The sequence below is a fragment of the Antechinus flavipes genome, chromosome 3 (genome assembly GCF_016432865.1).
Source record: "Antechinus flavipes isolate AdamAnt ecotype Samford, QLD, Australia chromosome 3, AdamAnt_v2, whole genome shotgun sequence".
NCBI classification, from domain to species: domain Eukaryota; kingdom Metazoa; phylum Chordata; class Mammalia; order Dasyuromorphia; family Dasyuridae; genus Antechinus; species Antechinus flavipes.
In genome coordinates this window covers 602,639,633-602,711,721 of record NC_067400.1, presented here as the reverse complement: position 1 = coordinate 602,711,721, position 72,089 = coordinate 602,639,633, and the positions used below count along the sequence as shown (strand labels likewise).

Below are 72,089 nucleotides of genomic sequence, written 5' to 3'. Positions count from 1 at the left end.
AATGGCAAAAGAAAATTCATTTATTCAAATCATAGCTAAACAGAAATTTGAGAAGGTGTTCATGGATATATGCCAGACAATGTGGAGCAAAGGAGCTCTCCCATTGGGAGCAAGATAATTAAACTCAATCAAGAGAATGTCCTGGATCTCATTCAAGACGAAATTCACCTGAGTCTATAGTGTAGCAAGCTGGACATTGGGAAATGAAGAGGGAAAAGATTTTCCCTTCAGGAACCTGAAGTGGAATTGATTTCTTCCATCTTCTTTTTTAAAACTGGAGCCTGGATTTGCCCAAAGTAATTACTGAAAGTCCAACAGAAACCTGGAATTTTATGAGGTCCAAAAGAGCACTCAGAAGTTTGATGAGTCCTGAAGGAGACGCAGAGAAGGCTGGAAATCTCTTGCATCTCACCCATTTTGCCCCAGCCCTTACAGAGGTCAAGGTATTCATCTCCATCAATAGAGAGTCCCATGTTAGTTGAGCAAGGATTATATTGCATATAATTTTTATATACTGAAGGATAGGATTTACATTTTCTCTCCACCAATGGACTGCAAACTCCATGAGGTCAAGGATCTTTTTTGACTCTTCGTATCCTCAGCACTTACCAAAGTTCCTGCACACAGTTTGATGCTTGATATGTGTTTCTTAATTCATGGATTGAAAATAAGTACTGAATAAATTCATACTGATTGACTCACCTCTTCAGCATTGTTCTGTGTGTTCTGCTTAGTATGTTCCCTAAATGGTGCTAATACTGGGGATTTGAGGAAAGGCAAAAATCATGATTCCTTCCCAGAAGGAGTTTAGGTAGTCTATTCTACATGGGGAATAATTTCAAAGCAGACAAAAATGAAACAGTCTGGGTACTCAAAGAACCATGTTATAATAAGCAGAGAACAAAATACATGATTGGCACATTAATGTTTTTGAAAATATCCAACAAGAGATTCCTTGACATTGAACTTTTTAAGGATTTATACATACCATGTTATAAAGAGCCTTAGTGAATTGTGGCAGCTCAAACCAACCAAGATGTCTGTCTTTGGGTCTCCCTTTCTTCTGACCTAGAGGTACAGAGGAGCCAGAAATCTCCATCCTAGTCCCAATCCTGCAAATACTACTGCCCCACAGCAAAGTTGCATGACATTTTTGAAGCATGAAAAATATTCTCAGTCTTAATTCAAAGCATTGTATTTCAAAGGAAATTTAATAAAGAATGTTTTTCCAGCCACATGGAAACCTGTTCTATACAAATGGTAAAGATTCTTGTCTGAAAGTAATTCTCTCCCTACTCCTTAGGCCACCAAAGGAATAAAAATCAAAAGATCGGTAGCGAATCTGAGCTGATCATTTGTCATCAGCGAGCTTCGAGCTGAGCTCCTGACTTTTGTGTTCTCGGCTAAATTTAGATAATAATACCTCTGGGCTTCACATGCCATCTAGGACCCCCCTTTGCCCCCATTGAGCAGATTAGCAATAATGACAGCAATAAGAATTCTTAGTATCTTTAGTTCCTTCTTTCAGATTAGTTCAAAGAACTTTGCCAACCCAAATTCCCTTAGATCTATGGTACACCAGAAAGGCAGACAGAGTGAGAGGATTTTCACTGTTGTTTGACAAACAGAACTGCAGTTGTAGGAAGAGATTGTTTTCTTTTTTTTCATATAGCAACTCTGTGTGGGCAACTAATAGGCGGCATGGTTGAGTTGAATGAGTCTTGCATTTGGAGCCAGAAGATGTGGATTCAAAAATTGACTCTACTCTTTATGGGCATGACCTTAGGCTATGAAGGGCTTACTATGTGTCAGGCACTGTGGGGTATGGTGAAAATGCAAAGGACAAAAATACAGTCCTTGGGGCAGCTAGGTGGTATAATGGTTAGAGCACTGGCCCTGAAGTCAGGAGGATCTGAGTTCAAATCTGATCTCAGATATTTGATGCTTCCTAGTTGTATGACCCTGGTCAAATCACTTAATCCCAATGGGGGGGTAGGGGGTGGAGGGGGATTACAATCCTTGTTGTCAAGTGATCAGATGTAGATTACTAGAAATATGCAAAATGTATAGTTTGCATGTAGTCAATATTCAAAAGACATCTATTAAGTGTTTAGTATGTTCCATAATTTATACTAAATACCATTTGATTTGAAGAAAGGCAAAAACATTATTCCTTCTCATAATGAATTAGGTTCTACTATACATGGGGAATAATTTCAAAGTGAAGCCATCAGGATAGAGGAGCTCTACTGTAGAAAGTAAAATTTTACATATTACTAGCTAATATTTTTCAAAGTACTTTAATTTTTGCAAAGGACTTTACAAATTTTATCTCATTTTATGTATGTAACAATCTCGAGGACTAGGTGATATTATTATTATCCTCTTTTGACAGATGAGGAAATTGAAGCAGATTGCATTTAAGTGATTTCATTCACGATTATATAGCCAGCAAGTATATGAATCTGGATTTGCACCCAGGTTTTCAGATTCCAAGTCCAGCACTCATCATTTCACCATTTAGTTGTCTCTGTCAAAGAGACAGAAGTTAGGAGGAAGAATCTTCCATTCAGAGATGGAGGATGGTGTGTTATATGCAAAGAACAGTAGAGTGGGCCAGGCAGTTTGATTGTTGAATATATAGAAAATAATAAAGTGTGAGAAGACTGGGAAAATAAACAGGGGTAAAGTTATACAGAGCTTTAAATGACAAAAGAGGTTATTTTATTTCATCCTGACTGTAACAGAGAGCCCATGGAGTTTCTTAAGCAGAAGAGTAACATGGCTTTATTTTTTTTTTAATTTGGAAAATAAAAATGAAATTAAGAGTGTAATCTCTCTAGTCTTTTTTAGTGCTATATGCTCCTATGATAGGCAGAAATACTGACAAGATCTGGATGTTCTGACTGATCTGAGAGGCACAAGGCTTGGCTGCCTTCTCTGACAGTTTATATAGCTATTTGTTGATCAATTAGTTAGTTAAGAAACATTTATTAAAGTGCCTACTGTGCTCTCAATGTTGGAGTCATTTTATCCAGTGATATAGGTCACAACCTATATATGCCCTCTAATTTTCCTTACCTTTGGTCTACATCCTTCTACATGATAAGAGTATTACTCTTGTTCTCTGACCCCTGTGGGGATGTCTGTTAGAATACAAAGGTTGTCTACTACTCATCCCTTACTCTCATCATATTATTAGGTCTACTGGTCCGATCTGATGAAATCCTTATAACTTCTCTCATTAATTTCAATAAATAATCTTTTGCACTGAACTTTCATCCATTATATTCCTCCTCGTTGCACTTTTAATATTCCTTTTCACTGTATTTTCTTTCTTAAGGAAAAAATAAAAAAAAAAAACACAGAAGCAAAATTCATTTTTTATAGTGGATTTCATAATCATTTACAAACATTTCCAGATATGAAGAATAAAAGGGAGGGCTATAGATTCCATGTCCCAAAAGTTTTACCTCAGTTTTAAGCTATTAAAGCTCTAATCACTTAAATTAATTATTTAAATTAATTAAATCATTTAAGTTACATATTTAAGCTATAATAACAAATATAAATAACAAAACTTTTGTGATATCCATCATACATAAAATTTAACAAGGTAGTTCACAATGGATAGTGCTGCATGATGGATAGAACATTATCTTCAGAACATGAGCTTTGTTCATTTGTTCATCTGTGACATGTGCTTCCTCAATGACCCTACAAAAATGATTTAATTTTTAAGAATTCTAGATAATACTTGAAGTTGATAAATTTTAGAGAAAGTATTGAGGAAGATTTTTGCTTGCAAGTTATTGTGTAATTTGAAACAGGATTCAATTCAAAAGGAAGGAAGACAATGTAAGTAAATCTTTACCAACTCTCCAAACCTATTTTAATGAACAAGATCTTCAAATCAGTTTTAGAAAATCAACATTGTAAACATGAGCTCGAGAAAGAGTAGTTGAAATAGAAAGTGACTTGCCAAGATGCACGGGGCTAGATAATAGTAGCTAAGATTGGAAGTCTACTTCTTTTCCCTGTTTACACAAGTACTCATAGAAGGAGCATAACTGTTGCTCATCATAGAATCAAAGAATCTGAAAGTTTGAAGATATTCCGAAGGTCACCTAACCCCTCACTTTCTCTGAAGTGCTGAGTTGAAACATCCCTCACAGACATTCCAATTAGATTAAAGTGAGAGACCTTGGACACCTTATTAGACACTCTAAGAGACTTCCAAGGTCATTATGAAGGACTTGTAATTTCAGCCTTGGGGATTTTACCCATACTGAGTCTCCTAAAGTTAAAGGTCTCCAGGCAAAAGTCCCAGATCTAAGGCAGAATTGGCAGATAATGTTATCATCTCCTTTGCAGAAATGTAATTATGGAGCATGGTAATTGAAACCTGGACCATCTCAGCTGCTGTCGATAGACAGTGTTAAAAAAAAAAAAATCTGAATGTGATTCAGTCTTTCTTTTGATAGGTTCATGCCTCTGGATTGTGGCATATTACCAAACAATGAATCTAATTCTTCATACTCTCTGACAGTAGCAATTGTGTCTCTAAAGTTTCTTGTCTCGCCATAGATTGTAATATTAGCACTTTATGAATTCCCTGCCTGCTGTATCTAGGAGAGCTCAACATGGGAACAGAGACATCCTGACTTTAAGGAGAGCTGCTGTAATGAAACATTCCATGAAATTATTATTTTTTTTTTAAAGAAAAAGTAACAGGATTCAATGCAAAAAGAGGAAGAAAATGCAAGAAAAACTTTACCAATTCTCCAAATCTATTTCTATGAACAAGGTCTGAAAATTAGTTTTAGAAAATCAACTTTATAAAGATAAGATCAAGAAGTAGTTGAATATTAATTCATTTGGGGGAAAAGAATCATGTGGTTTTAGTTGACTCCAAGCTCAGCAGTGTGTTATGATATTTAAGAGTGCTAATGTGACCTTAATCTATAATGAGAGAGACATGACATGTGAAATGAATAATCTTTCTGTATTCTGCCCTGGTCAGGATATACCTAGAGTATTGCATTTAGTTCCAAATGCAACATTCAAAATATATATTAATAATGAATAATAATAAACATTTGTATAGTATGACTTTGTAACAGACACTAAGTGCTCTACAAATATTATCTCATTTGGTTTTCATACAACTCTGGGAGGTAGGTACTTTTATTATTTCCATTTTACAGGTGAGGAAATTGAGACAGAGATTAAGTGGATTTATTTAGGATCCCAAAGTTAATTAGTGCCTGAAGTTAAATTTGAATTTAGCTATTTTGACTCCAGGACCACACTCTGTCTTCCACATCATCTAGCTAGACAATGAGAAAAATGATTATTAAATAACAAATTATTAGAAAGATCTTGACATTTCCACAAAATTTACCCCCGCTAGACTATCTTATGGAGGTTGTTGGCTCATTCAATTAGAAAAACATTGTAAAGAATTTAATGTAAGGTGAATTACAACCCATTGTGTTCCAATCAGATAAGTTTGAGGAGAGGCTGGGGAGAGTAAATTCCCTTGTCCAGATTGCCCAAGGTGGGGGTAATTTGAAAGTTAGTGATATGCTCAAAGCCCATCTCTCAATATAATATTAATTCTCTCATTACTCATTAAGCAGAGTTGATTTCTACTCAGGAACACCCATTTTTCCCAGGGCATATGTGTTGAGAGGGTCCCATGAGGGGTCTTTGGCATTTCATCTTTTCATTTTGAGATGGTAGAATAAGGACTTGTAGAGGCAGAATTCAATTGGCTTTTAGAAAGAAAACCAAAGCAAGACAAAATAAAACTAGGTTCCTAATAATTAGAGCTATCCCAAAGTAGAAAAAATGGGCTGCCTCCAGAGGGAGGAGGTTTGCCTCTATTTGAGGCCTTCAAGCAAAGTCTAGATAATTACATGTCGGGAACTTTGTGGAAAAGATTCATGATCAGACTCAAACTGGACTTGGGGCCTTTGGTTCACTTTCTAGCTAAGAGATTCTGTAGGTCTCTGAGATTGTAAATTATAAATCAGCTCTATATCAGCTCATAATCTCACTTTTATGGGCACAAAATCCAATTATTGCTTGTATGATTAATAAAATGATTAATTAGCCAGAAAATATGTCTCACAAACCTTTTATACATCACAAGAATGTCTAAAAAAGGACAATTAGGATGAGAAATGCCCTTGGGTTGATGTTCCATAAGAAACAGTTAAAATCCTAAGAATTTTAACCAAGGGGAAGGACCATCATCTGTAAGAATCTTTATTTATTTATTTATTTTTGCTTGTTCAGTGAGAGCAGGAGTAGGAGTTAAAGCAGAAAATAAACAAAGAAGAAAACTTAGATTTGATGGTAAGAAAATCTACCAGAGTTATATAAAAGTAGACCAGACTTCAGTAAGAAAGAATAAGTACCCCTCCTTGGAGGACTTGCAGTTGAAGCTGAACAATTACTTCTACTATGTTACTTTTCCCATATGTTATATATAAAACATACATGTTCTATAGAATATGTATCATTCTTTTGACATATGGGTTAGATTTGCTGGATGCTAAAAGTCCAAATTCTTCATTTTTGTGATTTTCAAAAAATATTCTAGCCTCCCTTGATTTTTTACTAGAGTTGTCATTAATCTCCCTTGCTACTTTACAATTCATATCTTCTTTTATTCTTATGCTTATACATATCTATTAGTATATCACTCCACCATGGAAAGTAAGTTTTTTGAAAACAGGAGATATATTGATTTCCTTTTTCTTTTTCTTTTTTCTTTTCATAGGAATATAGTGTTGAGCTTGGGAAAGGGGTTGTGAGGTTATCTCAAAAGAAACTGTAATGCCATTTCAAAGTGGGCTTGAATTTCTAAAAAGAAATTAGCAGAGAAACAGAAGCAAGGAGAGACATTTATCCAACTTTTATCATTGATATGCTAATTCTATGGCTCATTGGTAGGAAGGAATTTGGTTCTCATCTTATATTATTGCTGACCAGATTATCAGTCAGCAATGAATTGAGAAGTGGTCTTATTCAGTATTGTCTCAGGGGTATGATCTGTGGCCAGAAACTATCTGACTAAGGAGTGATCAGAATCAGACAGATTGGGCATGGGGGTTTCCTGAGGCAGAAAATCTAGAATCACTGCCAGACCAAAAGCCCCTCTAATATCAGGGGATCACAAAATCATATTACATCAATAGCACCAAAGTTTGTGCATTCAGATGCTAAAATTATATATATATATATATATATATATATATATATATATATATATATATATGTATTGAATTTGAAAAGAACTTTTCTCTCTAAGCATAAAAATTCTCGACTTTTCTTTTCCCTGCTCAATATGCATTTGTTTATGAGTTCCTCATACTAACTTCATATAGATTATTGTTTTTGCTGTTCATTTGAGTCCTGTGTGAATATTTGTGATCCCATTTGTAGTTCTTGGAAAAGAGCCTGGAGTAGTTTGCCATTTCCTTTTTCAGTTCATCTTACAGATGAGGAAACTGAGGCAAACATCATTGACTTGCTCAAGAGCCACACAACTAGTGAGTTTCTGAGGGGCAGATTTGAACTCAAGAAGATAATTTCCGGGCTCTGGGATGAGTACACTATCTACTATGTCACCTAGATGCTAAAGTAGATTATAAAAATAATTATTATAATTATAATTATCACACTTTGGTATTTATGTGGCATTTTCAGGTTATGCATAGTACTTTACAAATACCACTTCATTTTCTTTTCACAACAGCTTTGGGAGGTAAGACTTATTATTATTTCATTTTACAGAAGAACAAACTGAGGCAAACTGACTATAAGTGTATATGCCCATTGATCACATAGCTAGAAAGTGAGCTAGATTTGAATTCAGTCTTGCTATCAACTCACTCAGTTCTCTAGTCACTGTTCCATCCTCACTGCTTGATCAGGGTATGAGCTCTTTAAGGACAGAGAATGCTATAGTCTTGTCTTAGTATTCCTAGTACATGAATCTTAAAGCATAGCAGAATTTTAATTGAAATGAACTGAACTGAATGGAAAGGAATAGAAAATGAACACAGTTAAAGACCATGCATTTTTTTTTCAGTGACTTTTCTGTTCAAAACTTATTTAGATTATTCTCCATTTTACACAAGGCATGGATATGTAGTTCACAACCTACCCCAGAAATCCATCTCTTTCCACAGAGAGATAATATTTTGGACTTTTACCCAAATAAGTAATACAGTATAATACTAACTCTCATTGTCATGGTGTTTTAAGTTTATACTATGTTATCCATAGAAAATCCAACTGAGCTTTTCCCTATGATATTTGGCAACTTGATTCAGAATGATTTCTGCCCATTTCTAAATATTAATTTCATCTTGAAGTGAGTCATTGATATCTCCAAAGGTATGTGAAAACCTATTCTGCAATCTCTGCTGGAGATTCCTAGAGAAGAGATCCCTAAGTGACTTGAAAATGGGTAAGAGAATAGAAAAAGGGACTGGAGAGTTTTCTCTCTCTAAAGTGACTACTTTCAACTACAATTGAATTCAGAAAGTGTTTTGTTCTTGTATCTGAGAAATTAGTGACATGTCATGTATACAGTAGGAATTTAATAAATGCATATTGAATTTGAAATTGATTTTGAAATAGACCTCTCTTAGTTTGCACATGGGAAGATTGGTCATTCAGTATTTGTGTTGAAGAGAGATTAGACTGAGCTATTTGTTTTAAAATGGCAGAATAAAGAACAATGGGAATTGTAGGGGCAGAATTCGATTATGTGTTAGGAAGAAAAACGAAACAAAGCAAAATAAAACTACATTCCCAATAATTACTCTGAAACAGAGTAGAATGAATGGCTGTCTCCAGAAGATAGAAGTTTGCCTCCATTTGAGATCTTCAAGCAAAATCTAGATGGTCATGGGTTAAGAACATTATAGAGAAGATTCATGCTCAAATTTGGGGGCTTTTGGTTCACTTTCCATCTCTGACATTTTGTGGTTCTATGAGACTGTAAATTATAGATTTCACAATATAAAATCTGTATTATAATCTTACTTTCTATGAGCACAGGATTCAAAGTCTATGCATCTAGAGCTAGAAAGGAGGCCATCTGTTCTCAGTCTACCAATTTTGAAAAGAAAGTCCAAGAAAGGTGAAAGACATGCCCAAGCTTATTTAGATAGTAAACAGATGGAGCACAATTAGTACCCAGGTCCTTTAACTCTAGAACCAGGGCTCTTTCCACTCTTACATGCTGCCTATCCTTAGAAACACTGTCCCAGGCATTTGATTATGGTTCTCTCACTTTCTAGAATCAACAGACTATTTTATTCAATTTCATTTATCATCCCTCAAAATACAGTTGAAACCTTCAAAGTCCCATGACTCTGATCATCTGAGCAAATCTTGATCAGTAAGTAGGGGGTAGTACTGGGCACTCACAGATCAATTTAGCTGCAGAACTCTAACCTGATTCCAAGATGTCACTCATTTGAAAGTCTGATTATTCACATTGCCAGATCACAAATGACCTGTTTGGCTATTACACATTACCCCCTAAGGACAAATTCAACTTTGGCTAATGAGTTTTTTTTTTTTTTTTCAATTTCCTTGACATCACCATTTTTGATGTTTTGACAGATTTATGATTCATTGTGAATTTTAATGTTCATGTTGGCCTTATTGTAGATAAATTGGCCACAGAATTTATAAATCCTTTAAAGCAATTAGACTTTCCCTCTCTGATTACTATGAAAATGCCAGGTGAGATTCATTCACTGGAAATAGCATCAGTACCGATCTAGGAAGAGTCTTGCAGGTAGACATTAGTGAAATTCACTGGAGAAAAAGCTCTCGGCTCTGCAATTCAGCTGTATAAAAGGAGAGGGAAGATTCCATGGGGAAGTAGGTTAACATTGCACCTGTTGCCACAGACTTCCCAGACTTGGAGCTTTTATTGAGATAGTAAATAATACCTTGCAGCTGTAATCACCTATGCCATTGTTGGAGAGCACCATGTCTGGGGATTTTAGAAAGGGAATAAAATTGATGGATAACTTCGTTGTTTCCAGCTAGCAAAGGAGGGCAAGGTAGATGTACTTTGTGCTTAGTTCATATATGCATATAATACAGATAAACACAGATAGGTATTATATAAACAGACCTATATAGATGTATATGTATATATGTATACCTATGTATAGACACACAAATATACACACATATTTATGTATATTGAGAAAGAAAAAGAAGAAAAGGAGAAAGGAAGAAGGGAAGGTGGAGGAGGAGGAAGAGGAGGAGAAGATAAGGAAGAGGAGGAGGAGGAAAGAAGGAGGAGGAGGAGAAAGAGGAGGAGGAGGGGATAAGGATAAGGAGGAGAGGATAAGGATAAGGAAGAGTAAGAAGAAGAGGAGAAAGAGAGAGAGAGAGAGAAGAGACAAAGAGAGAAAGAGAAAGAGAGAGAGAAGAGAGAGAAAGAGAAAGAGAAAGAAAGAGAGAGAGAGAGAGAGAGAGAGAGAGAGAGAGAGAGAGAGAGAGAGAGAGAGATTGGTGTTTTCTCCCTACTAGACTATATGCTCCAAGGGATGGTCTCTTTCTTTCATTCTTTCATTTAACTTTCACAACAATTCTGAGAAGCAGATGCTATTATAGCTCCCATTTTACAACTGAGGAAACAGGAACTGAAGTGAAATGCATTGCCCAGGCTCACACAGCTAATAAATGTCTAATGCTGAATTTGAACTCAGGTTTTCCTAACTCCCCATCCAGTGCTTTATTCACTACACCACCAGCTGTGACTAGAAAGAGATTATTAAAAAAAAAAACAAAAAAAAAACAAAAAAAAACACAGACTCTGCCTTCAACAATTTATTAGGATCCGAAGGAGGGAAAGATTAATGAAAGGCTTTGGGTAGAAAAAACAAACAAAGAATAGTTTTGGAATCAAAGGAACTGGAGTAAAGCTCACTTCTGCAGCTTTCTATTTGTATGACTTTAGATCTCTTTAATCTCTCTGGGCCTCACTTTATCTCATCTATAAATTTAGCAAATTGAATCAGAAGTCTTTTCTAAATCTGGATTAATAATCATAACCAGAATAGTGTATTTCAATCAGATATCAATCGAGAAATATTTATTAAGCTGAGTATTGGGAATGCAACAAGGACATTTAAGTAGCCTATAACTCCACGAGTCTCATGTTCTACCAGGATGAAAACATATAAATGTCTTAAAAGTTTTAGGATAAGCTTTAATTACTTCAAATTGCAATAAGATTCTTTAAATACTAGAAAGATAGATATATTGATTATAGATAAATATCTATACATATATGTATGCATTATGTATAATCATATAAATATGTATGTGTGTATATATATAATACTAATATATACAAACACACATAGAGGGATTGGTAGCTAGGGGAAAAATGAAATATTTCATGTAGAATGGCTTTAAAAAGCTTTCAAGCAGACCAGGCATGGTATCAAAATACCATGACAGTGTACTTCAGACATGTAGGTGATGGCCAATGTAGATGCATGAGAAAGGATATACAAACAGTATTTAAACAAGATTGATGTGACTCTGAGTAAGCCAATTAAGATTGTTGAGCCTCAGTTAACTCATCTGTAGAACAAGAATAATAATATCATCTAGCTTATGAGGTTGTTGTATAAATTGAATAAGAAAATATATGGAAAGTTTAAATTACTTCTATGAGTCAAATATGGTTGTAATCATGTGAATCTAAATGCCCAAGGTTTAAGGAGATAATACTTTTTTTTTTTTTTTTTAAATTTCCAATCCAGATCTCCCCATTTCTCATAGACAAGTAATTCAGAGTCCCTTCTTGGCCTGGTGGTTTTTTCCCTTCTTGGAAGTTTACATACTGGTGATAGATTTAATGTAGACACTTGATTGACTTATCCCACTGCATCTCAGAACTTCCCAACTCAAGCAATCTACCAGAATCAAACCTCGGCAGTGTTTATAGCCAAGCACTACTGTGCCCAGCAAACAAAATATGATCTAGGAAAAAATTACAAAGGGATAAATGCCTTATAGCTCTGGGCCTTGGCAATATTTTATCAGAGAGATATGTGTGTGGTTTTTGTTTTTGTTGTTTTTCTTCCCTTTCTCCCCTTTCTCCCTTCCTTCCTTCCTTCTTCTTTCCCTCCTTCCTTCCGTTTCTCCCTCCATTCCTTTCTTTCTTTTTTTTTTCCCCTTTTTTCCTTCCCTTTTTTCCTTCCTTCCTTCTTCTTTCCTTCTTTCCTTCCTTCTTCTTTCCTTCTTTCCTTTCTTCCTTCCTTCCTTCCTTCCTTCCTTCCTTCCTTCTTCTTTCTTTCTTTCTTTCTTTCTTTCTTTCTTTCTTTCTTTCTTTCTTTCTTTCTTTCTTTCTCCTTCCTTTTTCTTCCTTTCTTTCCTTCCCTTTTCTTCTTCTTCTTCTTCTTCTTCTTCTTCTTCTTCTTCTTCTTCTTCTTCTTCTTCTTCTTCTTCTTCTTCTTCTTCTTCTTCTTCTTCTTCTTCTTCTTCTTCTTCTTCTTTTCTTCTGCTGCTTCTGCTTCTTCTTCTGCTGCTGCTGCTTCTTCCTCCTCCTCCTCTTCCTTTCCCTGTAATGGGCTGAGGCTCAAGTTGATGCACTGAGGTTCCAAGCACGCGAGGCTAAATAGTAATTGGACCATACTCTATTAATATATATACTTGGAGAAGGAATAGCCCCTGCCCACTCTTTGTGCAAGTCCTGATGTGTTGTATAGGAAATGACAATTTTAGTGGAGGCAGGGGAGTAGAAAGGGGAGTGGAAAAGGAAGAGGAAAGAGAAACTGCTGGCTGGTTTTTTGACACAGCTGCTTGCATTGCTATCATGACCCCCCCTTCACCTGCAATCCCCCTTCACCTCTGCAGGTTGGCTTCCTGTCTCAGCTGCCCATATTGCTATCGCAATTCCCCTTCACCTCAAAAAGAATAAAGATTGACGATTTTTCCCTTAACCTGAATTCCTGACTCCGGCTAATTTTAAATACGAGGTCATCACATCTCCCTTCCTTTCCCTCTCCTCCTCTTTCTCCTCCCCATCTTCTTCTTCCTCCTTCTCTTATTCCTTCTCCTCCTCCTTCTTTTCCTTGTCCTTGCTGTCCTCCTTTTCTCCTTTATTTTTGGAAAATTTCAACAGAAATAAATGAGGATGGAGTGAATTCCAACCAAGATAAGAGGAGTTAGATCTCTAACTATATAGTTATAGTCCAAAACCTGGCATAAGTACAAAGAATATATCAATTGCCACTCTCACTTTGGAATAAAGAATAAGATTCTTTGTACCTTCTTGATTTATATTGAGGCTTTTCTTCTCTGACTATGAATTGTATTTTAGACAAAACCATAACCAGACACAATTGAATCTGGGGTAGATTCAATCAGTTTTGGAGTGGGGGGTGGCCAATGAGGAGGATGGTTACTAAATAAGAGAGGGAAGATAATTTCTTAGAGACTCAGACCTTGCTCCCTTTATAGACAGAAGGAAGGTAACTATTAAAGAGCTCTGACATGGTGATCAGACCCTGGGTCGAAATGAAAGTCAAGGGTGGCTCATTAGTTTTTGCAGGGCCTTAGGGACAGCATAGCCCCTGGGAGAAGCAAGCATAGAATCATAACCTCCTGGCCAAAATTTCTTCCCTCTCCCCTATGTTGGTATCCTAGAATCAAGTTTTCTTTGCACAATACCAATTATAGTTCTGGTCTTGGACAGACACAGCATGAATGGGATAGCTCCTAGTTGAATTGTAAATGAGATAGTTTCCTCTACAATGACTAATGAAGGCCCTTTGGACACCATATCATTCGCAAAGTCCAAGGGAGCAGTACCTGGGCTACTCCTATCTACAAGAAAAGTCAATTCCCTAGAGCTGGGCTTCTCCTTTATTATTATTTTGTGCTCATTTCATTGCTCTGGCTAGTAGGTCAAGAAGGTTACTTTTATTTAATATTCTTTGCATTTTTAAATTGAAGCAAAAAGAGCTAAGGTCAAGTTACAGACTTTATTAACTATTCACACCTCTCCGACTGTCCAAGCACTGTGTCTTGCTTTCCAGCATAATTATAGGCATTAGAAAATGCATTAAAGCTTAAAAGGGCCTGGTTGACCTCATGTTTGTTACATTCATTTTTTTATTCTTGGTTAACCCAGGAGACTTATGGAATCTGTCAAAATTGGGAGGACTGATGAGAGATAGTTACTAAATCTATGCTGTCACTGACCCAGCCAAACAAAATGCAAACTATGACAAGGCATACATGTTAAGGTGAGAACATTTGAGAATCCTGTGTATCATGCAATTATATATTCATGCTGTGCAAGTATAGCCATAAAACATCCTTGAGCTATTTTCCCACCTAGACAATAAGTGGCAACTCAGAATTCTAGAGCTCATTTGTTTACATCTCTCCCTTAGGGCCCTAGGGATAACTGAGAGGTTATGACACATTTTATTTCTATTTTTCATGAGTGCTTATGCAGGATTTTCTCTCATTATCAATCACTGGTTAGTATCTTACCAGTAGCATCTTGTCACCTTCTCCTTCAGTGTCAATTGCCAGCTTATTCCTCTTCAGTAATAATTTAATCTGTTAATATTAATTAGTTTTTAGAAACACATATTCACTAAGAAAGCTCCAAGGTACAAAAAATCTGAAACCAGAGTGTGGACCCCAAAGTAAAATTATTGCTACCCAAAAAAAAAAATGCCCCTCATCAAATTCACTTCTGGAGATGGCACAGTTGATGTACACAACTTTTTTTTTTTTTTTTTTTTTTTTTTTTGCATATAAGCTGAGTCAAGTAGGTCTCTTCTCTGAGCTAGATTAGGTGTTGTAACTCCCAATAGATTTTACTAATCACTTGATTTTCTGATGATGCTTTAGGTGTTTAAATGTTAAGATTTAAGAAGAAGAAAGAAGAAACAAATAAGAGTTGATTAATCTAAAGCAACAAAGGAAAGAAGGAGAGAGAGACAGAGAGACAGACAGAGAGAGGCACAGAGATAGAGAGAGAGAGAGAGACAAAAACAGAGAGAGATAGAGACAAACAGAGAGAGGGAGACAAAGAGAGAGAGAGAGAAAGAAAGGGAGAAAGACATAGAGGCAGACAGAGAAAAACACACACACACACAAACAGAATTTCATTTCATGTTCTAGTTTAACAATCAAATAAAATGTTTTCCTTTATAGCACAATAAACTTTGAAATGGATTGGCAGCAGACTGTACACTGTGCATGTTCCAAGGATTTGCTCATGTTGATCATCCCCAATTACTTAAAAAATAAATATGTTATTGAGTAAGGAGACTTTGGTTTAAGTCCCAGTTTTGAAATTTTTTAGCTGTATGATTTTAGATGAGTCACTTCAATTTCCTGAACCTCAGTTTCCTCAGCTGTACAAAAGGGATCATGATAGCTATAGACCCAACTTTTCAGGTTTGGTGTGAGGAAAGAGCTTTGGAAACTTTAAAGGATCATGTCAACATGAGCAACAGAAAGGATAATCAACTTGAGCCTCCTTAACTGTAAAATGGGAATAACATACCTTTAGAACCTAACTCATAGGGTTGTTATAAGAATTAAATGAACGAAATAACTGCTAAATTTTCTGAATAGAGTCCTGGACTTGAAGTCAGGGAGGCCTGAGTTTCAAACTCTTCTCCGATTATGTGCCAGGCTCTGTAATAAATACAAATATTAACTGATTTAACCCTCCCAACAACCCTGAGAGGTAGGAGTTGCTCTGAGATACATTTTACATTTGAAGAACTGGAGGTAGACAGTAGATGCAACTTGTCACATAGCTAGTAAGTGTCTGAGCCTAATTTGAATTCAGGTGTCCCAAAATTTTACTCCAAGAAGAGTACTTTAAATGCAACATTATCTTGTAGCACCTATTTTTTTTCATGAACCTTTTTTCTTTTAAAACACACGAATAGATAGTTTTCAACAGGTACTCTTGAAAAACCTTGTGTTCCATTTTTTTTCTCCCTCTCTTCTCCCTACCCCCTCTTCTAGATGGCAAGTAATCCAATATATGTTAAAGATGTGCAATTTTTCTCTATATATTTCCATAATTATCTTGCTGCACAAGGAAAAAAAAGATCAAAAAGGGAAAAAAATGAGAAAGAAAACAAAATGCAAGCAAACAACAATAAAAAGATGAAAATACTATGTTGTGATTCACATTCAGTCCCCACAGTCCTCTCTCTGGATACGGATAGTTCTCTCCATCATAAGAGCATTGGAACAGGTCTGTGTCATCTTGTTGGGAAGAACCATGCCCATCAGAACTTATCATCATATAATTTTGTTGTTATATGCAATATTCTTGTGGTTCTGCCCATTTCACTCAGCATTAGTACATATAAATCTCTCCAGACTTTTCTGAAATCATCCTGCTGATCATTTTTTATAGAACAATAATATTTCTTTTTTTTCCCTCCATTTTCCTCACCCCCTCCCCTAGACAGCAAGTGATCCAATGTATATTAAACATGTGCAGTTCTTCTCTACATATTTCCACAAATATGCTGCACAAGAAAGATCAGATCAAAAAGGAAAAAAAATGAAAAAGAAAACAAAACGCAAGCAAACAACACCAAAAAGAGTGAAAATACTATGTTGTGGTCCACATTCAGTAGAACAATAATATTTCATAACCTTCATATACCATAATCTATTCAGCCATTCTTCAGCTGATGGAATTCCACTGTTTTTAGTTCCTTGCCCTACAAACATTTTTTCACATGTACAGCCTCTATTTTTAATAGCAATAATAATTACTATTATTATATAATACCTTAAGATTTTAAATTCTATTTATTGTCTTATTTAATCTTCACAAAAAACCTGTGATATAGATATCATTATTAAACCTGTTTTGTGGATGAAGACACTGATATGGGGAGAAGTTAAGTCACTTACTCTGGGCCATGAAGTTTGTAACAGGAGATAATAATAGCATAAGTTCAAATTAAAGAAATGGTAGATAGAATTCTTGACTTGCATGAGATTTAATCCTGTTTCTGATGTTTCCTAGCTCTATTGACTTGGATAATTTATTTGATTTTTAACCTCACTTTCCTTCTCTATAAAATAAGGATCATCAAAATAAGGAATCTCTCTTATAGTGTTTTTCTGAGGCTCAAGTGAGATAAAATGTGTATAATGTTTAGTAAGCCTTAAAACATATAATTACTCGTTGTTAACAATATTTTAAGGCCACAATGCACTTTGCAAACATTAAGCTACATATAATACATATAAATGTTAGTGATGATGGCAATGACAACGATCATGATATTTATTCCTTCTTATTTGCCAGTGGAGTCACCCTGTTCTATGCTTCAAAAAGTTGATGTATCTGCATTGACAAAGATGAAATGAAAAGATTTGGCTGCTGGGTTTCCTGGTGAATTCCAAAAGATAGAAAATTAGGCTCTTTGAAATCAGTATTTGAGAAAGGGGATTAAGTTTTTAGGAATAAGAACAGGTTGTGAATATTTGGAAAAAATAAAATAAAACCTAGATTCTTAGTCTTTTTCCTTCCTTCCCAATGACTTTCTTTCCCTACTATAGTCATTCTTCCCAATCCCTGTTCTCCTGCCACATACTGAATAATTAATTTTAACAAAGAACCTGAAGGGCTCAGGGACAGGATTTTAGCAGGTATGCATATGCAGTATTGTAATAAGGAAATAAAAAACCTATTTACCACATTCTTAAGAGACTGAAAAAATTACAAGGCCAGAGGATATTAAGGATAAAGAGCCTTTTGAGAAGCAAATATATCAGTCTTTTTTTTTTTTTGGCCTGTATCCATAATCTCGGCATTGGAGAAAGCACCGAGCTAGCCTGTTGTTATCTTTAAAATCAATTCCAGTTCATATAAAAAGTAGTAAATGTTCCATTCCCATATATATATATACACACACACACATATTCCATCTACCTACCTACATATCTATCCTTCTATACATCATCTCTCTATCTATTTATCTATGTTAGTTCAAATGTGACTGTCTTTGTATGTACTTATTCCAGACAATTTTTCATTAATAAATCTTTTGGAATTATTATTATTTTCTCATTGAATTTGTTTTCAAAATGAGTCAAGCATCAACTTTGTAAATTTCTTTTCTTCTCCTCTTTTTGTCTCTCTGTCTTTCTGTCTCTCTGTCTCTGTCTTTCTGTCTCTCTGTCTGTCTCAGTCTGTCTGTCTGTCTGTCTCTGTCTCTCTCTCCTCCCTCCATCTCATTCTAGTACTCCTACAAAGAATATGACTAAGGAGGAGCCACTGAGAATTTACCATAGTACATTAAAATTTAGAATGCATTCTAAATAAATTGAGTTGAGAGGAGAATGAGCTTTGGGTATGGAGATAAGGAAATGAATCTATGGAGGAGTCTTAGATATTAGTAGAGAAACCGGGAGAAAGAGCTCTATATGCTAAGCAGTAAGGGCTTGTAATCTTTTCTTTCCTTTCATTATTTTCTTTGTTTTTAATGCGAGCCGAGTCTTTCCAAATGCTCCTTTCCCTCCTTTTTCTCCTTTTCCCCTAGACAACCATTCTTTCTTGCCCTTTTCCCAGTTATTCTCATCCACAGTAATAGTCTTAATTTTATATCTTCTGTTCTCCAAACTGAATATGCTGAATGGAAAGGGATCTGAGAGCAAGGGAATGTCTTCTCCCAGGGAACTGATTAGATAAGTTTTTTTTGCCCTGAGGCAATTGGGATTAAGTGACTTGCCCAGGGTCACACAGCTAGGAAGTGTTAATTATCTGAGACAAGATTTGAATTTAGGTCCTCCTGACTTTGGAGCTGGTGCTCTACCCATTGCACCACTTTTTGTTTGTTTGTTTGTTTGTTTTTCTTGTTGCAGTTGCTTTTCTTCTGGACTCTGGTCACTAAGATAATGCCTCAATGTACGCATATGTACACAATGTACACACAGACACTGACTCACAAAAACATATTCAGAATATATACACAAAGATACACACAGCTTCTGCATATGTGTCTCCCCCCCATAATGTATGTTATATTTCTGATTCATAATTTAAGTTTAATTTAGTGCCTTAGGACCCAAAATAAATTCTCTTCCTCTATTTTGATGGGGGAAGGGGAAATGAAAAAAGTTGTTCATTATTGTATTAAGCAAAAAAAAAAGCATGAAAATATTCTAAAGATTTAAAACATCCAAATGACCTAAGTGAAATTGACCTGATAGAGGATAGCAATTTATAGGCTATAACCTATGTTCTGTAATGTTAGATCCTTCATAGATGCTCTTAGCAATAATTCTATTTTAAATCCAACATTTAAAATTATTTACATAAGACCTCTTAATAATCACATCAAGAGAGCTACCACCCCTCACAGGGTCAGTAATCCAAGGTTTGAAATCTCCTTTAATATGCAATTCCCCGGAAGATTACAAAAGGACCTCCATGGTCAATAAATCACATTCTGAAAAGCTGCTACATATGCATTTCTGCAATAAGCATTTTTATAAATGTCCATAAATACATATTTATGAGACACAGATAATGTCCTCTCTTGTTCTTCACTCTAAGGAAGCAGTTTCTTATTGCAGGGGGGATGGAGGAGAACATGTCAAGAAACTTCTGATTCAGTTTAGGATAGGATGTTTGAACTGGGACTTCCTGGAAAAGGGGAAGGTGAGAGTGGTTATATTAGAAAAAATCAGTCATGACTAAGGTATAGCCACTAAGGATACAGCCCAGACCACTGAGATAAACTGAAAATACTAGAAGTCTTTATCTATGAAGGCACGATGGAATTTACCGAGGAGAAATCAAGTATAATTAGTTAAAATAGGAAGCTACCACATGGTCCACTAACATCTCTCTGCTCCATTTCCTAGCAACCATTCATCAGATGAACTTAGAGCCTATTCATTCAATGTTCCTTACCACTTTCCTTGGGAGTATTTGGAGACTCAGTGTGGTACTTACAGGGGGTTCCGGGGGATGACTTTTAGGCCTCCAGAGATGTGTTGTTGAGACCTTTAGGCGTTACTTTGTTCAGAAGTTCCCATCCATCTTCCCATCTGGTCAAAGATGACTTATACGAATCTGCCAAAAATGGGGGCTGAGAGTTAGGGCAAAGTAATAGGGGAGAAGCTTGGCTGCATGATAATGATTCATCTGGGAATAAAGAAGACAATTTCAGCCTCTGAGGCCCATCAATCTGACAATTTCCCCAGCACTAAATTTACTTTTAGAGCAAGGCAAATATTTTAACATTCTCTTAAATATATATTTTTAAAGACCTGACTTTAAAACCTAAAGGCCCAGGAAATTCAGTACTTGGGATGAAATTCTTTTTGCAAGCAGGTCTAAGGCAGTGCAAATGACATGAATTATACTCCCCATTACTTCAAGATACACTGCTCAGAGCTGGCATAAAATCACCCATTTCCTGTGGTGATATAAGGGGCCTCATTCTTGACTCTAGGTGGATGTCAGAAATGATTATTTCTAGCCTGACACATCGGTCATTTTAATCACTTCTTGCCTCCATATCTGGGCCATGCCCCACTCGGCTCAGACTGTATTTCTAGCTTAGTTTTGGACATTTCTACTAGTTGAGTTCATCATGAGGACTCACATGGGTTTGAGGAATGGGGGTCTATCCCTGTAAGCCATGGGAGAAAAATGGAGGGAAACTTTAGAAGCATTCATTTTAAATAACGGGGAAGAGGACTTCAAGGCCCCAGAAGTCCAAAATTGAGAAGGGGAGATACAAAAGCTCAGAGAATTTTATATATGCACAAAATCCAATCTGATTTAAATCCACTCAGCAAGAATATATTAAGCAGCTACAAGTGTAGTCTTGTGCCTGGAAATAGAAATAAAAGTCAAAGGACAGGCCCTTGCCTTCAAAGGACTTATATTCTAATTGTCATTTTTGTGTCCTGAACAGTCTTGGGTTGAGTCTCAGTGATCCCATTAGGCTTTTCTTGTCGAAGATATTGGAATAACTTGCAGTTTCCTTCTCTATCTCATTTTACAGATGAGTGAGGAGGCAAATAAGGGTAAGTGACTTGTTGAGGGTCTCATAGCTAATAAGTGGTTAATGTCAAATTTGAACTCAGATCCTCCAATTCCAGGGCCAGAGCTTGAAGTCAACAAAGTTAAGTGACTTGTTGAGGGCCTCCAAGTTAAGAAATGGTTAAATTCAGATTTGAATTCAGATCCTCCTGATTCTAGCTAGGGCCAGAGTTATATCCAGTGTACTACCTAACTGCTCCTTCTATTCTAATAGGGAAAAAACAACACATAAATCTGAATAAGGGGATGGGAAACCAAAGTAACCTAGTGGGATCATAGCAGAGGAAGTTCAGAATGAGACCTGAAGGGAAATAAGATACAGCTACAATGGGCAACCTCTTTGAAAAGATTTTCTTGGTGGAAAAGAATGCAAAGGTAGATGATACCTCTGCTCTCTAAATTTCCAGAGTGGAGTTAGAAGATTGGTTTTACATGCTGGTCCTATTACTTGCAAGCCATGTGTCTTGGATAAGTGAGTTTAGCTGTCTGGAGTTGATCTCCTTACATGACAGATTAAATGTCCCTTGAGGTTCCTTCTAAGGATTGCTCTTCTGTAATGGTTAAATGATCTCTTGGGTGCTTGTCTAGATTTATTTTTTAAATTATACTAAAAAGACAAAAGCAACATCTGAGATATGCACATAATGCCACTCAAATGACTGGGGACAGAGGTGAAATAATATGAAAAAGAGAATAAGCCTAAATTCAGGTGACAGAAGTAAAGTGACTCATCTCAAAAGAATCTTATTTTTTGGCCACCTCTGACAAATCACCCTTTTCTATTCCGCAACTCATAGCCTCATGCCTTGTTTGTGTTTTTTTTTTTTTTTTTCTCTAGTTTAACTCCCAATCTAGCAATATTTATACCAGCAAGGTAAATAATGATAACTACAACAAGAGATTTGACGGTTATTTGGTACATTGATAAGTAGCATAGTAAGACTATATAATGACAAGAACTGTCATTACATTGGAAGAGGGAATCCCCAAGTGAAAAAAATTATATCATTAATGAATTTCAGCATTTTTGATTCAACTTGGTTCTTAGAAAATATTCCAGAGTACTGGGAAATCAAGTGACATTCCTAGGATCACGTAGACAGTATGTGTTAGAAGTAGGATTAAATTCAGGTCTTTCCAGCTTCAAGAACAGCTCTCTATCCCCTGTACTATTCCCTTTGAGAACAAAGAGGCATTGTTGTTGGGAAGATCAGTACTCAGGTCCCACCCAAATGTGCTGGCCATGTAGCACTGGGCAAAAGTGCTAATATATTAAGAGTATCATCTTATTGGACTGGTGTACCTATTCAAGAATGAGAGATTGAACAACAATCTATAAGTAATAAATAGTTGCCCTATAATCAACCAATTCTAGTTGATGTATGTTGCTATTTCTTTCTTTCTTTCCTTCCTTCCTTCCTTCCTTCCTCTTTGGATGGCATTTTATCAAATATTCTACTTTGTCTCTTGAGATAGATATATCAAGTGTTACTATATCCACTTTAAAGAGTAATAAATTGTAATATGTGAATTCCAAGGTCTCTTCAAGATCTATATGTATAATTCAATGATCAACTGTTCTTACTATCTATATGGCTATGGATGAGCCATTTGACTTATCTGAACTGCAATTTCCTTAGTTTAAATGACATCAGGTCACATCAGTAATAAGTTTTAGAAGTAGAATTTAAATCTAGGTCTTCCTAAGGTTATGGTGACATTGCCATTACCCAACGTGAATTCTTTTATTCTATGGAAGACTATTTCCTTCTATGGCACAATAACTCTCAGAGTTGTGTAGTCTTCCTAAAAAAGTTTCTTACTCTTTCCTTGTGTACTTTCTTTGGATTTGTGTAACATTAATGTAATTCAATAAAGCATATAGGAGAAATGTTTTTTAGGAAAGATATCACATAGGATTCGTTCTTATTGTATTAAACTGCCCATTCCAGCACTCATCTCTTTACTACCATTAATCATTTGAGAAACTCTCCAAATAAGATGGGATCAGAATTCCATCAAAGATAACTATATCACATCTCTAGCTATTTACTCTGAGCTGTAGCTTGGGTTTCAATTCCATTATGCCTATTTTTTTTTTTAAAGAAAGAAAAGTTGTTCTCTTAACTCAGCCAAAGAAAGGTTTTCTTTTCTTTATTTAATATCATCATGGGATCTGTATTCAGAAAATTTGAGAGTTGGAAAGAAATTCACTGACCACCTAAGTCCAAATCATATTTGAAAAACAAATTCTTATAATACAACTGGATATTTAGACCATTTTGAAAATAGCTAGGCAGAGAGAGCTTAACATTTCCAAAAGTAGCTAGTTCATTTAGGGGCTGCACTAATTCTTAGGAAGTTTTTCTTTACTTTGAGGCTAAATTTGCCTCCTTAAACCAATTATTCATCATTCCTAATTTTGCTCTCCAGAAGGAAACAGAACAATTTATTATTGTTGATACCATTATTTTATTAGTGGTAATAGTAGTAGCAGCAGCAGCAACAGCAGCAAAAACAATAATTTCGCATTTAAGGTTTGCAAAGTGCTTTTATCCTCACAAATGCCTTATGCAATAGATTCTGATGTTCTCATTTTACAGATGAGATGGACAATGGTTAAGTGACTTGCTCAGTCACAATTAGTGAATAGGTGAGGTCAGATTTGAATTCAGATCTTCCTGATTCCAAGTCCAGCCTTGTATATACTTTTCCATCTAACTGCCATTCTAAAATCATTTTCTATATTAGAGCTTCAAAGCTCACCCCCAATGCTTCCTTGTTTTGGTTAAAATGTTTCCTCCTTTCTTACCACTTCTTCATATAACTAAAGTTCAAATTCTTACATTATCCTGTTTGGTTTTGCTTATAAATGACCTTCTCACACTGTCTTTACAGAAAATCAGACCTACTTATTCATCCTTAAACTTAGGATTCATCTTTTTCCTCCAGACCTGTACACAACATATTTTAATGCCTGGAAAGTATACCTTTATGCCTTGAACTCAGAATCCTTGATTTTTTTCAAGACTTAGCTCATGTTATTTCCTAAATGACTGGTAATGGCGACAATTATAGAAGAGTTTCAGCAGGCTTTGAAGGAGTGACACTTGAAGACCCTTCCGTATCTTATTTCCTGTGATGTTAATTTATATAGACAATCTTTTCTGACTCCCCCAATTTTCATTATTGTCTCTCATGAAAGTCTACTATTAATTCTCCTGGAGAATGCAAGCTCCTCGAGGGCAAGAACTGTTTCTCTTTGCGTCTTTGTCTGGTCAGAGTAGACCAGAGTGTTTTCTACCTACTAAGCAAAAGGGGATTGAGTCTTCTCAAACTCCCCACCCAGATAGAGCACACTTCTTCTTGTATCCTGTGGACCTGGAGGTGACAAAAGACAAGGTAGTATAGAGTTTGCTTCTCCTATCTCCGTGGTAATATTCTCCATTAGTCACACACCAACAAAGAATGAACATTCAGCATCCCCTATATCTGTGGCTCCATGTAGCATTGCTCTATCACACCTTGGAACCAGGGGAGGCATTCCGACTGCAATTAAGAAGAACATTTTGTCTAAAGGTGAAATCATCGGGCAGGCCTGCAGTTTTCAATAATGGGAACGATGCATCCAGCATTCCATATTTTTATTCAACTGGAAAGCCACTGTCAACTCAGCTGTGAGCTCTGCTCACCACCTCCCTCCACCCCCCTCCTTTTCAGCAACAGAAATTGAAACTCGGATGCAATATCCCTTATAATGTTATGGTGGCAGTCTAGCTGGAGCAATTGGAGTGTTTGATGTGAAGTTGAAATACATAAAGAGATAAATGGTTTAATTTGAATCAATATTAATTTGGGACAATTCACTTTTAACTTGCCTTTCACAGAAAATACAATTATTCTGCTCAGACATGAACCAAAATTTTGTTCTTGTTCAAAAGCCTAGAAGCAAACTGACAGAAGTGTTTCTGGGACTGAAACAGTTTTTATTGTTGCAGCTTTGATCAGGCCCAATGCATAGGATGATAAATGAGGAGAAAATTCTCTGGATAACCAGAAGAGTTCCTTTCTGCCACCTGTCACAAAAGAGAAGATGAGGAAAGGGAAACTGCATGGAAAATATTATGGATTGGAAATAAATCTAAAGTTTGAAGATGCCCCGAGAGAACAACTGATCCAATCTTTTTTTCTCCAATATTTTATTTAAGAGGAAATTCAGAACTAAGTTATTAAGTGACCTGTCTCAGATCACACAGGAAATGTTGGAGTTGATATCTGAACCCCACTCTTCTAGTCCTGGAACTGCTGCTCTTTATATTATCAGTGGAGACTTGGATTCAGATCTTGCCTTTGATGCTCATGAATTTGACTATAGACAAATCACCTGGACCTCAATGAACTTTGGTTTCCTCCCCATAAAATTAGACAATTAATAGCTATGGCTATTGTTGTTGTTCAAATCATGTCTGATTTTTTTGTGACCATACTTAGGGTTTTCTGGCAAAAACACTGGTGCAGTTTACCATTTCTTTCTTCAGCTCATTTTGCAAATGAGAAACTGAGACAAATATAATTAAGTGACTTACCCAGGTTCACATAACAAGTAAATGCCTAAGGCTGAATTTGAATTCATGAAGATGTTTTCCTGATTCTAAGAGCAATGGTCTATCTATTTTGTCATTTAGCTACTCAAAATAGCTATAATTTTTACCTTAAAAAGTCATTGTGAAGATTAATCAATGAGCATTTATTAAATACTTGCCTAGTGCCGGAATCTTTAATAACACTGACAATTCAAGTCAAAACCAAAACCATTTCAGTTCTCAAGAAACTTAACAGGAGGAAACAGTAGATAGACAGATAGATAGATGTGCATAAATATGTAGACATGGAGATATGGAGCTAGAGATATAGAGATATAGATTTATATATATAGTCATATGATTGTGTGTGTGTCTGTGTGTGTGTGTGTGTGTGTGTGTGTGTGTGTGTGTGTGTGGAATAACACTAAATACAAAATATATCTAGAATGGATATAAAGAGGTCATGACTAGATAGCACAGTAGATAGATTGTTGGGTCTGGAGTCAAGAAGACTTGAGTTCAAATTCAGCTCAGACATTTACTATAATGCCAGAGAAACTAAGCAAGATAGAGATTAGAGATATTTAATAATTTATTAAGTGGAAGAGATTTACTGGGTCCAAATGAATCCATGGTTTGATCCCAGAGGTGAATGAGACTATCATTTCCAAGAATCCAGCAGTGAATGTCAGGTAAAAGATTCTTTTATAGCTTACAAGAACAATAGCATAATGGGGGAGGTACCTGGATGGGGATGATCTAATGGGGGGAGGCACATGGATGGGGATGACATAATGGAGGCAGGCAACTAGGATGACATAACGGAGGGAGGTACTGGAGAGGCTAATGATGTCAAAAATGGATAAAGACCTTTATCCTATCAAACATTAAGAGGGAATGATTATAGCCTAAGGTCTAAGATATAAGACTTTTATCCTAACATTAAGAGGGAATGGTTATAACCTGAGGCAGAGTAACTGAATAGGACAATTAGGGAAACTGGGTCAGGACATTAAAGAGAACCTTGGCACAACATTACAAATTGTGTGATCTTTCACAAGTTTTTCACCTTTGTCTAATTCATTTTCTTTAAATATAAAATGGGAATAAAAATAGCCCCTACCATACAAGATCATTTTGAAGATCAAATGAAATCATATTTCTAAACATGATGGATAATTAGTACATTAATCTCTTCCCCTTTACTCTCTAAGAAGTGATGTAAGTATTTAGGAATTAATAAATGTCAGCAAACTATTGTTATGGTTCAATGCCTGGGGCCATGAAAGTGTAGAATTAATGTTGGGAGAGACCCACATTACTGTACAGTAGGAGAGACTGCATCCTAAATAAGATAAGGGATATGCCCAAAATTATACAGCAGTTTTTGAATTCATGTCTTTTGTCTCTGATTTAAGCCTTCCTGTTCTTGTAATATGGTGTCATTTGGGTCAAAAATCTGGCAACTGAGATTCAGAAAATACGTATTCTCGGTTAGTTGTTATGTTTGCCTTTGTTTAAACTGCATTTAAGATAAATCGCAATGTCCCAACCTTTTTACTTCATTGTTGCTCCCCTCCCATGAAGAACTTTGGCTAAGCAGCAAAGAACCTTAGAACTTTGAGCTGGAGGGAACAGAGCCTAAGGAATTCTGAGACTTAAGAGACTTCAGAGACCATCTAGCTTGAACCATGTTCCAAATATCACCCTCTGCATGGCAAATGGTCCTTCACCTTTCAGTTGGAGATCTACAGGAAGAGAGAATAAGCCCTCTCATGAAAAACAGCTCATTCTACTTGGGGCACCTCCAAAATCTTGGAAGCTTTTCCTTTCTTTCTTCTTTGCCCAATTTTGCCTCTTTTACACTTTTTTTGGGCATGAGTAGAATAAGATCAATTCCTATTCCTCATAATCCCTTCATACATCTGATATCCTGAGAGCAAAGAAAACAAATTCCCTTTCCTCCTAGTAGCTCTTCACTTTTGGTACAATGATAATTTCACTTCAAAATCTTTCGATCATAATCACCACCATCATCATAGCAATTAGTATTTATATTGTTTTAAGATTTGCAAATACTTTTTTGTGTTACTTTATTTGAGTCTCCCAACAACCATGTGAACCATTTTACCATTTTATAGATAGAACAACTGAGGCTGAGAGAAGTTAAATGCCTTGCCTTTGGTCACATACCTAGTAAATATGCAAAGAAAAATCCGTATTCAGATTCTTGGAATAGCTGTCCATCCACTATTACACCTACCTGCTCCATATATGCTACATATGGCTCATAAATCCATAACAAGGTTTGTAACTTCTCTGTCTGTCTGTCCCTGTCTGTCCATTTCTGTGTGTGTTCTTCTGTTTTTCTATCTGTCTCTGACTTTCTCTGTCTCTCCATGTGTGAGAGATACTTTTGGGGAATCTAGTGGATCCCTTTCTAGAATGTTTTTAAATGGATTTTTAAAAATACATAAAAATACAAAGGAAACTAAGTATTTTGATATTGTTTACACACAAACACACACACACACACACACACACACACACACACACACATACACACACACACACACCTGTTCATAGAGTCTAACTTTAAAACTCAGCATATGTGGAATGATCTTGAGACTCTTCATTATGCTAGGTACTCTTCTGTGGCTATCTTCCAGCTTGTTTATATCTTGTATTCCTGTCTTAGCAGAATTCTTGCTGGGGAGTGTTATCAAGGGGACACACTCTCAGATTTGCAGTTGAATCACAAAATCTGAGAATTTCAGAGTTGGGAAGAAATTCAGGGCCTGTTTATTCCATCCTATAAATTAAAAGAATCTTCAATATACTTGGAAAATGGTAATTCAGCCTCTATTTGGAGATTAAAGTTTGCCTTAGAATTTCTTCTCTAGACTTAAAAGAGTGCTTCCTCTTACCTGCTCTGCTCCTTCCTCATGAAGAATGGAAGATGTTCCTTAGTACAGAAAATCTTTTGAAATATGGTACCTTTTTATTCCTCTCTGTATCTAAAATAATGAAGCTTGCTATAGAGTTTCACTTCATTCAAAAGTGTCATGGACAGATCATAGGTCATAAAAACTTAGAGGATATTATAGGATCATAGCTATAGATCTATGGGGAACCTTAGAAACCAAGTAACCCACCCCTGCACTTCACAAATAAAGAAACAGAGGGGTAAGGAGGTTAATGGATGTGTCTAAAATCACACCGAAAATATTAGAGATGGAATTTAAACCCATATCTTTTGATTGCAGAACCAGTATACTTTTGTCTATGTGTATTCTTTCCTCAATTCCTGCACATTGTGGGTCAAGCAGTAAGTGGAATACTGATACACATCATTCAAAGTAAATTCCATTTATAGAATTTCAAAATCTGACAAAGTAGCAAACTGTTTTCATGCCTGTGAGCTGCAAACCTTCAAATACCAAAAGTCATTAGGATAGGAAAAAATGTTTTAGTTGCCAGAATGTGTTGACAAAAAATATGACTTAGAACTGCTATAAGATAATAGGCAAAATGAAAAGCAAAATGTTATTCTGGAAGCAGAGATTGTAGACAGAGGAGATATGCAAGCATGAGGGGGAGTGGAGAATCTCATAATTCAGAGAAACTGAAAAAGGAGACAGGGAAAGAAAAGGCCTGTAGGTTAATTCTGCTTTGTAATAGATGGGGAAAACAAAAGGAATATGGTGACTGGAGTTGCCCATTTTATATATGCAAGTGGCTAGTACCCAATTAGGTTCCAAATTTTGGGTTATAACAAAAGGTAAATATTGTAGTCCATATACATATGTTAATATGTATATGTGTATATGCATCTTTATATTTATATTCATGTGTGTATACATACATATGTGTATGTACTTTTTTTCTTTGATTTCTTTGCACATTTAGTAATTTTATAGCTTGGTCAATGGATATCCACATTTTGGCAACTTTCTGGGCATAGTTCCATATTGCCTTCCAGAATGGCTAGACCGATTCACATTCCCAACAACAGTGCATTAGTATGGTAATTTTCCCACAGTTCTTCCAATAATTGGCAATTTCCTTGTTAGTATTCTTTGTTCATCAAATAGGTGGCAAGAAGCAACTCAAAGTTTTTTCGAATTTCTAATTGTCTAATTACTAGTGTTTTATTTTTTTAAATAAAAACTTTATTTTCCAATTATATAAAGTTAATTTTTAACATCCAACCTTACAAAACCTTTGCTCCAAATTTTTTCTCCTTTCCTTTCACCCACTCCTTCCCCTAGACAGCAAATGATCCAATATGTTAAACATGTGCAGTTCTATACATATTTCCACAATTATCATGCTGCACAAGAAAAATCAGTTCAAAAAGAAAAAAAATGAAAAAGAAAACAAAAAGTAAGCAAAACACCAACAAAAAAGATGAAAATACTATATTATGATCCACACTCAGTCCCCACAGTCTTCCTTCTGGTTGCATCCATCACAAATCTATTGGAATTGGCCTGAATCACTTCATTGTTGAAAAGAGGCACGTCCATCAGAATTGATCATTGTATAATCTTGTTGTTTCTGTGTACAATGATCTCCTGGTTCTACTCATTTCACTTGACACCAGTTCATGTAAGTCTCTCCAGGACTCTCTGAAATCATCCTGTTGGTTGTTTCTTCTAGAATAATAATATCCCATAAAATTAATATATCTTAAATTAATCAGTTATTCTCCAATTGATGGGCATCCACTCAATTTCCAGTTTCTTGCCACTACAAAAAGGTTCGTCACAAACATTTTTGCACATATGGGTCCTTTTTTCCTTTTTTATGATATCTGCCAGCAGAGACACTGCTGGATCAAAGGGGTATGCAGTTTGATAGCCCTTTGGACACTACTTTCCAGACTGCTTGGATAAGTTCACAACTCCACCAATAATATATTAGTGTCCCAGTTTTCCCACATTCCTCCAACATTTATCATTATCTTTTCTTCTGATCTTAGTCAATTTGATATGTGGGTATGTAGTTGTCTTAATTTGCATTTCTCTGATTAATGGCGATTTAGAATATTTTTTTCATATGGCTTAATTATAAGTGATTTGAATCTCTTGAGAGCTTGGATTTCTTCTTTTGAAAATAGAGTATTCCTGTCCTTTGATCATTTCTCTTTGGAAAAATTCTTATTTTTTAATATATTTTATATATTTAATTTTCATTTGTTATATATACATATTCATATATTTCTTATATTTAAATAATTTGTATATTTTCTTGTATATTTCAGTTTCTCATGTATCTTTGATATCAGACTTTTTATAGGGGAAACTTGATGCAATGACATTTTTGCCTCAGTAATTTTAGTTGTATTTGTTTTGTGTGAAAACCTTAAAAAAAAACATTTATGTAATCAAAATTGTCCATTTTGTACCCTCTGACCCTATTTATGTATGAATTCTTCTCATATTCATATTAATAATTGTTAAGGTGATTCCTTTTCTTAACCTTTTAATTTATTGTGACCTTCAATATCTATGTTTTACATAGATATACATTTAATGTTTATATGTATATACACATGTTCATATATATATGTGTAGGAATATGTATGTATACATATATTCTTTTGGAGCATATCTTTGTATAGAATGATATTAGTTTAAACCTAATTTCTTCCAGTTTCTAGTTTCCTAAATTTTTTGTTGGATACAGAGTTCTCACCACAGTATTTGAAGGGTCCAAATTTGCACAACACTATGCTTTGTTTCCCATGGGTTTCTGCATGTTGTATATTTATTTTATTCTACTGAACAACTTTTGTATTTTCTTAAAGCAATAACAAAAAGCTTTTGATTATTAATAATTTGCAACACAATTTATTATCTAGAATTGATTGATGCCTTCCTTCCCACTTTTTTTTTTCTTTTTGCATAATTTCCCTTGAGATTCTTGACTTTTACATATTTTTCTATGAACACAAACACCCAGATCAAATAATCCTTTGGTAGTTTGATTGGCATGGCATTGAGTTAATATTGTAATTTTAATCATGTTATCTTGAAATTTTTCCCCACTTCTGCATCCTTTTTTTCTTTAAAGAATGTTTAACTAAAAATGGCAATGCCAGGCAAGTCATTTTAAGAAAAGAACAACCTCCATATTCACCAAATATTTATAAGAACCATCTTTAGAGTAGCAAAAATCCTATATCATAAAGTAGATGCCTATTAATAGGGCAATAGCTGAGTAATTTGTAACATGTGGATATAATGGAATATGAGTTTGTTGTTAGAAATGAGCATGATGAATGAAGAGAAGTCTGGAAAAAATTATGGGAAGTGCTGAAAAATGACAGTAAATGACAGGAAGACAATATGTACAATGACTGCAAAAGTTTAAATAGAAAAAAAATCACTATAAAATCATCAAAAATGACTATTGAAAAGTGATAAACAACCTGATCCCAAAGAAGATAGATAAGAAGGCAATGCCTCCTCCCTTTAAAAGAAGTGATGAGAGTCTATATTAGAATGAAGACTGTGTGAATAGAGATAAATCAATCTACATAAGAGATGTTATGGAGGAAGAGGGAATATAAAGTATTTTCTACAGTCCTCACAACCTGTCAAAACTCTCTGAAATAGGAATTGCATGAAAAAAACCAGGATAATTTTATCTGTCTCTTAGACTATCTTAAACTGTCTTAGATACCAGGAACTCAAATGAGTTAAGAAATCTGATTAATAGAGAAGAATTATCTCTAACTCCTTATGCACTCCCTCAGAATTTTCTTTCCTCCCATCCCTCTTGCTTCAATAAATCTAAACAAGTTAGATGCACAGACTGGCAACAGAACTCAATTTTACCCAACCTTTCTCTGCCACAGAAAACCAAAAGGCAGTAGATTGCTTAAATTTGGAGAGAACCACAACATCTATCTATGGTCTAACATAGTTCAGTTAGAGAAATGGAGATCAGAGATAACTAGAAAAAGACATGTGTGGGTGACTGTGTGATACTCCACTACTCCTGAGGAAAACAGAAAGACTCCAGTATTCAGCTAGGATTAATTTTGTCTCCCTAGAAGTCTCTTAAAGCAAAGACTGAGGCTGATGAAATATAAACTGCCCAGGATAAGAGAAAGCTGAGACATCTTTGAGATACAGCCTTCTCTTCTCATCCTAAGTCTTCCAAGGAAATCACCCTCAAAGAGGAAAGGGTCATAACATGAGCAATAGGGGAGCAGAAAAAAATTATATAGAAATTTGTGAAGATCCCAGAACCAAGGAAGCGCAATTAAACACCTTGAACATAACCAGATAAACTTAATAGGGAAGATATTATTATCAGAAGAGAATATCTCTTCTACATCAGCTAAAAGAGCTCATATATGTTTGAATAGATATTATAAAACAAAGGAAAATAAATCAATATCTGCTGAGCCAAAAGAATCTGTAGATTACTAAGAGAGTTTAGAACCATAGTGGGATGTTCCTGAATGGTTCAAAAGATAAATAATTGTGAAAGAAGAATGAATATCCTGCATAACAGAAATAATTGGCTAAATAGAAAAAAAAAATAAACAAAAGAAATTTGAATCCATGATGACAAGTCTCACCAAAGAAAAAATAGAGAATATAATCATGGGAAATATGAATCCATGGAAGTGAAAGACAATCTGGATGAGGAAAGCTATAAAGAAATAAAATTAAAGCATGAAATCCATATAAGCAAAATATATTGATCTTGAAGACATGATGCATGGGAACAGCTTAAGGGTTATAAGTCTCACAGAAGTACATGGCAAAACAAAAAACATGAAGAGATATTTTAAAGATAGAAAAGACAAGATCCTTTCCTAAATTGAGTTAATGAATAATTCATTTTTTGCATGAATTTTGTAGTTTCTAAGTTAGAAGGCCACACATGAATAACATAGATCTGATGATGAACAGCTTGTCTCCTTGCTTTGAAAAGTTTATTTCTCTGCATTGTTTATATGGATATGAAAATGGCACTAGAAAAGTCTTCTTGATACATAAATCTAGTCTGGTGACGCTTGCTCAAAAATGCTTATTGATTCCTTTCTTCCCTAATATTGTATCTGCTTCAGCTTCTAGCTGTCTCTATGACATTTAGATACTCCTAATTCCATAGACTATCTTGAGGTAGAAAATGATTACTTAATATTTTTTTTAATATTAATGACTTCCTTAAACAAGATTTTACATTTCCTTTTTTTTTTTTCGCTTTTGTCTGTTTTGCAGAAAAAACTTCGACACAAATCTCAGAAATACACCAATAACCACAAATGTTATTACAAATGTCACCTCCTTTCCAATATTGAGAACATACTTGCGTAGAATTTGACTGTAGACTAGGGGGAAGTTAGAGGTGAGGAGCTATCTAATACTGACAGATTCATCCTTTTCTAATTAGCATCTAGAGAATCACAAACTGGATAGAGGACTGATAAAGGATATAAACCTTTCTTCCCTAGTATTTTATATTGAAAGTTGATGGACCCAAATTTAAACTTCCTGAAGCTTGACAATTCACTTGCAATAAATTCTACACAGGAAAAATAATCACACTGGTGTTTCACCTCCATTCCATTCCTCTGCTATTTCTCCTGTTCCTTTCAGACCATAGTGATAGAGGAAAAAAAAAAAATAGTACATGATAAGACAGGAGGCGAGTGATGTCTGTAGAATAAAAAGGGGGAAAATATCATCCAATCCACCCTCCTTTCAAGGGTTGAATCTACTTCCTAACCACAAGGAATTCATCTTTGGGGGCTGAAGATGTATTGCTATACTCTATCTGTTCACAGGCCTGTACTTTCTATTAACCAACTTGATTGAGAGAGGTAGGCCCCTCAAGGAATTCACTATCATTTCAAGCCCATGCAGAGAAGAAGGAAGTACTACCGGACCATTCTTTCTAGTCAGACACATTGGAGATAATATACTTTTTTAATTATGCCTGGCAATGGACATTTTAACACTTTTTTCCAAATATCATTTCAGAAATTAAATTAGGCTCTATTTATACAAGAATTTAGTGGAAAGTACTCAAGATGAATTTTTTTTTTATCCTGCTTTCTTCTTATAGTCCTTGTAGAATTAAGGGGAAAAAGAGAAATTAGCAGAATGAGAGAAAACACGAGATAGGAAGGAAGAAAGGGAAAGAGAGCTAATCATTAAATATGATATTTGCGAGTGCATACTGGATTTTTAATTAATTTTCATACTTGACCTGATTCCAAAGATAATAGTTCTAGAACTAAAAGGACCCCTAGAAATCATATATATTTAATCCCCTCATCTTATATGTGCAGATATTCAGATCCATTGAAATTAAATGACTGCCCAAATAATATAAATTGGAAAAGGAATTTATACCTCTTATCCTACAGCTACTCCTCCACTGGTGGGAATGGAACATAGGGTAGTCAGGGAACATAGGGTACCAGTAGAATCCCAAGTAATAGTGCTTAAAATTAAAAGCATTGAGTTTGAACAATTATGTTAGCTTATACAAATCAGTTCATATTAAATGAGAAGATTTGGCCAGATGATTTCAGAAGGCTTACTTACAATGAAAACAATGTCACACCTATGGCTTTTCCTCCCTAAATCTTCATTCTAGGAAGCCCCCATGCCAACCACACTTTCTTTAAACCCCAATTAACTACTTTTCCATTTTTTTTCATTTCTCCCCTTCTCTCCTAAGATTTGCTATTTATAAGTATATAAGTATACTATGTGTGTGTGTGTGTGTGTGTGTGTATGTAAGTATATAAGCTATATACTATGTCAACTGAGTCTCTGTCTAAATGTTATCACCATTATGAGATCAGTGACTTCTTGAAGAAAGGGACCACATCTGATATTTTTTGGTATCTCTCCATAGCTCTTGGTATAGTATTAAGCATATAGAAAGTACTTGATGAATACATTTCAAGTGAGTGATCAGATTCTATATAGAGAAAGTTGATTTGGTTCAAGTGAAAAGCAAGCTGTGAAAGCTGAAGAGGATCTAGACAGATGAGCACCCTAAAATGCAAGATTTTTGCTAGAAAAGCTATTCCTTTATTGGAAAGGAAATGTGGTATATGACAAAGGGAACTGGTTTGAAAAACAGGAATTCTGGTCCTTGGTGTCACAGATAAGCTGTGTGAGGTTTAGAAAAGTCATTTAAATTCTCTGTCCTCATTTTCCTCATTTGAGAAATGAAGATATTAAATTTGTATTGTCTAAGGTATTTTGTAGTGCTGATATTCTCTGTTCTATGTAATTTCCCTCCTCTCTATAACAATGTTTTTCTTTCAGGTCAATTTTCCTCTAACCATTTTCATTTCAAAGTACTTCCTAATCTGGATATTTGGTGTTTTATAAAACCTCCTTCCCATTCAATTCATACTTAACATTCTTCATTCTTACCATCCCTCCTATGTCTTATATTTTCTGCTTCTGAAATTATCTGTTCTATGGTCCTTCTCTGGTCTAAACTTGTCTGTTCTAAAATCCCTTTCTCCCCTTCCTCCCCCAATATGGTATGTTCTAAGTATAATTCCAACTTTGTTCTAAGGGCACTCCCAATTCTGATATTCTATGTTCCAGCAGCCCTCTCAGCTTTGATTTTCTTTGTTCTATGTGCTCTCCAAGCTCTTATGGTCCATATTCTAAAGGCCTTCCCATCTCTGATGCTCTTTTTATTTTAAAATGGAAAAAGCAAAAGAGAGTTAAATTCACTTGATTGGGGATCTTTCTATCTCTAATGCTATTCCATATATCATATTGTACAATGTAAATAATAGAATATATCTATCCTAATTGGAGAATATCTTTAGATTCTATTTCTAGCTAAAAAATAAAGGCCTTAAATATTCTCAGAATGGCAAGTTCTGCTTTGGAGTTCAACCCAAGTTGACCTAGATAATAAATCCTCTTTAGACCAGATTTTCACAAATGCATCCTTGTCCCCCTGTTGGGTATAACTAAAAGATGTTGAAGAAACAAGGATGTAGGTTGTGTCAATGCTATTCTGGGACTAGAATTCAAGGCCCTTTGACATTTTCTGTTGAAAGAAAGACCCAGTGCCCCAGGCTGAATCTAGGATGTGGTCTTCTCCCTGGGAAACCCACAGATCACAAGGAGGTCAAAAGAGGCTATATGTGTAAGAATACAATTCAAGGAATTGTGCCTTTTGGATACTAGAAGTAAAAAAAAAGGTCCACTAAGCACAGAAAAAAATTATATGATGACATAGGATTTATATAGCATATTAAGGTTGGTGAAGCACTTAAGTTATCTCATTTGATCTTAAGAAAAGGGAACAAATAGGAGTCAGGGAGGAGCTGGTGGGAGGATAGTGGGGTAAAAGAAACAAAATCACAGAACTTGTTAAAAGCATACTTGTTAAAAGTATGTTGTAATCAAAGGAAGCTAGCCAGAGATTTGAACTTGTTCTAATTTTGAGTGTACTGTCCCCATTCCCTGAATTATAGAGGAGACCCTAACTCAAAATCAAATAAAGAAACCAAAAATGCAGAGGCCTCAATAATAAAGTCAGTTGGAATTAGTGATTTCAGTGGTCTTATATTAAAAGTAATTGATTATGGGTGACATGATTAAGTGATGAAAAGAACAAGGATGGCAGATTAATGATAATAGTGCCTTTTAGAATCATGGCTCTCAAAAACCGTAAAATGACACTCAGAAATCCTTATGGGCCAATAATCCAGTCCCTTTGTACCTATGAAACTCTTTAGTCAGATTATATGTTTTGAAGCTTTTTATTTTCAAAACATATTCAAGGATAGTTTTTCAACATTGACCCTTGCAAAACTTTGTGTTCCAATTTTTTTTCCTTCTTCTCCCACCACCTCTCCTAAATGCCAAATAATCCAGTATATATTAAACACAGTAAAAATACATGTAAATCTAATATAGGAAAGTTATACAATTATCTTGCTGCACAAGAAAAATCAGATCAAAAAGTAAAATAATGAGAAAGAAAATAAAATTCAAGCAAACAACAACAAAAGAAGTGAAAATGATATGTTGTGATCCACACTTAGTTCCTACAGTTCTCTGGATGCAGGTGGCTCTCATCATCACAATATCACTGGAACTGGTCTGAATCATCTCACTGTTGAGAAGAATCATATCCATCAGAATTGATCATCATATCATCTTGTTGTTGCTATATACAATGATCTCCTGGTTCCGCTCATTTCATTTAGCAACAGTTCGTGTAAGTCTCTTCAGGCCTCTCTGAAATCATCCTGCTGGTCGTTTCTTATAGAACAATAATATTCTACAACATACACATATTATAATTTATTCAGCAATTCTCCAACTGATGGGCATTTACTCAGTTTCTAGTTTCTTGCCACTACAAAAAGGGCTACCATAAACATTTTTGCACATGTGGGTTCCTTTCCCTCCTTTAAGATCTCTTTGGAATAAAAGCCCGGTAGAGTTTGATAGCCCTTTGAGCCTAATTCCAAATTGCTTCTCAGAATGGTTAGATCCATTCACAATTCCACCAACAATGTATTAGTGTCCCAGTTTTCCCATGTCCCCTTCAACATTCATCATGTTTACCTGTCATTTTAGCTAATCTGAGAGGAGTGTAGTGGTACTCAGAGTTGTCTTAATTTGCATTTCTCTGATTAATAGTGATTTAGAGCATCTTTTAATATAACTAGAAATGGTTTAATTTCTTATGAAAATTGTCTGTTCATATCTTTTAACCATTTATCAATTGGAGAATGGCTTGAATTCTTATAAATTTGAATCGATTCCCCACACATTTTGGAAATGAAGTCTCCATCACAAATCTTGAATGTAAAAATATTTTCCCAGTTCATTGCTTCCTGTTTAATCTTATATGCATTAGCTTTACTTGTATGAAAACTTTTTAACTTAATATAATCAAAATTATTTATTTTGTGTTCAATAATGTACTCCAATTCTTCTTTTGTCACAAATTCCTTCTTTCTTCACAGATCTGAGAGATAAACTATCCTATGTCTTTTTTTCTCTTTTGCTCATAACTATCACTCTTTATGTCTAAATCATGAACCCATTTCAACCTTATCTTGGTATATGATATTAGGTGTGGGTTAATGCCTAATTTCTGCCATACTAAGTAGTTTCCAAATTTCCCAGCAGTTTTTGTCAAATAGTGAGTTCTTATCCCAAAAGCTAGGGTCTTTGGATTTGTCAAATACTAGATTACTAAAGTCATTGACTACTTTGTCCCAGCCAGATTGCTTTTCATGTAACTTTTTGATAATAGAAGCAAAGAAGTAGTGTGGTGATGCTGGAGGTGATGGGAGTGGTAAAAATAATAGTGTTCATTGTTATCATTGTCATTGTAGTAGTAGTAGTGGGGGGGGGTGGAGGTGGTGGTGGTAGTAGTAGTAGCAGCTAGCATTTATAAAATCTTTTAGTATTGGCAGTGTTTTACAAACAGCATGGCATTTGTTCTTATGACAACCCTGTAAGGTAGTTCTTATTACTAATCCCATTTTACAGATGAGAAAACTGAGACAGACAGAGGTTAAATAAATTGTTTAAGGTCACACAGATAGTAGGTATCTGAATCTAACTGTTTAGCAAGGTGCCTTTCAATCTGTCTCAAATATATACAACTACTCCCTAAATTCCTTGGATGTTAGATACCCATTATATAATCAGTACCCATTATAGAATGAATCCAGAAAAGGGAAATAGCTTTCTTTTTGACTTGTACATATATTTGAAATTCCTATCTTTGATTTTTCACTCATTACTAAAGTCACCTCAGCAAAATAATGGAAGAAAGAAATATAAGACAGTTATTATTCAGTCATTTTCCCTCTCATATTTAATTTTTCATGACACCAAAACATAGGATAGATAAATTTTTGGTGGTTTAAGGGAAAATATGTTCTAATTTCAATTGGTTTTGAATTAACTTATTTCTACATTATCATATTATTTCAGACATGAAAAGTACCCCAGAGGATACATCTTGTCCAACCATACTTACCTAGGAATCCTACAGCATCACAGTGAGTAGATTAGTTTACCAAGTAGTCAGAAAGGTAGGGATGAATTTTAGGGATCATTTATTTGAAACTTCCTTTTACAATAATTTCAACCACTTTGTACATATGAAACTCTCAAGCCAGAGTACTTTTTATGTAATCTTGTAGTAGTAGAAATAATAGTGTCAGTAGCAGTGGGGCAGTGGTGGTGATAGTAGTAGTAGTATTAGCTATTAAATGTCTTAAGTAGCACATCTGCCAGACACTGTTCTAAGCATTTTTGGGGGATAAAATCTGGTCTCAAGTTGCTCATATTTTAATGGGAGAAACATAAAAATGATTGGGTATAAATCTGATAAATACAAGAAATATGCAAGGTAATCAAGAAAGAAAAGGGATTATTGTAGTATTAAGAGAGATCAGGAGAGAGATCATGTCACAGAAGATGATAATGTAGCTGTGACGTGAAGGAAGCTTGGGGAACCAGAAGGTAGAAATGATAGAGAGATTATGTTAGATATAGGGAACAAAAAGTGAAAATTGCTTGGAGTCAATAAATGGACTGTCTTATTCAAGCAACAGCAAGGTGACCACTGTCTTTAGATTGCAGATATGGTGAGAAGACTGAAAAGGTAGATGAGTAGGAATCAGGTGATGAAGGGCTTTGAATGCTAAAGAAAGTTGCATATTTGATTCTGGAGGTAATCAGGAATGATAAGCTTATTGCATAGAAGGGTGATAGGATACCATCTGAATTTTAGAAAGATCTGTTTGGAGCTGAGTGGAAGATGGATGAGAATAGAAAGAGGCTTGAGGAAGGAACACTGACACCAGTGAGCTATGGCAATAGTGTAGATATAAGAAATAAGTGGTTATACCAGATTGATGGCATTTCCAGGGAAGGGAAACAGGTATGTATTGATAATGTTGCAGCATTTAGCAACAGATTGGTTATGAGAAGACAGAGGAGACAAGGATGAAATCTAGATTATAAACCTTAAAGACTGAAGGATGATGGTATCCTTAACACTAATAAAGAAGTTAGAAAGAAGCAGGATCTGAAAGGGCAGTTACTGAGTTCAGTTTAAAATATGAATGTAAATACCTATGGAACAACCAGTCTAAGATGTCCCAATAAGCAGGAGAAGAATAGAGATTGGGGTTCAGAAGAGAGATTAGGACAGGACAAATAGATCTGGGAGTCATCGGTATGAAAATAATTAAATTTAATGAATATTCACTTATCATTTACTCTATTAAGATTGAACATCTGAAGATACAAAGTAAATAACTTCTGTCCTCAAGAAACATTCTATGAAGGGATAATATTATTTTTTTGATGATTAAATTAAAGGGTGAGAGAGGAATGTATTGGGGAAAAGGGAAAGGGAGAAGTGGGATGATGCAAATAATCTGCCATAAAAAAAAGGCAAGAAAAAGCTTTTACAGTGGAGGGAATGAAAGCGGCAGAAGGGGAGTGAATGAACCTTACTCTCATCAGAATTGGCTCAAATGGGAAATGACATACATACTCAATAGGGAGATAAAAATCTATCTTATCCTGTGGGAAAATAGAAGGGGAAATGAAATGTGGGAAAGAAGAAAGATGATAAAGAAAGGGCATATTGGGGGAGGCAGTATTCAGTAGTAAAATACTTTTGAGGAGAGACAGGGTGAAAAAAGAGAGAGAATAAATAAGGGGACATGCAATGAGCAATACTAATTAAACAAAAATTGAAGCAAGTTTTTTTTTTTTTTTTTTTTTTTTTTTCTGATAAGGCCTCATTGCTCAAACATAGAGAGAGCTGACTTAAATTTATAAAAACCAAGGGTCATGCCTCAATTGATAAGCAATCAAAAGATATGATCTGTGCCCAAAGGGCTGCAAATTCATGCATATCTTTTGATCTAATGACACCACTGTGACTAGGCATGAAAAATATTAAATAAATAAATTTAATCTCCAAAGAAATTCAGGAAAAAAAGAATAAAAGGAAAATGACCTATATGTACAAAAAAAATTCATAATTGGGGATGCCCATCATTTGGGCAATGGCTCAATAAATTCTAATGTGTGTTTGTGATGGAATATTATTGTTCTCTGGGAAATGATGAGCAGGATGCTCTCAGGAAAAAAAGAAACCTAGAAAGTCCTCTATGAACGAAGTTAAATATATGATATTTAAGTAATAGCAATGTTCTGGGATGACCAACTGTAAATGATTGTGTTATTTGCAGTTGTACAATCATCAACAATTACTCTGAAGGACTTAAAATGAAAATTTCTATCCATATCCAGAGAAGCAATTGACTGTATATGAATATAGATAAAAGCATTCTCTATTTTTCTCTTTCTTTTTAACTTAATTTTTGAGTGTTTTTAATTTCATTTACAACTTGGCTTTTATGTTAATATGTGGCATAACTTCACATGTGGTTTCTTAATTGTGGGTAAGCATAAGAGAGAGAAAATAGAAGTAAAAATCTTAAAGACAAATGTCCAAAAAAATGTTTTAGATGTAATTGAGGAAAAATACTATTTTTTTTTTTAAAGAAACCTATTCTTCCAGGGCCATAATAAAAATAAATAAATAAATAAATAAATAAGTATGTATGACCTTAGGAAAAAATGAATACTAGAAAACAATTTAGTTAATTAACTAATGAGAACTTATAATTTAGCTTTATAAAACTAAGCAAAGAATAGAATGATGAAAGATTTCACTGAAGAATGGACAGCTGAATTGAGTCATGAAGGAAGATTATAATTCTAAGAGGCTTAATTCTGGACACTGAAAATATGCAATGCAAATGTTTGGGGTGGGAAATGGTTAAGAAAAACAGTAGTCAATTTTGTTAATAATAGTGATTGTGGGTGGAAGTAAACTGAAATAAATTTGAAAGGTAGAATACAGGCAGACCATGGAATGGCATGCTGTGAGGCTAAGTATTTTGCATTTTAAGTTATGTAAAATTGGACACCATGTAAGTCACTTTCTTTTTAAAAAATACTTTTGTTTTTAACATCACATGTATTTCTCTTTCACTAAAATGAGTCTTCCCTTGTGACAAAGACAGACAAATCAACCAATGTAATGATCCTTAGCATTTCATTGCTCCAAGGAAGTATATCAGCTAACATTAAAAGATGTTAAGGTTGATTCCACAAGATTTCCTTATTTATTGGCTATGGGCAATAAAGGGAACAGTCAAGTATGATTCCAAATTGATGACCCATGTGACTGGAAAGATACTATTTCCTCTTCATCTTTTGACATAAAACAAAATGCTTATGATCTAGCCAATTTCCACTTGATTAATGTCCAAATATTTCTTGATGCTACCCAGTAGTAGCAAGAATTGTCCCTCTGGTTTTAGAGATTTAGAAAGATTATTGGGCACAAAAAAACTAAGTGACTTGTATAAGTTCACACACTGAACCTCTAAGAACAAAAAGCAGGGGTGGGTAGGATATGGTAGCATAAAATAGTGAGTAATGACATTCAGATCCAACTGTAAGGTATAAATGAGTTCCAGGAGGCTTCCTGGAGCTCTAAACAGAACTCTGATTCTAAGTGCCAAACTAAGAATCTCTATAGCTTGCTGTGCTAGAAACATGGCAGGATTTGTGGAGAGAATGCTGATGTCTAGGGAGGTGTTTGGTCCCTGAGTTCATTAAGAGTTTGAAGTTGCATAAAATGGGCAAGAGTGTGTTCTAGAGTAATGCAACAGAGAGCCTGTTCTCTCACCAGCTTGCTGTATTCAGGAAAAGAGATGTACCTGCCTCCATCGGTAGTTCTGGATTCCCCTTTACATCAAGGTATTTAATCAGAATTTGCATGGCCACTGTACTATAGGTAGAATTCTTGGTCTTAATTTAATTATGAAATTCTGTGGTAGTTTGCTTAATCAACACTATACTAGTTATTGTGTTTCCAAATCATGGAGAAAATGTAAAGATCTGAAAACAAGAGATGGAGTGCTGGGCATGAAGACTAAAGAGAAGGTAAGTTTAGCTATACTATATAGTGTGATAGAAGAGAAGTATTACATAAAAATGATGGATAAATAGGGTAGTACCAGGTTGTAAACCTTTAAAAGTCAAATAGAGGAATATCTATTTTAACCTGAGACAATAGAAAGTGATTGAAGTTTGTGGAGTGGGAGATATTCATACCTGTGCTTGAGGAAAATCATTTTGACTCCTGTAATAAGAATAAATTGAAAACTTGAGAGACTTGAATCAGGGAGACCAAATAGGATGCCATTTCTGTTTCAGAGGCTAATAATTTCTTGTTGTGATACAGATTCAATTCTCAATTCTATTCTTAGTTCATCTTTAAACCTCAAATGACAATGCCTAGAAATCATCTCTTCTCACCCCAGTTCTATTTTGTTTTCCCAAATACATGTAAAGATAATCGTCAACATTCATTTTCATAAACTTTTATGTTCCAATTTTTTACCTCTCTCCTTTTCCTCCTCTCTCCCCAGTACAGCAAGCCATCTGATATAGGTTATATATGTATAATCCTTTTATACATATTTCCACAGGAAAATCTTGTGCAAGAAAAATCAGATCAAAATGGGAGAACAAGAGAAACAGGAAAAAAAAATGTGAAAATACTATGCTTCGATCCACATTTAGTTTCCATCATTCCTTCTCTGGATGCAGATGGCATTTTCCATTTTAAGTCTATTGAATTGCCTTGAATCACTGCATTGCTGAGAAGAGCTAAGTAGATTCTAGTTGACCATCACATAATCTTGTTTTACTGTGACAGGTTTTCTTGGTTTTCTTGCTTCACTCAGCAACAGTTCATGGAAGTCTTTCCAAGATTTTCTGAAACCAAGCTGCTTATCATTTCTTATAGCACAGTAATATTCCATAACATTCCTATACCATAATTTATTCAGCCATTCTCCAACTGATGGGCATCCACTCAATTTCCAAATCCTTGCCACTTTAAAAAGAGTTGCTGAAAACATTTTTGCACATGCGGTCCTTTTTTTCTTTTTTTTATGATCTCTTTGGGAGACAAACTCAATAATGACACTGCTAGATTAGAGGTTATGCACAGTTTAGATATCACCTTCAGACAAGAACCTATTGACTGTCAAACTTAGTTGGATGCATGCTTGACTGGCATAGTGTCTCCTAAAGCTATTTAGAATTCAGTTGTGGTTTTAAACTGAGCTACTTCCTGACCCTCAAGTATTCTGTCCTTGTACTTACCGTCCCAGGGTTCTCTGACACACATACTTTTTTTCCTCCTTTTAAAATAATGCACTGAAATGTATCAGTATAATTCTGTTTCCTGGGAAAGATGGATTTTTGAATAGTCATTCATTTATGTATTAAACACAGCATTTATCATTTTAAAAAAATCAGTAAGGTCTTTGAACATTGATTTCTACCTTGGGGCTAAATGTGTTTCTTTTGGGAAATGATGGCAGAATAAAGAATATTTTGATCTCACTTGCTTTAGTCTGGTTTGGTTTTTGTCTGTGGCATTTTCCTATTTTTTAAAATAAAAATCATGCACAGCTTTTGATAACTCATTTGTTAGATGTTCCTTTCACTCCACTCCTCACCCTATCATTTGGGTTAATAGAAAAAGAATTTTTGTTATGTGGTGTCCAGATATGGAAGCAGAAGGACCTGAGTTTGAATTGTGCTTTGAAGTAATTATAAAATAGATAGCCCTTCACTTTTCTGGGTCTCATATATTCATCTGTGAAGTGGGATAATAGGTGGAATAATAATAGCAACAATATTTCTGAAGAGCTTGAAAATTTGCAAAAGATTTTTCATGATTTATTTAATTTGATCCTGACAATAATATTGTAAAGTAGACACTAGTATTATTCCCTTTTAATAGATAGGGAAACTCTAGAGTCACTTAATAAATCTGAGACTAGATCTGAATTCATGTCTTCCTGACTATAAGCTCATAGCTGTCCCTACTACACCAGTATAATCTGGGCTGTCAAGCTCATATCATTGTCAGTGAGGCTCAGATGAAGTAATCAATATTAACCTCTTTGGGAAATGTAAAAGTCAATCTGGGAATATGAAGACAGCATTGTATATGAAGTTAAGAAAACGTGGGCTAGAATCCCTCCTCAGATTATCTGTTCAGGGACATGGAGGTTGTATGACTATTTGTTATGTAGTAGAGATTCATTTCATGTTAAGTTTGAACAGATGGCCACTGAGACCACATCAAGCTATAAAGTCCTATGATTTTATGAAGTCTTAGAATCACTAAGTCTCAGTTTCCTTATGTAAAAAATAGATATAATAACAGAATTGAGAAATTTACAATTAAGAACAATGAATTAGGTGGAATTTGTGAAGAAACTAATGAGGGTTGGAATAACAACAACTCCCCCCAAGAAACATATAATATACAGAAACAATTTTACAATCTGAAGATATTAAACAAATAAGGGATAAGGACTGGACCTGTGGTTTCACCGACATAGGGAATTCCCTGGTGAGGAAAACTCTTTTACTTGGGAAGTTCAAAATCTTCTAAATAACTTTTCATTTTACAGAATTATCTGAAGCACTAATATGTTAAATTATTCACTCATGATCTTGAAACTAGTCTAAGTTAGAAACACAATTTGAACAAGGGTCTTTATGATTTTGAGTCCATCCCTTATGCCAGACTATTTCTTTGATGTGGAAATATAAACTAATGATGTTATTATTGTTGTTTCTTCCTACCATTCTAAGCTAATTGAAAGTACACAAAGCTCCAATCAACTTCCCAAGTACAATATGGAAGGTGTGTGACTAGATAGTGCTTTTTTTTCTTCTGAAAAATATCTGGGGATTTGGAGGAAATGGATTAAATGGGTCAATGGTGTGAGGTGATAGCTGAGTATACTAGTGGGATTTTAAGATTAAAAGATGTATACAGAAATACAGAGGTGATGTGACCTAGGTCTGACATATTTAAAGCTGTGTTTTTGGTTCTGGATATCACTTTTAGGGAAGAACTTTTAGGTAGCTGGGGAACAATCAGAGAACAATGATCAGGGTGGTGAATAGTCCAGAGGGTAAGTCACATGAAGATCAGTAAAAGAAAGTGCAAATGTTATACTAAAGAAGAGAAGATTTAAGTAGGGAAATATAACAATCATCTGCTTTATAATCATGACATATAGGGAGCAGTGGGAATGGCAAAAAAATTCAAAACTAAATCCCCAAATCCTTAATTATTAGAGCTATCCAAAAGTGCAATGGACTGCCTCCAGAGATAATGAGCCTTTTGTAGTTTAAAAATGATTTAGGCTTATGATTTCTTTTTGTGTCTTTCTCCTACAAACCACCTAATAGTAGTTTTTCCCCAATTACATGTAAAGATAATTTTCAACCTTAACTTTTATAGGATTTCTGAGTTCCAATTTTTTCCCTCCTTCCCCATTTTTTTGGAGCAAGGAATCTGACAGTTTGTATATGTACAATCACTTCAAAAATATTTCCACATTACTCATATTGTGAAACAAAATTAGAACAAAAGGGGAAAATAGAGAAGAAAGGAAAAAAAAAAAACGTCAAAATAGTTTGCTTTGATCTGCATTCAGATTCCATGTGGATAGCATTTCCCATTATGAGTCTCTTGGAATTGTCTTAGATCAATGTATTGCTGAAAAGAGCCAAATCTGTCAGAGTTGATTATCATACAATGTTGCTGTTACTGTATATGATGTTCCCCTGGTTCTGCTCACTTCATTCAATGTAATTATTTCCTTTTTTTTTTTTTCTGAAATCTATCTGCTCATCATTTCTTATACCATAATAGTATCCCATTAAATTCATACCACAACTTGTTGATCTATTCCCCAGTTAATGGGCATCCCCTTAATTTCCAAATTTTTGCCAAACAAGGAAGTTTCTTTCCTAATTTGCATATGATATCATCCTTTTTGTGTAAACCATGTGTTCCTTTTGACTTTATCTGAGTATAGGGTATGAGATGCTGGCTTACTCCTAGTTTCTGCCTTATTATTTTCTATTTTTCCTAGAAGTTTTTGTCAAATGGCAAATTCTTGTCCCAGATGCTGGAGGCTTCAGGTTTAACAAACAGCAGACTATTCTAATTATTTTACTACTATGGTTTAAATATCTAATCTATTCCAGGGATCCACTACTTTATTTCTTAGCAGTACCAAATAGATTTGATGATTGTCAACTTATTATATACTTTAAATCTAATACAGCTAGGACAACCTTCTTTACTTTTTTTTCCCATTAGTTTATTTGATATTCTTGATCTTTTCTTTAGATGAAATTTGTTATGATTTTTATAGATCTATAAAATAATATTTGGTAGTTTGGTATGCTACCCAATAAGTAAATTATCTAGGGAGAATTGTCACTTTTAATATATTAGATCAGTCTACTTATAACAACTGATATTTTTCCAGTTGTCTAGAACTGAGGTCATTTGTGTAAAAACTTTCTAATTGTATTCACATAATTTCTGGATTTGTCTCAATATTTCTAATTGTTTACAGTTATCTTAAGTGGATTTTCTTTATCTTTTACTACTAGACTTTGTGCATATATGTAGAAATGTTGATAATTTACATGGTTTCATTGTATATTTTGCAATTTTGATTAAATTATTATTTAAATAGTTTTTTTTAATTTTCTAAATATGCCATCATATTATCTGCAAAGTGATTGTGTTTCTTCATTGCTTTGTCTAATTCCTTCAATTTCTTTTTTTTTTTCCTTCCTTATTTATAAAACCAAAATTTCTAGTACAATGTTGAATAATAATGGGGATGATGGACATCCTGGTTTTACTCCTGATGTTATTAGGAAAGTTTCTACCTTATTCCTATTATGTGTAATTTTTGCTAATGGTGTAGGTAGATGCTGTTATCAATTAAAAGAAAATTCAATTTACTCTTCTGCTTTCTAGTGTTCTATTTTTTTTTTAATAGGAATGGGTAATGTATTTGTCAAAAGCTTAATCGGTATCTATTGAGATCATCATATTATTTCTATTAGTTTTATTAGTTATATGATTAATTATACTGATAGTTTTCTTAATATTACATTTTTTGTATAATTCCTACTTGATCATACTGTATGATGCCTGTGATAAATTGATGTAATTTCTTTGTATTTCATTTAGAATTTTTTACATTGATATCCATTTAGAAAAATTGATCTATAATTTTCTTTTTCTGTTTTGTCTCTTCTTGATTTAGGAAGCATCATATTTGTGTCATAAGAAGAATTTGATAGCACTCCTTCTTCCCTGTTTTTCCAAATAATTTGCATAGTATTGTAATTAATTGTTTAAATGTTTGGTAGAACTCATTTATAAATTCATCTAGCCCTGAAGATTTTTTTCTTAAGTAGTTCATTGATGACTTTCATGTTTCTTTTTCTAAAATGAGGTTAATTAATTATATTTGTTAATTTAATTCTTTTGTTTAATTTAATTATTGTTTAATTCTTCTGTTGATTTTTTCTGTTAATCTGAACAATTTATGTTTTTGCAAATATCCATTCATTTCACTCAAATTCTGAGATTTGTTGACATACAGTAGGGCAAAATAGCTCTTAAGAATTGCTTTAATTTTCTTTTCATTTGGTGGTGAATTCATTTTCATTTCTGATGCTGGTAAACTGTTTTTGTCTTTCTTATTTTTGAAATCTTACTAACCAAAAGCTTATTTATTTTATTGTTCTATTCCCCTAATAATTCAATAGTTTTCTTACTTTTAGTTTCATTAATCTCACCTTTCATTTTCAGAATTTCTAACATGGTATTTAATTAAGGATATTTAAGTTGTTTTTTTTTTTTTTTCTGGCTTTTTCAGTTGCATGGCCAATTGACTTATATGATCTTTCTCTATTCTTCTCAAGTAAAATGAGACATAAAAAATCCCCTAATTATTGCTTTGGCTGCATTCCCTAAATTTTGGTGTGTTGATTCATTGTTGTCATTCTCTTTGATGAAATTGTTGATTGTTTTTATGATTTAATGTTTGACACATTCTTTAGGATTATATTATTTCATTCCAATTAATTTCTAAATTTATTTTTCCATGGACCTTTATCATATATCACTTTAACAGGTCATTGTGACCTGAAAAGGATGCATTTGATATGTCTGCCTTTTTGCACATGGTTGTGAGGTTTTTATGTCATGAAATGGTCAATTTTTATTTAGGTGTCATGTATCACTAAGAAAAAAATAAAACAAAACAATATTTCTTTCCATCCCCTTTCAGTTTTCTCCAGGTTTCTATCATATCTATTTCTTGTAAAATTCTATTCATCTTCTTAACTTTCTTCTTATTTATTTTGGATTAAATTTATTTAGTTTTGGGAGGGGGAGGTTGAGGTTTCCCACTAGTATAGTTTTGCTCTCTATTTATTCAAGTAACTCGCTTAACTAAGAATTTGGATGCTCTGTCGCTTGGTGCATTCATGTTTAGTATTGTTTTTAGTTTAGTACTCCATTGTCCATGGTACCTTTTTGGAAAAATGTAGTTTCCATCTTTTTATTTCTTTTTCAATTAGATCTATTTTTGCTTTTGCTTTGTCTGAGATAGGAATTGCTAACTATTTTATTTTTACTTCAGATAAAGCTAATGTATTGTGCTTTATACTTTACCTTTACTCTTTGTGTATCTTTCTGCTTCAAATGTGTGTGTTGTAGACAACATTGTAGGATTCTGGTTTTATATAAAATTCTCATAAGCTAGAAATTCTCCTAATAATATCAGGGGTAAAACAAAGATGTCTATCATCCCCACTATTATTCAGTGTTGTACTGGAAATGTTAGTTTTATAAAGAAGAAAGGAAATTGAAGGAATTAGATTAATCCATGAGGAAATACAACTATCACTCTTTGTAGATGATATGATGATACTATCTTAACTAAGAATTTGGATGTTCTGTCACTTAGTGCACTTATGTTTAGTATTGTCTTTAGCATAGTACTTCATTTTTTATGGTACCTTTCAGCAAGATGTATATCTATTTTGTTTTTGCTTTGAGATCAGAATTGCTAACTTTTTTTAAACTTAAGCTGAAGCATATTTTTTCTGCTTCATCCTTTATCTTTACTATTTGTGCATCACAGCTTCAAATGTGTTTGGTTTTTAATACAATCAGCTACTTGCTTCCATTTTATGTGAGAGTTCATCTTTTTCACATTCATAATCATAATTACTGTGCATTTCCATTCCTACTTCTCATATTTACTTTTGTCTTTCCTTTCACCCTCTTCTTCCTCACAACATTTTGCTTCTGACCATCACCTCCTCAATCTATTCTCCCTTCTATCAGCCACATTTGCTTTCTTATTCTCCCTTTCTCCTACCTTTGCCCTTATGATGGCACCCCACTCTTCCCTTTTCTTTATGCTTTTCCCTCTCACTTCCCTATAGAGTAAGAAAAAACTTCTATACCTAAATAAATTAGTATGTTATTCTGAGTCAAATCAGATAAATGTAAGGTTCAAATAATGCTCATTGCCTCCCTCCCTTCCTTCTACTGTAATAGATCTTTTGTATCTCTCCAGGTGATGTAATTTACACCCTCGGCCAACCCTTATTCTCTAAATACAATGCTTTTTTAATGCTATCACATCAAAGTCAAACAATATGCATACCCTTTTATTTATTATAATCCTAACTGCCCAAATAGAGGTACAATTCTCAAGAATTACAAGTGTCACCTTCACATATAGAGATGGAAACACTTTAACCTTATTGGATAATGTGTGTGTGTTTTTTTTTTTTTTTTCTTTTTCTTTTTTGTTTACCTTTATACATTTCTCTTAAGTCTGGCATACAAGTTAATTTTTTTTTTTTCTGTTTATCTCTAGTCATTTTGTAAGAAAAGTTTGAAAGTCCCCTATTTGATTGAGTGACCTTCTTTCCCCCTAAATGATTATGCTATTTTTTTTTTTCTGGCCAATTGATTCTTGCTTGTAGTCCAAGTTGTTTTTTTTTTTTTTTCTTCCAGAATTCATAGTTCAAGCCCTTGAATTCTTTAATGTAGGAAGTGATAAGTCCTATGTAATGTTAATATGGCCCTTGATATTTATTTTCCCTTTGATCTGATAATTCTGGAATTTGACTACAATATTCTTTCAGGAGGTAATCAGTGGATTCTTTCATTGACTATTTTGCTTACTGATTCTAAGATATGAGGGTAATTTGCATGATCTCATCAATTTGAGAAAATACTGTGGCAATCACAGTGCAAATGTGAAATAGCTACTTCTTGACACAATAGTTATCACTTCAGCCACAATAATGCATTCACCTCTCTAAATCAACACCTACAAGTTGTTGTCTGATAAAAATCAGAGGTCTGAGGGAGAACCTTGGGAATAAAGGGCAGTAATCAGTAAAAGCTTGCATTCCAAAAAAGGTTTATTTTTAATGAGAGCTTTAATGATGACAACTTCCACTACATTGGCCCCAGGATACATGCAGCTATTTTCTTTTTCTTTTTTTTCATCATTAAAATTATGATTTATTGTTATCCTGGCCACCTAGAACTTATTCTGTGTTATTTTTATTAAAGTTTTTTATTTTCAAAACTTATATATGGATAATTTTTCAACATTGACATTTGAAAAACTTTGTATTCCAAATTTTGCCCCATCTTTCCTCTCCCCCTTACTCTAGATGTCAAGGAGTCCAATATATATTAAATATTTTAAATGCAATATATGTATGCATATTTATACAATTATTGTGTTGCACAAGAACAATCAAATCAAAAAGGAAAAAAAAATAAGAAAGAAAACAAAATGCAAGCAAACAACATCAAAAAGAGTGAGAATGTTATCTTGTGATCCACACTCAGTTCCCACAGCCCTCTCTCTGGGTGTAGATGAGTATCTTCATTACAAGATCTTTGGAACTGTCTTCAATCATCTCATTGTTGAAAAGAGACATCAATCTTCATATAATGCTGTTGTTGCTGTGTATCCATGTTCTCCTTGTTCTCCTGCCTACCACAAACTTTTTTTTGCACATGTGGGTCCCTTTCCCTCCTTTAAGGTCTCTTTGGGATATAAGCCCAGTAGAGATATTGCTGGATCAAAGGATATGCACAGTTTGATAGCCCTTTTGGCATAGTTCCAAATTGCTGTCCAGAATGGTTGGATCATTTCACAAATCCACCAATGAAGTATTAGTGTCCCAGTTTTCCCACATTCCCTCCAACATTCATCATTATCTTTACTTGTCATCTTAGCCAATCTCAGAGGTGTGTAGTGGTACCTCAGAGTTGTCTTAATTTGCATTTCTTTGATCAATAGTTATTTAGAGCAAATTTTCATATGACTAGAAATGGTTTCAATTTCTTCATCTGAAAATTGTCCATATCTTTTCACCATTTTTCAATTAGAAAATGGCTTGAATTCTTATAAATTTGACTCAATTCTCTATATATTTTAAAAATGAGGCCTTTATCAGAAACCAATTTTTTTCTTAGTTTATTGCTTCCCTTTTAATCTTTTCTGCATTGGTTTTGTTTGTACACTTTTTTTAACTTACTATAATATAATATAATATATCCATTTTGTATTTAATAATGTACTCCAGTTCTTCTTTGGACATAAGTTCCTTCCTTCTCCACAGATCTGAGAGCTAAACTTTTCTTTGTTCTTCTGATTGCTTATAATATCACTCTTTAAATCATGAAACCCTTTCAACCTTATCTTGATATATGGTATTAAGTGTGGATCAATGCCTAGTTTCTGCTATACTTTTTTTTTTTTCAATTTTCCCAGCAGTTTTTGTCAAACAGTGAGTTCTTATTCCAAAAGATGGGGTCTTTGATTTTGTCAAACACTAGATTACTATAGTAATTGACTATGCCTTGTTAACCTAACCTATTCTACTGATTGAATACAGTATTTCTTAATCAGTAGCAAATGGTTTTAATGACAGCTAGGTCACCTTCATTTGCATTTTTTTTTTTCATTAATTCCTGACCTTTTGTTTTTCTAGCTGAACTTTGTTATTATTTTCCCTAGATCTATAAAATAATTTCTTGGAGTTTGATTGATATGGCACTGAATAAGTAGATTAATTTAGGTAGTATTGACATTTTCTAGTATATTCACTAGGTTTACCCATGAGCACTTGATATTTTTCCAATTGGTTAGATTTTACTTTATTTGCATGAAAAGTTCTCAGTAATTGTGTTCATATAATTCCTGACTTTGCCTTAGCAGGTAAACTTCCAAATACTTTATATTATTTCCAGATTTTTTTTTTTTAATTATAGCTTTTTATTTACAAATTATATGCATGGGTAATTTTGACATTTGCCAAACCTTTTGTTCTAATTTTTCCCCTCCTTCCCCCCACCCTCTCCCCCAGATGGCAGGTTGACCAATATATGTTAAATATGTTAAAGTATAAATTAAACACAATATTGTATACATAGCTACAGTTTTTTAATATAATTTTTTTTCTTTATATCTCTTGCTGCTAGACTTTGTTGATAATATATAAAAATGCAGGTGAATTAATATTTTCTTTAAGTCTGCATTCATAGATGAGTCCTGTATGCCCTAAAAGTCAGAATTTAGGTTGTCCAAAGAATTCATAGCCATCTCACTACATGGAAAAATCACCCTCTCCATATTATTTCTTTTTGCTTTGAGAAGGGCTTCTTTTGTAAGAGCATCTAAAGAAAATGGGTCAATTCCCTTTTGATTAATAACAATAAATCTTTTTTTCTGAATCACTATATACTTTTTTCTTCAGTTCTACTATTTTCTTTACTCTATTTTCAATGAAATTCCTTTTTGCTTTTGTCTCTCTCCTTCACACTTTATTATAAATGTTTCTGTTTTTTTTCCTCTTCTAGTGATATATTGTATTTAATAATGTATCTTCTATTCTTTTCTTCATATCAGATGTCAGACATCATGATCCAAAACTAGTTTGATCAACGTTGTGTCAGTTTCAGATTCATGTTTCATCTTCATGATCTCTACTATGAAAAGATCAACAGGTTCACCTGTTTTTTAAATGGCCAAAATTGAATCTACCACTAGGCACATTGGACAGGTCAACATTTACTTGTGCCAGGACATTCTAACCACATTGATGAAGATTTCTTTCTCTCCTTGCTTCCAAGACTCAAAATGCCTTAATCTTGGCAACTTTAAAGTATTATTTGTTATTATTGTTATTATTTGAATATATACTGTTATTATTTGAAGGTGCAGACTTTCAGAGATATAGAGATCTACCTACTTCAGCAGCTCTCCAAGTATAAGAACATTTGAAATAAGGCCATCATCAGTAATGTCATCTTGGGTTGTAGCTACATTTACAATCAAAGAGTCTGTTGGGTAGTGAATTTTCATTTTGTATAATAGCACATTTGCATTTTTAATGAATTTGATGTCTCTTATGCTGAGACACATGGGATCTAGGTTGGTCGTTAGCATATCTTGTAACCCTCAGGGTAGTGCTGATGTTCATGGCCAATGCCAACTGGGCCCAGTTCACTTCAGCTTTGGGGTTAAGAACTTTCTCTGTTAACAAGACTGGGGAGTGGTGGAGGAGGAGCAAGTAGGTGCAAGGGAAGCAGCTCAGAGGTGTTCTGAACAAGCTGTACCTTGTTGACTTTTTCTTGCATAACTCATTTATTTTTCAAATTTTTCTTCTACCTTTTTTATTTGATCTTTAAAATTCTTTTTGAGTTCTTCCAAGATTTCTGAGACTTGAGGCTAATTCATATTTTCATCTGAAACTGCATGTGTAGGCATTTTGACTTTGTTATCTTCTTGTGAGTTTGCATTTTGATCTTCCTGTCACAATAGTGGCTTTCTATGATTTTAGCTCTTTTATTTTTCATTCTTTTTTAGCCTACTTCATTACTTTTAAAGTTGAGCTCTGTTTCTGGGCCAAAGAAGTCACTGACCCAAGTTTCTTGTTTTGGGGACCAGGCCTCAGGTGCTGGTAGCTTTTTGACTGCATTTGGGTGGCCTAATCATGCTTCTGAGGATGGCACTTTGTCTTCTGCTGAAGGCTGCAGACCCTCACAACTGGTTTACTATCCCATTGGCTTTCTGATATAAGACCCTTGAACTTTAGTTGCTGATCTGTGCTGTAATTAAGAACCTCTTTCTGGCTTACCCAAACACTGTCTATGCTGGGCAGTCCTCCCTTTTACCCAAATAAAGACAGACTTTCTTGAATTCCTTCTGAGTTATTTTGAGCTAGAAAATTGTTTCACTCCATCTTTTTTGTAGGTTCTGTCACTCCAGAATCAATTTAGAAGTTGGATTTAATGTAGTTTCTGAGAGAAACTGGAAAGAATTCACATTACCTCCTGACTTTTCTCCTCCACCATGGCTCCTCCCTTAAACTTCTGATTTCTTTCAAACAATACTTGTACTTCCTACCCTAAATGTCCCAGAGTAATTGGAGAAAATAAAGTTTTGGCCATTGCTATTTGAAGCCTTCAGTTGAAATCTTAAATGCATATGTGTATATATATATATATATATATATATATATATGTATATATGCAGCATATTTAATGTATATATTATACATATATATGTGACTATATTCACATGCATATGTATGTACGTATTATGTGTATGTATGTATATATGTAAACATATATTAATTATATGTGGGCTCCATGTTTATAGACAGAACAGTTCTCCACTGGTAAATTACAGTCACCTCAGTGAGAAAATCACAAGCTCTTAGAAGAAGCCCATGATGGTAGCCAAAGGTTTTAAAAGAGAGGAAAGCAAGCTGCCTCCTTCTGGTAATACTAGAATAAATGTGCAAGAAACATCAAGTAGATACCTAGTTCTTTCATAAATTTTGGAGACACTTCCCCAACAAATCCATTTTTATTGTTGTATAAGTTGATTCTTTTTCTAGCAATTTACCTAAAAAATGCTTCCCATGGAAGAGTCATTACTTTGTTTTGTAGATTTACATTTAGAGAGTTAATTAGTTCAACAATCACTTACTAACCATATATGTTTCATGCAGCCTAAACAATGTGACTCATTGGATAAAAAAAATCAGCCTCAGAACCAGGAAGAACTACACTGAAATCCTACCTTTGATATATATTGACATTTCAAGATCTGGGAAAGTTGCTTAACTGTTCAGAGATGCAAACAACTGAGCAAGTGTCTAAATTGAAAAAATGGTTATTCATCTATCTGTATTGATTAAGAGAGTCTCCTTACTCAGGGGCTCCTCACTGTGCCTCTGTACCAGACATATTGATATAAAGACCAAAATGGTACTGCCCCTCTTCTCAAGGGAACTTTAAAAAAACATCTAAAACATGTAGACAAAGTAATTTTGAGACAGTGCTGCTCTCAAAGACATCTATGAGTCTTTTATGCTGTTATTGTTGATCAGGGTCCACCAAGAGTAGCTCTCATATATGAAGCAGAGACTAGGACATTCTCAGGAATAGAGAAAGCTATCATTAGGATGATGAAATCAAAGCTCTTCCATCAGGGTGCTGAATCTAGGTCTATCCAAACTCTTTGCAAAGTGATAAAACTTGCTTTTGTAAGATAAAATTGGAATGTACTGAATGCCAAAAAACTAAAGTCTGGGTTAAGTGACTTGCCCAAGATCACATGATAGGACATTATGTTTCTGAATTCCAACTCCAAGCTAATTCCATTTTCAATGTTCCATTTCCAATACTACATTCTCTTCTCTCCTTTCTTTTCCCCCTGCTCGAGATTCTTGGCTTTTTCATTCCTGTTAAACTAAATCATTAACACCTTGGCATGAGTTCTCTGAGGGATCCTTATCAGTGTCACATCCCCCTACTGCTTTCTTTCCTTTCTCTTTTTTGTCTTGTTTTCTCTCAAGACCTTACCAAGGTGGCTGCCTTGTCAATCTTTGATAAACTTGTGCTAGTGTTAATGCTTTATCATGTCACTTCGCTTAAGATGGATTGATACAGGGGGAAAAGACACAATGATGGGAGTCCAGACCAGCAAGGGATATGTTATAACAGTTTAAGCAGAAAGTGATGGGAGACTGGACTGCAACCAGAGCCAACAAAAAGAAAAGGATTGGTTTCTGGAAATTAAGGACAGAAATAGGCCTTTCTTGGTGCCTGATTATGTATCTGTATGTCTGTGGGGAAGAAGGTTATGGAAGGCTTAATAATGCCTTCAGGGTTTTGAGGGTTTTTTTTTTTTTTTCTTCTCTCCCTACTCCAGGACTTTTGCTTTCTACAAAATTCAAAACCCAAGTCCCAGAATTCTGACTCCATAAAACAACAACAACAAACAAACCCAAACCCAAAACAAAACAAAAATCCTGTTAGAGATCAAAAAACAAAGTTGTCAGGAGACCCAAGGGTTTAATGTGGATAAAACATTGTTCTACATTCTACAAGAAAACATAAAACAAATGTTCCTTTCTCTTATAGAACTTATGGTCTACTAGGGAGAGACCCCATGTATACAGTTAAGTCAATACAAAATATAAACATAGTAAATATCAAGTAACTTTTGGAGGATGCTAAAAATGAAGAGTCACTAAAGAAACCATGTACTGGATGACATTTGAGCTGAGTTAATAAAAACTAGAATTTCAAAAGGAGGAAGCAAGGAGGGAGAGAATTCCTGGCATGGGACGCACTGGGACAAAGACAAAAAGGTCAAAGGGGATGACATCATTCTCCCATTCATTTTAACTTGAGTAATCACAGAATTATAGTTAGAGCAAAGAAGACACTTCAGAGGACATCTAGTTCAATACTCTGATTTTATTGATGAATGAAATGAGTCCAAGAGAGGTCATATAACTGGAACAATGACAATTGGTAGGATGTAATCCACTCAGAATTCAATCTAAGCACTTTTTATTGTAAATCCTTTGCTTTTTTCCCATAATTTCGTACTGAATCCATTACACACTCACATATACGCATGTGTGAATGCATGAAAGGATGAATGAAAAAGCAGTTGTTAAGTTTTTATGACTGATAAAGCCCAATGCTAAAAGCTATAGATGTAAAAACAAGACAGAAATATACTTTTTTTTTTAGTGTGAAAAAGCTCCGATAGAGGAAGAGTTATACAATGCTCAAAGGGAAAATGCTGGTAAGATGGTCCCAGAGGAGGCTTTTGGTGTGGAAAGTTATAGGTATTGTGGATAGATTGGCAGGCTCCATCCAAGAACAAAGGCAAAATTAATTGGATCATGCTTCATGGTTCCATAATTTGTGTAGTAGAGGAGGCAAAGGAAGAAAAAGGTACTTTAAAGTCTAGTGAGAGGATGCAAGAAATGGCCAGATAATCAGGTCAGAAATGAAATATGGCTCTGACTTTTCCTGAAATAGTGGATAGAAGGAGCAGTCTCAAAACAAGAGACAAACAGAGGTGATCAGGGCCAAAGTTTTCTAGGAGAGAAAGGGAGCTGTCCAAATTTTGGAGAAAATACTTCAGAAGTAGAGTTCCTTCATTAGATCTTCACCCTTATCCTAGGGATAACTGGGTGGCACAGTGGATAGAGTATCAGGCTTAGAATCAGGAAGAACTGAGTCCAAATCTATTCTCAGACACTTACTAGCTGTGTCACCCCGGCCACATCCCTCAAGATCTTTTTTGTTTCAGTTTCCTTATCCATAAAAGGAAGTTAATATCACTTACCTTGCAAGGCTGTTGTGATCATCAAATTCGATAAAAATTGTAAGACACTTAGAAATTGCCTGGAACATAGCAAGTGCTATAGGTACTATTATTATTCTGTCTGTGAACCTCCATTCACAATTGTGTATTCTAAGTGAGGCAGCATCTGATCAGTCAACATCTAGGCCATATTTCAAAAGAAGTTTTATTTGACTGGGAGATATGGGATCAGATTTTGGGGAGAGAATCTCCCAGCCTATTTTCTTTTCCTAGCAATAAGAGGTCATCATTTACTAAAAAGTAATAGAGAAAACCTGCCAGGAAACACATGGCTCCTTAGCAAATTCTGGAGAGCCCTTCTTTTTCAAAGGAATCTTTCATACAGTTAATGCCTCTGGAAAAAAATGAAAAAAAGACTAAGTCATTCTGAATACAAATCGAACTTTATAGGGATGAAAAAAATCTAAAATATAGTGTATGAGAGGCTTGGAGAGACCTGGGCCCTATCTGGAAAGTAGCTGTAGATTATATTAGTGGAATATTTATGATTCCGTCACATTTCTCTCTCATTCTATACTAAATTCTTCATGTTTTACTCCACCTCGTGCTCCAGGAGGGACTTTTATTACTGGCAAGCTGGTAGTGCATAACAATGAGAGGTTTTTAATATTAGCTGATCAATGGTCCAGTTAACAGGCCAGCCAGCTACATGATGTCTTTCAGAAATTGTTTAAAATGGATGGCGGGCTATGCTCGCAGGAGAAGGGCTTTCAACAGACATAGAAAAGATAAAAGAAAGCCCTCACTACCTCTTCCAACCCCAGGCCTCCAGAGCTTAAATCAGGGAAGGACTGTGGGAGGTCTGTTGATGAACAAAGGAGGATGATCACAGACCATCCATGTGGACTGAATATTACTCCCCCCTCCACCATGATAGATGTCCAGGGGACAGGATGTAGGGACAGTAAAGGTCTGTTAAAATTTATACCTGTTAGAAAAAAGAAAAGGAAGAAAACAACCTCTTCAAATGGTAGGTGCTTTTCTGTCTCTCTCTGTCTCTTTGTTTTTGTCTCTGTGTCTGTTTCTCTCTCTCTGTCTGTCTCTCTCTCTCTCTCTCTCTCTCTCTCTCTCTCTCTCTCTCTCTCTCTCTCTCTCTCTTTCTCTCTCTCTCTTTCTCTGTGTCTCTCTTTATCTCACTTTCTCTCTCTTTCTCTTTCCCTCTCTGTCTCGTTTTCTCTCTCTCGTCCTCTCTCTGTCTCTCTCTCCCTCACCATCCTCACTCTCTTTTTCTCTCTTTCTGTCTCTGTCTAAGTAACATTTTCCCATCTCCAAATATACTTTGAATCTGGAACAGAGCATCTTGTTGCCAAAAACAGTGTTGCCTAGTGGAAAGAATGTTGGAATTGTAAATGAACATGAAAATGCTGGTGATTTTCCTGGATATGATCCTTCCTAGATACATGACTTCAAGCATTTTAACCTCTCTGAGCCTCATTTTACCAAGGGGAAAATGAGCAAGTTGTATTGAATGACATCTGAGACCCTTCTGACTCTAAAATTAGTATCAATCTTTTTGGGTCTCAGTTTCCTCATTTGTAAAATGAGGAAATTAAACTAGAGAGCCTGAGAGATCTTTCCTGCTTCTACATTTCTAACTCACCTCAGAAATATTTGTGAAAAAAAAAGACCTTTTAAATATGAATACAATAAAAATAGATATTGTTATGATTGTGATTCCCAGACAAGTTTTAATTTATTTTTTCTTAGTAACATGTAAAAACATTTTTTTACATTTCTTTTTTTTTTTTATTTTGACTTCCAAATTATCTCCTCTTTCCTTTTCTCTCCTCCTCCTTCTTTGAGAAGGCAAGTATTTTGATATAAATTATACATGTACAGAGATATGCAAGATAACATTATATATATTTAGATAATACAAAAGAAAACACATACTGCCTCCTCCAGAATAAGAAAAATAAAGTAAGAAATAAAAGCATCCTGTGATCTATATTTAGACTCCATCAGTTATTTTCTCCAGAGATAGATAGTATTTTTCATCACAAGTCCTTTGGAATTCTATTATTTCATTGTATTGTTAAGAATGGCTAAATTATTCACAGATGATCACTGTGTAGCATTGCTGATACTATAGACAATGTTCTCCTGGTTCTGCTCACTCACTTTGAATTATTTCATGTAACTCTTCCTAGGTTTTAAAATTATTTTTAAACCATTCCCTTTATTATTATAGCTGTTTGTGGAACCAGACTTAAAAATAACAACAACAACAAAAATAAATAAATAAAAAAACCAACAACAACAACAACAACAAAAACTGGTTCAAGGGTGGGGAGCTAGAAGTGCTGTTTTGATATATTGGGTGGGTGTGAATGTCCAAAAAGTTTTTGATGCTCAAAATTATTCCCAATTCCTTCCCCTTCCTCCTTTGTCAAAATTTATTTATTTATTTCTTCTCTTAGACATTCATTTGTCTATAGTCAACTTAGCATGGTAAGCATTTGCAGATGACAGAGCTGGGAATAGGAGATTATCTCACATAATGGATATATAAAGCAGGATCCCCCCCCAAATCTCTACAGACTGCAATATTGGCCTGACAACTATCATGGACTTTAGTAGAAATCAATTCAAAGCCATATACTTAGATTCCAAAAATCAATTTTCTCAAGTATAAAAATGAAAGATAAAATTAATCTTTCCAAACAAAAATGAGATCTCTAGTAGAGTTTCATCTCAACCTAAATCAACAGTAGTGTGCTAAAATAAATCAGGGGAGGTGACATAAAATCCTGATTCTTTCACTTATTTCCTGGAGGACTTTCACTTCCTTGGATCTTAGTTTCTTTTTTATTCATACATTTCCAAATCCAAGTGAAATATGTATTTTAATTTTTTTTTTCCTTTTTGAGCCATCAGTGGTAAATCAATATTTTCAAACCAAAATTTCCCAACTTCACTATCAAATTTAATTAAATTGGGCCATGAAAAGTCCAACATAACTGGAAAATGACTAAACAAATCAAGAAGTTCATTCCTCTCTATTTTCTCCATGGTTCATACTCTAAAGAAGTTTCCGGGAGCATCCCAGACCCAGGACAACTTTGAACTCTTCACTTGAAAGGTTCCAACCTGGCTTATGGGGGACACATTTTGTTTAACCTCTCTGAGCCTCATTTTCCACTGTATAAAATTAGGGAGTTGTATTGAATGACATCCGAGGCCCCTCTGACTCTAAAATTAGTATCAATCTTCTTGGGTCTCAGTTTCTTCATTTGTAAAATGAGGAAGTTAAACTAGAGAGCCTCAGAGATCCTGTACACACACACACACACACACACACACACACACACACACACGTCTATCTATAGACTATATAGATTATGGATAGAGAGACAGAGAGAGACAAAGAGAGAGACAGAGAGACAAAGAGAGAGACCTTGTTGATCTCAGTCTCCACTTAAAAGAGTCATTTTGACAACTGTTTGTAAATGAACTGTAGTGAGGAAATACTTGAGGCAAGGAGACTTAAAACCTATTATAAAAATCTAGGAAAGATTTGATGAGGACCCAAAGCAGGATGATGGGTAACTAATCTTTGAAATAAGTTATGTCTGACTCTTCATGACTCCATTTGAAATTTTCTTGGCAAAGATCCTAGAATGGTCTGCCATTTCCTTCTCCATCTCATTTTACAGATGAGGAAAACTGAAGTCAACAGGCTAAGTGACTTCCTCACAGTCACACTAATATGTGTCTGTGGTCAGATTTAAACTCAGGAATATGAGTCTTCATGATTTCAAATCTAGAACTCTACCTATTGTGCTGCCTCACTTCTCCTGTAGCCAGTCTTGGGGACATAACAGAATCTTCATTTCCTAGAATCAGAGGATTTAGAATTTAAAGAGATTTTGGAGATTAATACAATCTCCTTTTATTTGTAAACAATATGAGTACATAAAAAATGTGATGGCTATGCAAAACCATTAAGTCTTTATTCCAAAAGGAATCATTTATCCAATGACATAATCCATAGCCCTCTTTGACATTACCCTGATCATCCCACCTAGAGAATTATGTTCACTTGATCTTGGCAAGAAGGACCCTTTCTTTTTCAGAAACTATAAGAAAAGAGCAGAGAATGGGAGGTGATTTTAAGAGATTTTGAAATAAAAAGAATGAGAGAAGAGAGAATTCAGGTTGAATTGCCTTATTTATGTTTATTTTTTCTAGTAAAAGAGCCAGGGAGAAAGGGATATTAAGGCTTGAGAAACAAAAGAAGCTTGAATATTCTCAAAAGAGACCAAATTTCCCTAAAAATGTCTGATGAAAGGTGGGGTATAGATAAGATGTAGTATTAAAGTAGGATCTTCTAGACAGGATACAAAAGAAATGGCCTCTAAATGCAATTCTCTGTCTCTGGACCTTTATACTGACCATCTTTTACACCTGGAATATACTCCCTCCTTACTCCTGCCTCATAGATCTCCCTCTTAATAAGATGAAACTCAGAATAAAAAATTACTGCAATAGGAGGTGACAAGGAGTGAGTCCATTTAAACATGGGAGTCAGCTTGGACAAATGTAAGGAGGTGGGAAATGAGAGTGTGTTAAAATCAAAAATAAATTTTTGAGCTAGTTTATCTGTAATGTAGAACGAGTCCAAGGAAATAATCTGAAAAAAGAGGAAAGATATCAGAAACTATTAAACTGTATAAACTCTTTGACTCAGTAATATTACAATTAAGTGTATAACATAGCAGACCAAAAACAGAAAAATCTCATTCATATTAAAAATATTGGTAGCAATACTTTTTGTGATAGCAAAAATGACCACCTCTTTATTAAGATTCTCATAAGGTACTAAGACAGTGGAATTGATAGACAATAATTATCTAATTTAGCATGGTTCAGTATGATTGAGCTGATCCTACAAGGAGATGTTATGGGCCAGAACTTGAAACAAGGTACTAAGTGGAATTGAAGAGACAATAGTTAATCTAGTTTAGAATTGATTTAATCCTACAACAAACAATGGTTTCCTAATGATATAATGATTGATGCATACTCAGTGCACAGCATATAAGCAAGAAGCTCTCAGGGCCAGAAACACAAGCCCACTCTCAGAATCGGAGACAGATTCATTCCATCTTCCACCTTTGTGCTGGCTGGAGGCTGAAGCTGGGAGAGGCAAAGGATTAGTGGCAAGAGCTCTTGGAACCAAGGAGAGAGATAGGCCTCTAAGAAAGCTAACTGTGAAGACCGAGTTAGCACCCTGGATACTTTAAAAGCAGCAGGAGTCAAAATAAGCAAATGTCCTTGATCTTTATTCTTTGTTGAAGGGAGAGGAGAGAGAGTAGACACAGGAATCTCCTCTTTCTTCTACCGCCCGGGTGTCACCCTCGCTTGTCCTACTCCACCCTTTTATCCCTCCTCCAAATCTTTCTATAAGCCATTTTCCAAGCAAATGTTAATAGAGTATTGTCCAATTGGTAATTAGCCTTAAGTGCTCAGTTACCCAAGTGCATCTGCTCAGAGATTCAACCCTTTACAGCTAACCCAGCCCAAGGAAGGAAACAATAAAGGATTTGGACTTTAATCCCTGGCTGCACTTGTGATTATTGAACTGAAACTAAGACTGCCTCCAGAAGCCCCCAAGAAACCTGCTCCCAGAGAAGATTATATTTTAGAGAAGAATATTATATCTCTTTTTTAAGGAATGACTAAATAAATGTTGGTGTATGAAGGAAATGAAATGTATGCTGTGATGAGAAGAGCGTAAAGAAGTTCACAATGCCCCTGCCCACCTCGGTGTGTGCTGAAGCCATCTGGAGCTAGAGCCAGCTTCTGCAGGTTTCTGAGATTGGAGTGTTAAATTTTTGCTGATAGTAGTTCCATCTTAGAAATCACTACAAACCAATACTTGATTTATTATTTTATTGTTTAGACTTAAGAAAATAATGGAGCAAGCATTAATGTTTTCTAAAAAAGCTGGTTGTTAAACACAAACCAACACATTCCTGTCATAATATGATCACATGTCGAATTGGCCTTGGCTGGGTTATTTTTTCATTTTCATATAATGAAGTAATTTAATTCCCAAGCCCACAAAAAATTTACTTGAATGCTGTCTTTCCTTCTATGGCCATCCAATTGGTCCAATTGGTCGTATTTCTTCAATTCAGCTGGCATTGGCAATCTGAGCTTTGGTGGACTCTTAATTTATGATTGACTCCATTTCAGCAACATATTTCCAAATCAGATGTTTAATTTACTTTATTCAGCCTAAATTATGTGTCCCCATTTCAGATCTTAATGGTCTTCTGCTGTGATGAGCAATGCATCCAAATGAATTGTTTGGATAGTGTTTCCCATCTGATGAAGTATAACCGAAGTACCCATGCACATGGAATAAGTAACCATATGGCAAATAGAAGACCGGAGCCTTCCTTCCACTTTATAACCATGCCACAGAGAGAAAATTTGTATGGGATGGGAATGCTGTGGGTTTTTCTCTCTCTCTTTTTTTTTTTTTTTCTTAAATGAAATTGTAGCACATCAATTTCCTGGCAGAGAAATCGAAGTCTGGCATTTTTTTTTTTATTCAAGTTTGTGTTTTGTGGCAAATAGTCTATTACATTTGGACTTAGAAGAGATGAATTTCAAGAACCATAAGATACACAAAAGTTAAAAGACTGGTTTAAGGACATATTACTACAAAGTGTCAAAGAAATGAACTGAGGTCTTCCTAACTTCAAGCCCAGCACTCTCCTGTGCCTTTCACTATTTCCAGAGTCTGTGTGTGTGTGATTTTTTTTTGGGGGGAGGGGGGTAGTAAACCACACATTCCTAGGAAAGCTGCATTATTTATTCAGTCTATACAAAGTTATATTTTTTATTTATTATACTGGGTCATGGTGCATACTTTCTTGGAACTAAATTAAGATTGAAATGGCTATACTTGGCATATTTTTTGGATTTGTGGACTCTTAGGAGTTTTCTTCAGTCTCCCTCAATCCTTATTTCATAATCCAGGATTTTGTGGTCCAGAAGTTTGGAGGGAGAGAGGAAGGGAGGGGGAGAGAGATGGAGAGGGAAAGAGACAGGGACAAAGAGATGGACAGTTAGAAGGACAGGGAGAAGGACAGGGAGAGGGAAAAGGAGAGAATATGGGAGGGAAAGGAAGAGGGAGAGGGACAAGAAGAGAGAGAAGGACAGGGATAAGGACAGGACTAGGGAGAGGAATAGGGACAGGGATAGGGAAAAGAAAAGGAACAGGAAGAGGGAGAATAAAAGGAAGAGTAAAAAGGAGAGGGAGAAAGGAAGATATATAAAAGAGATAGATGGATAGACATTTGGATGGATGTATGGATGGATAGAATATTTATTAAGTACTCATTATGTTCCAGATACTGGCCTAAGCACTGAGGTTACAAATAAAAGCAAGCAAGAAAATGCCTATATTGTATAAGGAGTTTAAATTCTAATGGAGGAGTATAGCATATATAGAGGAGTCAAAAAGTAGGATGGAGGCAGGGAAAGGAAGAGTAGTGAGGAGAGAAGAGAGACAGCCATCAGGAAAGAGAAAGTAAAGTACAGAGAACTGAATGGAGTGTTTTGGGGGTCCCTCTTGAAATCATTTTCCAGGCAGTCACTGATTATAAAAGTAGTGCCTCAGGGTCAGAGGCTTCTCTAGGGTTGCAAGATAGTTAAGGAGCAGTAATAGGAATCTGTAGAGTAAATTTGGGAGTAAAAAAACAAAACAAAACAAAACAAAAAAGGACTCAATCAGTAAAGCATATGATCAAAATTGGGCTTCAGACTTTGGTAAGAGAAGAGAATCTATGATGACCTTGGCTTAGCACATGACTCAGAGGAACAGGGTGGGTGCTCTTATTTGTTTCTCATCCCTGAGGTCACAAGCAATGTGGAAACTAACCTTTAACCTAATTGAAGTTCATTGTGGAATAAAATAATAGATATGGAGAGTTTGAGGGCAGGGATGGGAAAGAAAAGAGGAAGGAGGAAATAGGAGAAAGAAGCATGGCTGAGATATAAATTGCATACTGGAATTGAAAAATTCAACTTGAAATATCAGAGGTATTTTTTTTTTTTTACTTATATATAACTATATATATAAAACTTAAATTCTATTTCTATTCCTACCATTAACTACTATGAGATAAGGGCAAAATTTCAGTTTCTCCAATGCATTAAAACAAATAATCTTCACAGTCCTTTCTAGTGTTAATATTTGAAGATCTTGAATCAAAAGTTGGAATGGATCTCAGAAGGGAATGGTTTCTCACTGAGGAGATCTTCACTGGGTTTTCCTCTCAGGTATGAAAACTTCAAAATCCATTGACAAGGATTTGTTAAGCAATAGGATATAAGGGAAATACCTTTGAATTTTTCAAGAGCACATGGATTCAAATCAAGTCTTTGCTATTCAGTACCTGAGTGACCAAATTATCTAATATCTCTAGGCCTTAATTTTCTCATCTATAATTATGTCTACTATCTTAAATTTTGCAAAGTGCTTGACATATATTATATCATGTTACCTTCACAACAACCCTTAGAAGTAAATACTATGAACATCTCCTTTTTATCAATGAAGAAATTCAAGTAGACAAGAGTGTCTTGCCCAGCATCCCATGTCTAGTAATATTGGAGGCTGTATAAGAAATCAAGTCTTCCTGAGTTCAGGGACACTATTCAATCCACTCTACCATCTAGCTGCCTCTAGCTCTGAATCTTTCTTTAGGTTTGTATTATTTATAATGTTAGTTCTGTTTAAACATTATTGGTATGAATGGAGTTAAAGGTCATCTCTCTAATAGGAGGAGAAGGGATGGTGAATAAGCAAGGAGAAGATTCAGCTGAGAAATTCCAAATAATAGTTGTATGCATGAACAACTCCCAAGTGCCAGTGGTTGCTGCCAAACTTGGAATCATTCTGAGAATGAACACAGAAGCAACAGAAAGAAATACCAATAAGCCTGCGGGATTAGGAGATGAAGTAAGAAAGGCATAAGAAAAGAGGCTTCAGGAGGAGAATGGTTCCTTTGAAATTCCCTTTTTGATCATCTTTCCATTCACCATGGAAAGTTATTTCCTGTGGCTTGGAAAGCATCATAACCATCTTCCTCATGCAGCAAGCTGTTGTGTCCCATATTATTCTGTGAGGGGAAGAAGGCTTAGGGTGAAATTCTCACCCAAGGAGGCTTATGAAATTTTCATCTGCTCCCCTAGAGTGGTTTCATTTAAATGATGTCAGCCATGATGCACAACCAGGGATATGCTGATACTGAATTTCATCCTTTTTGTGTTTGTGGGAGCCCAATATCTTGAACTCAGCAGGTCAATTCCAGAAATATTAATGGGGGGAGAAAAAGGGAGCGGGATCTCAGTCAGCTGGGCTCCTGACTCCCAGGAAAGCCTGCGAAACTGGATGAAGTATTCGTCTTTTATCTACTATGAATCTCTTCAGTGCAATTATTAATCAGAATTAGAAGAATCTATAAGATATTCTGGTCACAGAATTTTCCCCATTGTATCCAGCTGGGGCTATGAATGAAGGTATAAAGGAAGAGCCTTTGGGCAAGCCATGGAGGTTAAGATCCATTAGAAAGAAAAAGCACTAAACAGCACTAAACAAAAAGACTAGCAATCAGTAAACATGCTTCCATGCACTCTCTTAAAGTTTAAAGAATCCTACTAGTGTAAAGGACTTTAAAGTGTCCAAAATTTAAAGCATATTTATTGTAAGCTAAAGGGATAGTCAGTCTACTATTATATCTATCTATCTATCTGTCTATCTATCTATCTATTGGCTTTTCCAGATATCAGGCCCCAAACTTCCACTGTTAATTTATCATGGGGTCTTTCTCAGTTCTTTAGACAATGAATTGGCAAAACTGGAACCAATAGAAAAAGTTTGGGGATATGAATAAGAGTATCCTAGAGTCAATGAATATTAGGGCTGAAAAATACTTGAGAGGTCATCTACTCTGATGAAGTGCTGAGTAACTATGTGGAACTAGCCCAGAAAGACTAACATATTGATAAGATTACTCCCTGAAGCAAACAAGGAAGTGCACTGATGGGGATCTGTTGTTATATGAGAGCCACCTGCCAGTGACTGCTGGAGGTCTAACTCAGACTTGTAGAGTGGATCTCTTCATGTGAGAGGATGATGATAATATAAGGAGACTGAGAGGCTGTTGCGTTCTCTGATCTCTCCCCTCTTCTATCTTGCCTCCAATTTATTTCATTCCCAACCCACAAGGAACATCTTCAAAGGCTGTTTTGCAACTCCTTCAATAGTTATGATTCATAGCTGTGGGGGCTCTCAGAGAATTGACCTGCCCTTCACTTAGGCATGGTATCTACCTCAATCTATCATTTTGTATTAAACCTTAAATATATCAGATTCTATGCCATGCTTAATGCAGGATACTTCATGTCCCAGTAGGTTTGTGTTAGAGCTACATTTTCACATGAAAGTTAAGCATTGAGAATAAGGAAATCCCTGTTCTTTGGGAAATAACCTGATAGCATACTCACTTTAATTCTATTTGGTCAACTATATTTCTAGCTTCAATCCTAGACCGTAGTCTCACATCCTATCTGACGATACACCTCTGCTATTTTTTTTTTCATGTACCCTGCTGTGGATCCCATGGGGACACTGTACTTCATGAGAGTATATTCTGGGTGAGTTAATTGACTCAACTTAGACCTGATCAAGATTGTTTAATTTTTAATTGGTAGGTGCCCACCACTTATCATAGTGACTTGTATATAGTAGGCATTTTCTTTTTTCATTTTTTAAAGTTTTAATCCACATTTATTGACCTACTATTTTCATTTTTTAAACACACATTGCTTTATGAATAATATTGAGAGAGAAAAATCAGAGCAAAGTGGAAAAAAAAACATGGGAGTGATTTAAAAAAAAAAAAAAACAACAGAAAAAAAGTAGTGAACATAGTATGTATTGATTTACATTGAGTCTCCTTAGTTCTTTTTTCTGGACCCAGATGGTATTTTCTGTCCAAAATCTATTGGGATTGCTTGAATCACTGAACCACTGAGAAGAACCAATTTTTTCATGATTGATTATCATACATTCTTGCCATTATTATGTACAGTGTATTTCTGGTTCTACATGATTCTCTCAGCATCAGTTCATGTAAATCTTTCCAGGCCTTTCTAAAGTCAGCTTTATAGAACTATAATATTCCATTTCCTTCATGTACCAAAACTTGTTGAGCCATTCCTCAAGTGATGAGCATCTATTCATTTTCCAATTCTTTGCTACTACCAAAAAAGCTTAGGCATTTTCATAAAGTATGTTTAGCAGTAATTTGATAGATGGATCAGACAGAGCAAGTCAGGTATGATGTGCAACCAGAAATTTGTTGATACTGAATTTTGCCCTTTTTTGTGTTTCTGGGAACCCAATATCCTGAACTCAGAAAACCAATTACAGAAATATTAATGAAGGGAGGAGAAGGAAATTTCAATCAGCTGTGCCCTTGATTCCTTGAAGCCTGAGAAACTAAATGAAGTAATCTGAAGTAGTTTTTTTTATCTACCATGAACCCTTTCAGTCCATTCATTAATCAGAATATTTAATGAACTGGGAATTACTTACAATATGGTCATGTCCTTGCAAAACATATCTTCTTCCTCCCCTTCTCCTTCATATTTGCAAGATCATTCAAATCATTACTTTTTTTTTGGAAATGAAGTCAGTAAACCCTCCTATGCCTCCATTCATCATCCATTTTATTTCTCAAACCAAAACACCACTCTAAGATTATTATTCCCAAATATCTGTGGTCTCATTCTGTTAAAATGTATTTTGTACTGTATATAAGTACTTAATAAATTATTCCCATTCATTCATATCAAGTCAAAAAGCATTTAATAACTTACTAAATGGAAAGAACTGTGGTAAGCACATTCTTTCATATATTTATCACTCTTATAATAGCCTTTCATTTTTAACTACAACTGTTCATTTGTGGGGGACATTTGAATTATTGGGAAACTTAGTGGGAAAACAAATAGCTAATTCTTAGATTCATTAAGTTTCTGTGGGATTTCTTTGGCAGAAGTTTCTGAAATGCATTTTGAACACCAGAATCCCCTTAAAAGAGTAAGTGTATGGGGATATTTTAATCCTAAGTTAGATAAACACTTGGGGAAAAGATATTGGTCCTACTAGGCCAAAATACTTTCAAAGACAGTAATGGACTCTCATTAGCTATGTGACTCTTTTGTGTTTCCAAACAGTTTGGCCCATGGAGGCTGACTCTGGAAATTGACCAGCTTTCTTCTTTCTAAGAAAATAAATTCAATTTTTGGTTGTTTAATTACTGGGTATAGGAAGTTCCTCCCACATAAGAAAGAAGCTTCACCTCTGGGTTAGAAGTTAAAAGATTAATGTTTGTGATCCCTCTTCATTTTATGCCAGAGATAGAACATTAGTTAAGGACTGCAGGTGAAGTCCACTATGTGGCATCCCGGAAAATAACCAAGGAGAAAAGAGCAGAGATAATTTCCAGGAGTCTAGTAGCACAGACTTCTCAGCTGGGGAGAAGTAAGGGACCAAGTAAGGACTGGGTTCAACAAAGAGCAAAACAGTAAGGAGACAATCTAC

The 72,089-nt window shown here is 34.9% G+C and overlaps 1 pseudogene; it reads right to left on the bottom strand.

Annotated features, from left to right (window-relative positions):
- Nucleotides 1-20,051: 20,051 nt before the first annotated feature.
- Nucleotides 20,052-59,441, bottom strand: LOC127557539 (T-complex protein 1 subunit zeta-like; annotated as a pseudogene).
- Nucleotides 59,442-72,089: the final 12,648 nt, after the last annotated feature.